Source organism: Dermacentor andersoni, chromosome 4 (genome assembly GCF_023375885.2).
Source record: "Dermacentor andersoni chromosome 4, qqDerAnde1_hic_scaffold, whole genome shotgun sequence".
Taxonomy (NCBI): Eukaryota; Metazoa; Arthropoda; class Arachnida; order Ixodida; family Ixodidae; genus Dermacentor; species Dermacentor andersoni.
This window is the reverse complement of record NC_092817.1, coordinates 92225181-92297269: the sequence shown is the minus strand read 5'-3', so window position 1 is coordinate 92297269 and position 72089 is coordinate 92225181. Positions and strand designations below refer to the sequence as shown.

Below are 72089 nucleotides of genomic sequence, written 5' to 3'. Positions count from 1 at the left end.
GAGCAGGAGGGGGGGGGGGAGGAGAGGGCGATGCCAGCAAACAGAATAGAAAGACAGGACAGGAATCCCAATTTATTTCGTCGCAGCAATTTGCTTTATTCTAAGATAATAAGCATACTACTTGACGTGCTTAACATAACGTGCGGCCCTGACAGATGATAAATAGCAGAAGACATTTTATTTCTACAATTTGTATAATGCATGCGCATAATGACTGCACTCATGGTGTGTGGGAAATAAGGCTACCACGAAACGTGTATCTTACTTACCTCAACAGCAGTCACAACTGCCATGAAGTCGTAGTTAGCTCAATTCCGAGCGTAAAATATAGATGTGCTAAATGTAACAGAGTTCACAGTTACAAGAACTTGGATAGGTGACTAACACTAAGGGAAAAGCGGCAGGAGAATTAGGAACTGCGTACAGGATAAAATATGGCTGGGTTGTTTTGCTCGAAAAGCTCTAGGTACTTCAACAGAATGCCACGAAATTTCAAATGTAACACAGACTTGCCGGAATGCCAACGGAATATTATTGCATAGGAAACTAGACGCAATGCAGCAATGAAATAACAGGCTCATTAGCTTAATCTCGGTATTTTAAAAACATATTTGTTGTGCTACACTTGTGCGCATTTATGACACGCGATACTTAAGTCAGTTGAAAGGAACAAGCTGGCTTTATAAAGTGGCATTCAACAAATGATCACATCCGTTAATCAATCCCGTGATAGAGAAGTCTGCACAATAGAACAAGGCCCAGTTTATGTCTTTTTAGTTTGCGAAAATACATATGATTCATAGGAGGTAGCAGACGTTATGAAGTCATTGCGTGGTCAAGGAGTACAGAAAGTATACCTGCGTGTTTTATCAAATATATACAGGGATAAAGCAATTACCACACTTGTGCACAAAAAAGAAAGGCTGGAAAATTCCATGTACGAAGTGTTAAGCAAAGGTAACACAATCTCTCCAATGTAATTCCTACCAAGATTAGGCTATCTATATTTTTAAAGAAATTTAAAGTGTGTGTACTCTTTATACTAAGAGCAGATATATCAGATTTATATTACTAATTTTTCACTTCAAAGGGTCTTTAGCTCTGTGTTTGCGAGTTGTATCCAAGACGATGCAATAAGTAGGGTTACATGTAATGGACAAAGAAAGATATCTCAGCAAACTGCTCTTTGCAGATTACATTGTTCTCTTCGTCAACGAAGCAATTGAGCAAGCATAGAATCATCAGAAAAAACGTAGCCCATAAGCTACTAAGCATATGCTAATAGTCGGCTCTAAAAGGAAGACGTAGTTTTCCAGACGTTTCTAATGCCTCGTACAAAGCCTCTGCGAACTCACAGCTTACTTTGGGCTTGTTTTCTGGTAAAGCTATGTATTCCACTTCTGATTTCAGAAAACAACGGATCGATCAGTACTATACAATTACCTCAACATTTACGGAACACCGGTTTGTAAACAAAATTCAGGGAAACTCATAAGTTTCAATGCAAACCTGCAAAGTTGCGGCACAGTATAAATAAAATGTTAAATGTCCATTTTGTGTGCATTCATCGGGCCCTACCGAACTTATAGAAGACAATAATAATTCAGTTCATGTGGCTTGTAGAAGGAAATAAGGTAATATGCAAATCAACGACTGTAAGTAAGTATTAAGTAGATGCTTGAATGCCAATGGCTTTGTGTACATATTGTATTGGTAACCAGTAAGCTATCACGGAAATTTCTTGGCAAGCGGGCTTTGTTGCAGTGCAACTAGGACAGGGCGAATGCACGCTTTACAGAGAGCAAATGACTACTAAACAAGCGATTGGCAATTACCTCAACCCTTGGGCTCACGCTACATCCCACTGTTAGTTTCGACATGACTTTTACGTGAGGTGTGGAACAAGAATTCACATTTTTAAAGCAAGTTCTGCAATTTTTAAGCTATAATAGTAGGACTAGCGATCATGAACTCGGGCCACAGCATTGCGCCAAAGTACAATGAATGACAAGATATTTATGTTTTTCGTCATCTAACAGCCCCTAACAGAACTATTAGAATGGTCCGAGTTTCGTTTGTCTTAATTAGAGGAGTACTAGCTGCCAGATTTATAAGGAAACGTTAATTGTAAAGCGTTTGCATTAATTTGGACTACTATATTGCGTCCCACATTTTTCAGTCTCGATGTGCGGGCGGAGTATTGTAATCTGGACTTCTCTCTTAGTTAGGTTACATTCCGTTCTTCAAAGCAAACTTAGTACTCTGCAAGACACCGAAAGAGGGGGTATCACAATTAGCATTCAGCTTGAGTCAAGGGGACCTTAATTAACTTTGTCCAACACGACGTCTCTTGCTGCAAGAAAACGTGGGGGTCACCTCAATATAGCTTATTTTCGAAAATCGAGCGACGGCACTAATTTCCCTCTATTTAATTAATACGCCCTCGCAGGTTAAGGCGTAGTCGGGGCTAATGTGAGCTAATTGCAACCAAGTATCATAATCCCAGGACCTCTATTCGCAAATACATTTGACCTTTCAATCGGTCTTTTTGTCAATCGCCTAATCTATTAATCTCTTATTGAAGAGTCACCTGTAGAGCTCTCACGGATCATTACGGCCGATAGCATTTGTTTTTACGTTGATATTCAACCACCAGCGTGGGTTCTTTGTACTCATGCTCTCTCTAAAATTGCTAGACGTGCTGACTATAAGTGATTTGTATCGGTTTAGCACAACGTAAGAAAAGATATATTTTGGTGCTGTCATGTTCACAGCCGTCTCCAGTAAAACGCGGTTCTGCATGATAGGGCCATAACTACGTCCGAAACCTTCCTGATAGATTCGCCCTAGTATCAAAGTGACTTTCATCCACTTCTGATCAAATTAATGAGTGCAATACGAAGACGACTGCACACGTTTTCGTGATTAACCGTTTGTAAATGAAGACAAACATACTAAAGAAAAAATGTTAAACTACGTTAAACTGAGTAATAGATGCTTTGCGTAATGCCGACAACCGTGCGCACGTATTTGGTCCCCGCGACCATCCTGAAGGATAGGCATGCGGACACGGGGAGGACGCACGTAGGAAGCTTGTGGGCCAACGCGCGCCGCGACAGGTTTCACTCAGTTTGCCGCGGTGTTCCGGCTTACAATGGCATGTTGCGCCGTATAACATGGCTATGCGAAGGCAAGCTTGGTTCGCCGAAACGGAACATCTTGAATATCTTGGCACGCTCCCGCACTTGCATCACGAAGGCTTCTTCGACTGCTACAAAGCGAAAGCAGTGACAGGGAGAGGCCCTCTCGGAAGGAGCTGCAACTTTTCTTTTTTTTTTTTTTTTTTTTGTCGCGTCTTACGTCATTCCGGTTTCCATGAACCCACATTCACGAAAGAGTGGCAAGCAAGCCAGAGAGCCTGGCATGCTGTGATATCTTGTGCACTAGTGCAGCAATCCCGCGCAGTCATATTGCAAGGTCGAAGGGACCACGGAAACGCTATATGCACTATTCAGTCACACGATCGGATCAGGTTTTGGCAGCCAGCGTTGCCAGGCATATGACCCTTGGCTCACAAAACGGGACTTCTGCATGGCACCTACAAACGCGCCTACATGGCAGCGCGTTACGACGTAGTCTATGAGTCTATGTAGTCTATGAGTGCGATAAAAAGTCGCAGTTTCGCCCGATAGACAAAGCATCGATTGCGATAGAAAATTAGTAGATAGCTATACGAAGTAAGAATAGCAGCATTATCAGCCGTATAAACTTGTAAACATTCACTTACAAACTAATTTAGCATGCACGGTGTCAAGCGCGTATGCTGGTAAACATGAGCACATCTTTCTCGATGACCGCAGAAGCTCGGTTTCAAAACGCTGTAGCGAGCAATCGCAGCAGCAGCAGCGAGCGAATTGACCTTCGTGCATTTCACCTTTCAACACGAGCTAAACGTCGAATGCACAGCACATACGAAGCTGCTTGCACTACGCGCACTCTGCAAACATCGCAGATTCCTTCGAAGGTGAGGCCCGCGCGTGCGTGCACTTCGGTCACGTCGCAGATCGCTTTCAAGATACGGCGGACGCACGGCCGCGCCGTAAGCAGCAGCCGCCTGAGAAATGCGTCCCCCTCCCTCGCCTCACCGCCATGCTTCGCTCGCTAAAGAAGAGGGTGCGCTGCCGCCCCACCTTCCTCTCTCGCGCACCGGCGAGCGAGGAAGGTGTACCGCGTATACCGGCGAACCCGGCTCACCGGTATACCCTCGCCCGCTTTCACTCGCACATGCAGCACACGGCGCTCGGCGATGATGTTATAGCCCTTGGACTTTGTACGGAACCCCATGGTGACAGCGACGCCGATGGCAGAAATACACCTGGAAAGTCCATATAATTGCTACCGCAATAAAACCCACAACTATCCATGTGTGCGCTGTACACAGTGCTTGAAATATACTGCGCGATAGGTGTATTAAACCAGGGGACTTTATTGTGGCAGTTGGTGTGAGAGAGAGACAGAAAAGTCATAAGAGAAAATAGGTAGGTTAGCCAAGCTGAACCCGGTAGGCTACCCTGCACTGGGGAAGCGAGAAGGGGAATTGAAATAGGTGAGGGAAAATATAAGGTCACGCTCCACTGTTACGCATACAAGCGTGCACCACTGAGTCAGTCACAGGCGGTCATACGGGCTGGTGCATTTCAAGAAATACGCACGATCACGAAGCGGAAGAACTTACAGGTGAAGTAGATCTATCAGACGTCTAACCGGATTTTGCACCCTTCTGTATACCTTACGGCCATAATTGTACACATAGACAAACGGTAGAAACAGGTTCAAAACTAGAAACGCTATAGAAACAAAACAAAGCATACAAGCATGCGGTGGCGCAGGTAACCGGTTGCTAGAGCCTACCGGTGTCTGTCCATCAAAACCACGACCGACAACGATCGTCTCCTTACTGCAGCACAAGGTTGTCGGATTTATGCAAGTCCGGATTTATGCAAGTGACAATGACTTATGCAAGTCATTGTCACTTGATTTTAAATCTCTTGTGGGTGAAGAAAAACCACAGAGACGCTTGTGCCTGGCATCCACAAATTATTATTTAACAGAGCCCGCTCAATAAGGCGGCAGCGGGACCAAGCGCCGCTGGCCTTCGATTTCGCAACCACCGATTCCTCTGTTCGGGCACCGTCAGCGTACTGGGCGTGTCGTCATCGTCTTATGTGATCGGATCACTGTAGCATGCAGTAGTGCGCTACAATTCCATTTATAGGGGATAGAACAAGCCATCGAAATTGAACAATAAATGTACCTCACCCATATTCATTCCTTGCAAAGCGTTAACCAGAGAGAGAGAGAGAAAACAAGGGTAGGAAAGGCAGGGAGGTTAACCAGAACTGCATACACATAGAAATAATGAACTAGCACACACTGTTTACGTGTGTTACAAGGACTTCATGCGTCTAAACAATAGCGTAGTGAAGCACCCTCGACCCAATACAGAGTTCCTCACATATCTGTGTACTAAGTCGCATACCGGAATGCTTATTTCCGATGTCACGGTCTCCCATCGCATATTAAAAAATAAACATTTTTCACGCCGTTGCCTCGATGCCGGCTGCAGATATATCTAAGCACTTTGTCAAAGACGAGGGATCAACACCTCGTTGAGTGAGATGAAATCTTTCTTCCGTCGCAGTTACCTTTACTATGCTCTGAGCTCAAAAACTAAATAATAAAATTCTGGGGTTTAACGTAGAGAAATCACCATATGTTTATAAGGCACGCCGTAGTGCCGGACTCCCGATTAGTTTTGATCACCCGGGGTTCTCTAACGTGCACCCAATGCACAGTGCAAGGGTATTTTTGCATTTCGCCCACATCGAAATGCGGCCGCCGCCAACTGGATTCCATCTCGTGATGACCTTCACTCTAGCTACGGGGCGTTTAACAAATATCAGGTACACTCTTTCTGCGGGTGCAATGAAACAATCGCGCACCTTCTTTGTCAGTGCTCTAGTTTCAACCCGCAAAGAGCTGTCCCCTCGGCCGCCCTAGACAAGCTGGACAAGGGACCAATGACAGAAAGCAAGTTCCTTGGAAACTGGCCTACGCGAACATCAGCGCGATCCGCTATGAATAGCGCTGCTGCGGTACTTAAAAGACACGGGACTTTCTGACAAATTGTGATTACACTGTGTAATGTAGGATTGTACGGTGACACTGCGTAACGCTAGGAAGGAAATCAACTTTATTCAGGTCCTGCAGGCCACGAGAGCTTTGGGCTCTCATGGAGTGGGCGTCTCCCACGACGGAACCGGGAGGTTGAGTATCCTGGCGGCGTCGTGGACCTGCTGGACGGCCCAGAGTTGGGGAGCGAGTTCTTCGCTCCGGATTGCCTCTTCAAACTTGCGCTTGTCCTGTTCGTAGTTTACGTGAGCTTGCGAGCACGGCCAGAGTAAATGATAAACGTTAAGGGATGTATTGCAATTGGTGCAATAAGACTTGTCGTAGAGCTCAGGCATGTAATGGTGTAATCTGTTTTGAGTGGGGTATGTGTCTGTTTGTAGCATTCTGAGTGTAACCGCTTGAGCTCGAGTGAGCGTGCGGTGTGGCGTGCTATATTGTCTGCGTTGTAGGTAGTAGTATTTAGTGACTTCGTTGTATGTAGTGGGCGCGTCCTTATTCTCCGAGTAGTCGGGTGAAGCCGCGCGGTCAGTGAGCGCGCGCGCAGCCTCGTGTGCCGCCTCGTTAAGGTTGGGGACGTCGCCGAGCTTTGGTCCTAAGTGTGCCGGGAACCAGTATATGAAGTGTTTCTTAATCTCTTTCTTTGAAACAATTTTGAGAGCCTGTGCGCAGACCGTGCCCTTCTGGAAAGCCCTGATAGCGGCTATGGAGTCGCTGTAGATATGGGAAAGATTGTCGTCGGTGAGCGCAACAGCGATCGCAACCTGTTCGGCCTGTTCAGGCTTCCTTGCAATTACCGTGGCTGCATATCTTGTGGATCCGCGGCCGTCCACAACCGCCACTAGGAACCCCTTTGCGGGCTGCGTGACAGTGCCCACAGAAACAGTTCGTGTGTACGTGCGTGTGTGTGCGTAGGTCTCCCTTTTTTATTTTTTTATCCTTCTCTCTCTCACGTATCGCATCCCCTTGCCCCTCCCCCAGTACAGGGTAGCCAACTGGAGATAATCTCTGGTTAACCTTCCTGTCTTTCTTTGCCTCTCTCTCTCTCTCTCTCTCTCTCTCTCTCTCAGCTTCATGCGCCGTAGAAATCTATATCACCAGATAAAATTATATTTATTTAATCACAACAAAACTGGAGCGGAATTCGCTAGGCGAACTTGCGGACAAATTTGGCGTAGGAAAAATCTTACGAGAAAGCGTATTCACGAAGCGAAAACTGCTCGTAAGATTATCAAGCTTGCGATGCTCGCTGTTGCAAAGACTAGCTCTGTAGTCGAAAAATGGCGTGTATGTAATGGCAGCACAGGTGCGAACTTCAGTACTTGCGCGAATACTCAGCGTCAGTTGATTCACAAACCTAAACAGCCGTCCCACCTGCCGACGTAAGAGGAAATTTCGGCGATACGGGGTAGCAGTCTTACGAACTTAATCATGTGTACCTGCACCACTCGCACTTACGCGGTTTAGCGTTGGAACGCGCTGTTGCGGCCGATTCGCCAGAGGCCACAACTGATAGCCGAGAATGGCGCGTGCTTATGTTTTTGTCGTACATTATGATTTGCCATCTCAAAGTGCATCGACCAGTTTTAGTGCATAATTGTGTTGGGCCTACGCTGCTCTGAAGGGCAGTAACATTAATGATCTGCAGCAAACTTCTGCTTAATGTCTGGTAGGCTGTACATCTTTATGCGCGAAATAGCCTGACTTTTCATACTCGTACTCACACTCTATGGTGTGGTAGCAAATAGAAGAGTAATTTCCATCATTGACAGCTGTCAATTTTGTCATTGATGTGTTTTGAACACTCCTATCGTTATTTCTTCCTAGTTTCAGCTTTCAATCGCTCACAGGGTGGCGGATGATTACATTTACCGACGATTTTCAGGATATAATTCTCCATGCGAGATGAAATAACAAAAAAAAAACGTCTAAAAGTTTGTAATGATAAAAACTTGCCGCTGCTGTACATTTCGCTGTCGTCTTCCGTGCTGTTAGCCTCGGTGTTCTACGATAATGCTCATAGTTTCAATTCAGCACTATGTCGAAGCGACGTAGTGTCCGTGGCCACAGTTTTGCTCATGCTATAACCTACGTGGTAAGCGCATGTATGCGTATGACTGACGGCAATCCTGCATATGATATGAAGCGGGACGTCAGTATGATGACATATAAAAAATATGGCGAATCAAATCACGTACTATAACTGGTGCGAAAATAATATGGAGATCTCGAACGGAAGCGCACACACATGCACACACACAGACATACAAACACACTCGCACAGGCACGGGCGCTTCTATTACATATAACCACACTAACGCATATCACTGGAGACACTTCATTTTTGGTAAAAAAGCGCTCAGCATAGCGCTTATAAACATGCCACTACGTTCTTGATTTGCTTGCGCAAAGTCAGCAACAGGCAAGAGGCCGTAAGATCAGAAGACAAAGAAAAACAACAGCATGCGACAGCCATCCTTATCGCATGATTGGCTAGAGATGCTAATTCTAAACCCTAGACTGACATCGGTTCTGGGTGAAATGACGTCACTCACGTCTTTGAGTCGCTTCGTGCAGTGTCATTTCTATTTTTTCCTCCTCTCATTTAAGAAAGACTTCATAGGCGTTTCTGAATTCAGCCCAAGGATGTTATTCTAGCTGGCGGTGGTCTAACGGTGCTCTGCGCTCGCTGTGCAGTAGTCATCTCAACATGACGGCATGAAGAAGCCGGCCACAGTGGCCTGGTATCGCGAAGGGAACAATGTGAAGCTTGCACGACGCTGAGCGTGGTCACTAAAACGCGTCGTATCAGCAAGATCAGTGTTCGCGTCGCCCTAATTATGCTGCCTTGTGTGCTCTCCCGTCGGCGCACAGTTCGGTCCTTTAATTCAGTGCCTCATTTCGTTCTATCGTAATGTCATGACGAACGCCGTAAGCCTTGGTGGTTTTATAACCGCACCACCTTCAATTTTAAATCATAAGTCCCTTTAAAACCACAGACGGGCACAGAAATCGGCCAAGCTATGTCGGGGTTTTCTCTCAATGCCTCTCACATATTATAAGCGGTAAACAAAGTTCATTAATTAATTGATTAATTAATTCATTCATTCATTCATTCATTCATTCATTCATTCATTCATTCGTTAGTTCATCCACTTCGTGCAAAAGTACTGACTTACCGTAACGCTCTATAGGAATATTTATGCTAGATGCGCTCTAATAAGCCCGAATAAGATTGCCTAGACCGATTTAACCACTCAGCAATTGGGACTGATTCTGTTCTGCTTTATTTGGCTAACACTATAGATGTATAGCGCCGCGTCATTCCGCAGGGGGAACAAAAAAAAGGACGGGATTTCTCAATTTTTTTATCCATCTAACGAGAACTTCCTTAGGGCGAAGTTAGTTTAACTGATCTCGGTCAATATTAGCTGCCGTAGTTACTCCACTCTGAGCTTAATTTGCGTTGACACAGCCTAGGAACAATTCTGTCGGCCGTTTAGTGCTCAGCCTTTACGAGGCACATATATCTGCAAATATCTTATATTTATCTATTTTACATAAACATCAGCTGTCGCTTACAAGTATGAATTTCTTTATTTACATTTATAAAGGATGGAAGGTATTTGCTTTCTGCGGCACCTATAGTAACAGTAATTTCCTTACCCTTGTGCTCCCCAGACAGAGCATCAGATTCAACTATTCTGAAACAGGGCCCAAACTTTGGCACGTTGGCAAGGCAGAATTCCTTATTTTATCTGCTTACGCTAAATCGGATATTATGACAAAAATAAATAGGAAAGAGAGCACAATCTCATTTTTCGGATTCAAGGAAAAATCTGAGAGTTAGCACTGTCGAGCAATTTTTTGTCCAGCAGTAGCACTCGGCGCAGGGAAATTCAAAACTAACGATTAGTCGGCTTCATCCCAATTGGTATTCAGTCTTCTCAAGAGAAAGTAAAACCCGTGTATGGTTATAGAACCGTAAAGGTGCTTTAACCAAATTACGGATATGCGTTGTGGCTGCTGTAACTGTTTCAGAAATGCAGGTATACGCATTCCTCTTTTGCACGTTCACGCGCACCCGCATTTTTGGGCGCCTGAGAGTGAAAGAGAGAGGAGCATAGAAAAAGAGAGAGGGAGGCGGATCGCCTGACTGGAGTCTCGAGAAGGTTTGCAAGCCTAGAAAGAGTCTCTTGCGTACATTTAGAACACGGTGCTACGAGAGCGAAACGCACGTACCAGATAGAAAAAGAGAGAGGGAGGCGGATCGCCTGACTGGAGTCTCGAGAAGGTTTGCAAGCCTAGAAAGAGTCTCTTGCGTACATTTAGAACACGGTGCTACGAGAGCGAAACGCACGTACCAGTGTCAATATGGAAAAACCTAATTACTTGGCATTAAGGCTTACCAACCGCAACTCTCTCGACGACGCAGCATACATACAGTTGATTCAAATGCCCCGATGGCGTGCTCATGCCGCGAGAATTTCCACTCTTTCTCTCACTCTCGTGTTGTTCGAAAGGCTGCGTATACGAAACGCGTGGCGTGCGAAGCACGCCGCTAACGTGCTTTACCGCCGTTAGTGCCGGGGACAATAAGGGTAGCATGCACGAGTTGTCAAGCCGAGGTGGCGTCCTGATGGCAGAAGAACAAGGCGACCGACAATGCGGGCGCTGCCTAGACAAAAAGTGCACGTTCGGGATTGCACGGCGTCTTACGATGAACGGATGCGGACTCCAGAGAATCAACGCTTCGTGACGTTAAGCGTACTGAAAGAAGTACGGGGGCACTACATTGCTGGACGAAGCACAATGGAAATCAGTTCTTTGTACGGGCCTCTTGACCGGAACAAGCTGAGCCGGCGAGCAAACACGCCCCACTGCAGTGCTGGCTGGCGTCCCCGGCTGGCCGCCGCCTTTCTTTCCCCATCCCGTGTTACACCTACGCAGCAGTGTCACGCTTCGACTTGATACCCTTGGCTACAAAGAATGCACCACTGTGCCATTGCGAAGACAAAGGTTTAATTTCGAATCTGGGTCAAAGCTCCGCACGCGTTGTTTGCCCGAGATGTTCCCGAAATAAACTTCGCGGCTCGTCGGCCAAACTGCGCAGTTGGCGGCACCGGCGCCATCGTGAGGATTGTTTAGGAAGCGCTGAGCGAAAGCTTCAGCTGCTTCCGGTAGGTGGCGCGGTATACTTAAGCACGTCACTTTATTCCTGTCTCTCTAGTGTGCGAACTGGCCTTCTTGCCGTCGCGTTTCCTGACATGAATTATAGCAAGCGCACAAATGGTAACATAAAAATAAACCATTACAACTTCGAATTGAACGTCTTTTTTTTTTGTTAGAAGCAAGCAAAAATCAAACTGTTGTTCGTGTGGCATATTTCAACATTTTCTTGTTACGACAAATATTTATTCTTATCTCTTATTTCTTTTATGAATACCTGTCATAGTTTTAAAGCAAACCATTTTATACCTCTTCCACTCGATAATCGGGTGGGCTCGGTGCTGCGGTCTGACACAATGGGCTGGTTTCAGAGATAGCGCAAACTGACACTGAATATAGTGCGACCTCACGCGGTCCCAGGCGGCAGGTAATCTACGTAAGCGCTGACGTGAAGTCTAGCGCAAGAACCTCATCGTCGTCGTTATTTTGTCGTCGTCACTTAGTCGCCATCTTTCCATCGTCATCGCTCCTCCGTTGTCATGCTGTCGTGCACTGGGTACACGTAAAAAAAAAACGCCAAGTGGTCAAAATGTATACATAGTCCCCCATTACGGCGTACTTCATAATCACATCGTGGTTTTCGCACATAAGATCGCAAAATTTAATTTCAATTCTTTTTTTTTCATTGTCATGTTGTCGCCGTAGTTTCCTCGTTTTCCCCCTGTCGTTGTCATTGCATCATCGGTACACCGTGATCACAATTCCGTCGTCGTTACTTCATCGACATCGTCCCATGGTAATCATGCAGTCGTCGTTGTTCCGTCGTCGTCATTTCATCGGTGTCATGGCGTCTTGGAACGCCATCGTTATCATGCCGTCGTTCGCATACAGTCGCTGCGCTGCAGTCGTCGTCATTACATCATCGTCATTCTTTCGTCGTCATGCGTGGGAACAACGCGTACAAAAACAACGGTCCTCGCAAGAACCAATAAACCTATAGCTTAAGCCGGTTACCACAGTGCGTGAAATCCGCATATTTCTCCTTTATTTTTTTTTTATTTACATTTTGTTATTTTTTTTTTTTTGTTGTTGTTGAAAGGTTATGATGGGATGTACCACTTTTCCGTCCATAGCGCTCAGTGCAATATCTATGTATATGTATCGCTGCTGTGATAATTTCAGAAAGCCCGATTTGTGCCTGAGCGCTTTAATTTGTAGCCCTGCTCAGCCGCCACAATGTTTTACACTCAGCTAACCCCAATCAGTATAACTTAATGAGAGAGATGGAAACGCTCTCAAGCTATTTACGCAACTCTTCTTTATTTCTAAATATTGCAGTCAAAGCGTCGCATCTATCCATGCCACCCGGCCGTCCTCGCCTGACCTTCGGGCGTCAATGTAAGTTGCCTTAAACATGTTCTGCAAGCTTTAGTCAAAGCTACATGTGTAAACCCAGGACTACAGTTCCAGCACGTGTATTCGATGGCTTTAGGTCCAAATCACACAAATATGTTTAGTATATGAGATATGCATTTTAATAAAACCGCACTAATAATGCACACAGGGTAGGTCTTCCATACAAACATTCCCATTTATTATTTCTTCTTTGTTACAGCGGTCTCTTTGATGAAAACCGCGCTTTTCACTCAGTCTCTGTCGTCTTCCCAATGGAAAAACGGTTGCGGTTGTTTCGGTGAGGTTGAGAACCCAACGTAGGGGACCCAGGACACTTCAACGTTTCTCCGGCCCCCATATCTCTAAACGTCGTCATGATTTCGTGCCGAGGCCGAACAGTGTAGGGTGTAGAGACAATTTCTTTCGCAAGCTTAACTGAACGTTCATTTAAGTATTCAGGCGAATATTAAGCAGTACTATATATATAATATATATATATAAATATATATATATATATATATATCAAGCAAGCGGTAGTTAGGCACCAGCAAATAGTAAGCGCCCTCGAGACATGTCGCGTTCGTTCCGTCCCTTTCATTGTTCTACGTTGCCGGCGGTGCAGTCAGGTGACCTGCCTCGGGCAGTCAGAATGTTCTATGTAGGGTTCGCTGCATTTGTACACAACGCGAATCACGCGCAATCCGCGGCATTTCTCAAACTCCCCACGGTAAGTGGTTCGCCGTATCTCTCAAAGTACGTGATTTCCTGCGTTTGGGTACGCATCATAAGTGCATGGCATTTGTTGCTCTGCGAACAGAAAGGCATATTCTAGCCCCAGTCGAGGGCGCGTCTTTCTGTTCGCCTGTCTGTAGCTTCTTGTCGATTTGGCCGGTAGTTATGCGTGTGCTGTCTCAGCATTTTCTACCACAATTGTCACTTCACAACTCGTGTCTCTCCCTTTACATCTGCATAAATTCCTGTTCCCTTTTCGACGGTGCCGGGTGGCAATCTGGATTTTTTTTTATCCGGCGCCCATCCCTGCCTTCCCTTTCATTCTTCTTCCCTCTCTCGCTTGTACTCGTATGGTCAATAGTCATCGCATTGAAGTTATCCGATGACTACTAAAAAAAAAGTGAGTAGGACGTGTTTGAGTCACTTCAATACATACATTCTTCGATACTTCGGTGGCAAGCTGAAGCTTTGTTAGGAGTAGGAGCCCGAACGCCCTCCGGAGTTTTCTGGGGATAATGGGGGGGGGGGGGGAGGCAGAGTCACCCACCGGCGATGCCGATGCCTCCCCCTCACCCCCCCTTCTAAAGTTTCATTACGAGAGTTCTGCTATCTACACAATTTAAAGATTATTTTGAGTTGCCTCTACCTTTGTACTTAAAATCTTATCGCAGCTAATAGCTTATTGCATCATTGTTGGTGCGTAGCTGCGCGGCTTTTATTCCATATTTTCGCTTTATTACTGCAAATCCTGACAACATGAGGACAAGCGCATTAAAGAACCAGTGGCTACTACCTCATCCTTATTTTTTCACTTGAACATTTTTTTAAGTTGCCACTGTGAACACCATGCACAAACACAATATCTGCAAATATATACACAGGACAAACTTTATTATTTATTTTAAAGAGAAGGAGCTATCCAACTAACAATTATTTCTAACGGTATGAATAGCCTATGCCTACAAAAAGACTATGTTGCTGTATGTTCACCTCGCTTCATATTGCTTTGCGTGCGTTGGTAACCCTGAAAAATACCCGCAGACTTCAGTGACCTCTACGGCAGAGTCTTTCATTAACAGCGCGTGAACTGCACGTGAATGACATGTGTCCCAGTATCACTTCTCTTTCCAGTAGGCAATGCTAACCACTCATGAAAAAAGAAAATTCACCGACGATTACGATACTGCCTAAAGCGAAATTTGAACGCAGTTCTATACATATTTTCATGTCGCGATATTTGGCTAGTGCGGACAATTAGTCTCGTGAGGCCCTTTCCACACGAAGCGAAGTGTGGCGCCACTGCCTCGCTGATCGGGAGATTACCAGAGGCAGCGCGTGGCTGACGCGTGGGCGCGATTCACAGTCCCCGCCGCAGACAGACCTCCGCTCAAGACGTCACTCGCTGGCTTCCTTGTTTACTACAGACTAGAAGTCTAGAGTTGTTTTTTTTAATACTGATATTTATGTAGATTATGTAGCAATATTTGACCCATGCCATCACGTGTCAATTTTTTTTTTTTTCAAAATGATGCGCCGCATTGTATTATTGCCCTTTGCTTTTTCAATGAGAACTATACAGTCTAGACTACACGCATTTGAGACGTGCTGTTTCCTTTGTGCTTTCATGTGATTCTATTACGTTTCTGTGAGCATGTATCAAATAATGAAAAGAAGCATTTTGCTGCCAAATAGCCTCCGCGTAATTTTTCAGTGCACTGTTTCTTTTTTTTTTCTTTTTTTGGAAACTGGAAATACTCAATATTCTATTCGATATTGGAAGGTCGCTTTTCTCAAAGCCACGTATTCGATTTGAAATTCGAACACCGCATTATTTTTTTTTCGCGCACTCATTGTGTATCGAGATGAAATAAACGGGGGAGTGATGGAGGACGCGTCGAAGCATCGCACCTCGTGCGATGCCTCGACCTCTTGCGACCACATAGCGTTAGATGACTGCCTTTTTGTGCACGGCTGCTGTAGCTGTACAGCATAGAACTTCATTAATATATTTGTTGTTTTCCACGGGCCTGAAAGTCCATTTCTTCCATCTGATGACAAAGCCTGCTTATGTGCCATAGGCAGGGTAAAGTTTACTGCGATCAACTGGACTCAGCCTGGTTAACCTCCCTGCCTTTCCTTCTTGCCTTCTCTCTCTCTCTCTCTTTCTCTTGCTGCGATCTGTAACGGTACGCGAACCCTTATAAATATTTATTTTTCCAAATGATGAGTAAGCCGGAACGATGTCGTAGTGCGCTGAAATCGAACCCCCACTGAACCCTATTTTTTTTTTATACACCCTGCCTCGTACTCACAGGGACACTGAGTTTTCTTCACACTAATTCTGTTTCCTCATTGGTTAAATATTTTACTTCCTAGGACTGATTATGCATAGCCAACGCGCAACCTTTAAACTTTTCGTTTAACTTTCCATCTTGCACTATCGCTGTAGTATAACTTATAAAGCTGCGGTTGACCACCGCGACGTTGCTGACGTGCGCCTCGCATTTTTTTTTTTTTTTTCGTTAAGAAGTATATGGGGTTTTACGTGCCGAAACCACGATCTAATTATCAAGCACGCCGTAGTGGGAGACTCCGAAAAATTTCTACCAGCTGGTGTTCTTTAAACGGGCGCCTAAATCCAAGTACATGCGTGTTTTCGCATTTTGCCCCCATCGAAATGTGGCCACTGTGGCCGGGATTCGATCCCGCAACCTCGTGCTTAGCAGCCCACCACCCTAGCTACTAAGCCACCACCGCGGGTACATTTCTGTTCTGATCAAAAGGCGCCCGGAATGATGCGCGTCTGCATTTACTTTTAGGCCTATCTGTGAACGTGACCTTCACGTGCTGTTCATGTTGAAGGGGTGCCTCCCGCCCCCTGCTGGTTCTTGAAATAGGAGGAAGTATGAAATGCAGCTGTGCCAGGCCAGCATTCTGGGTCGCTTCTTCACGAGCTCCAGCATTCGGCGGCGTGACACGGGTTCGTGGGTCGAAGCTGTGAAGCCTGCTGCGTTACCGAGCGCCGGAGAGCGGTGCTTAAGGGGCATGCGACTGCAGGGGCAAAGAGAGGGTGCTGTCAACCGGAACGCATTCGCTGGACCGCGTCCAAATCACCGGCTCTTGACAAAGTTACAAGAACGACTGTGGCGGTGCCTACGACTTCACGCGCCTCAAGCCTCACAGACATGCTCGACACACCGCTCCCTTGTGCGACTGAGAATAATAAGAGTGCAGTAGGATAGTTTCTGCAGCTCAGTTCTACTGCGGCGTGCCTAGGGATCTTGCGACTTTTCTAAGTTATACTGTGGATCGCGGTTGATTCCACTCAATGGACACGACCTTTTTTTTTTTTTCTTTGCCGTTTTAAAGAAAGCAGGAACCAAGCCTAGCTGGGAAGCGCGAGCAACCTGTACACTGGCAGTGCTATGTTTTCTCATGATAATATAAGGATAAAGCGCCTCTTACTGTCCCTTAATGCTGGTTTTATCTGTATTTGACAAAGAGTACTGGTCGTCTTTGACATAACATGACCACCTTTCTCAAGACAAAGACGAAGGGGCCTTTGTCTTCTTACACATCGAAAAGGCCCCGAAGACATTTCTGACATCACAACAAAAAAACTGGGTAAACAACCAGTTTTATTGAGCATACGTTATACGCAAGCGCAAACTTCTGCAGCAGTTAAGAAATTGCACTTCATATGATGCACAAAGTAACAAAAAAGAAAAATAGCAGCCTGCCCATCAATTCTGTTCAGATGACGAGGCGTAGCGCGCACATACGAAGTTTGCGGCATTGACTCGCACAGCACTGACTGTGGCTTTCCGACCAATAAGTGTTCGCCGTAACCCAATAATATTTTACGGAAACGGAGCCTAGGACCTTTCTCTTAAGTTGCTTCAACGGGTCCCTTATTAAGAGTTAATGCTCAGTAGTTGTGCCGTTGTAGTTAACGTTTACTTTTTATCATGGAAGGAAACTGAGTGCTACAGGTAATCCTAATCGTAACGAACGCCCTTTGAGATCAAGAAGCAGCGGACCACATGGCGTACACCCGCAGTTGTGACGCGACGTAAGCCGACTATTCCTTGCGTTTAGTGCTGCACCCAGCGCCGTTAAACAACTCTCTCCTTCCCGCCGCCTCCGTCCACTTGTGCAATAAACAAATAGAGGGGCTGTGGCGAGGATCAAACTGAGCTGTAAATTTATGTGCTTTCATAGCGCTTACGCCACAAGGACTGTAGAAAGAAATCGAAAATTGCATCACTTCAAAGTACGAAGCTCCAATAACAACGCGATGCCGTGATAGCGGCTCCGACGACGATGACAGTGGAGCCGATGACAACCGAAAACAACAGCGACAACAACGGCGATGACACAATGAAGGTAACAACAACAACGGCAACGACACGAAGACTCGGACACCATGGAGCCGAGGTCTAATAATGGGCAAGGGGTGCTTCGTGAACTGCGCCACTTATAGCCAGCGCGCACTAACCTTCCGCAGCTGACTTCTATTGTAACCCTCTCCCTACGTCGACCCTGCATCACTTCGATCGGCAAAATAGCACTTAATAGCTACCGCACTGAAAGCAAGGGCCAACACGAGAGCTGTTGCCCTGTGGTCAAGTTGTCCGCTTCTTTCTTTTTTTTCGAACGTTGCTCACGCCGCCCGTTCGCGGGACAATATACTAAGCCCTGCTACCTTCCTCCAGGTAAACACTTTCGCTGTCTGAAAACGGAGGAGCCGCGAGACTCCATCGTCCCCCCTCCGAAGTGGGTCGCTAAATTTAGCACGCAGGAAATAAAGGCAGGCTATGTCTGCCACGAACACATCCGTCACCCACGAACACTGCTTTTTTTCAAATCGTGGTCCGCAAGAAATACTACGCAAATGAGCCCATCGAAGCCATAGCCGTATATCTTGACAAGATTGCTTTTCCAATGCACGTGATCAGGTGCTTTCATTCGCAACAAATGTAAACCGCCAGCGTGGAATAAAACGGGGGGGGGGGGAGGGGGGAGGGGCGCGGAAGGGGTCTATCGACAACAGTGTAAAAGGGGCGTGACGATGGGATCACGTGGTACTACTGAATCTAACACTGCCACTACAGTGCAGGTTACGCTAAATACTTCGTTTGTATTCGTCTCTGTGTCTCGTTCCTTTCCTTCGCGCTCTCCTTCTTTTTATACACTAACCTCCTTTCGTTCGAGTGAGTACGGTCGCCAACCAGAACTACCCTTGGGTAATAGCCCTGCCTTTCTATACAATCTTATTTTCATATATACCCTCTCTTTCAAAACAGTCGGCCTGAATAAAGGAAATGTATTCGTTGTCAGTTTCCTTCCTGGTGCAGATATATTCTCGTAGTAAATTCTCTTCTCATCATTTCTGCCCTTACCTCATCCCCTAATGCAACAGTAGCAAAACGGACAGTATATCTCATTAACCTCTCTGCCTTTCATTTCGTTCTTTTTGTCTCTTTCTCGGCACTATGCTAGTTTTACCTGAACTGTTTTTCGTCAAGCAGATTTCGTTAATCTACTTTAAAAAAAAAAAAACGTGGTGATATATTTTACAATCTATTTCTAAAAGGTTATGATATTGGCTTTGTGACACGCCCCTAATTATTTAATCACAATTTAATCAACCTATCAAGTATTCTCTTAAACAGCCTGTCGTGTTTCTACACTGGAGATGACTACACTTCTTAAAAAGCTAAATTAACAATGCAGCCTAAATTGTCAACAACTTTCACAGCAGGCACGTTCCCTCCAAAACGAATGATCTGCTTCCCCTCTTATGAATGGACGGGAGCCTTAGTGACCCCCCCCCCCCTTCACTATATGCTTAGTTGATCGCCAGCATAGCGGCTCTCAGCGGGTCATATATTAATAAGACCGCACCCCGTGAACGTGAATAAGAACACATTTATTTTCAGACAGGAGTGACACAACCAGTAGCATCCCACATTAATGCTTCGGCGCGACGCATCTACTTATTCCGTACGCGCTCCTTATTTACTTTCTTTCTTTTCTTTTTTCTATTTTAAGGCGGCATCCCCACACCCCCCTATGCCCGCTCCCTTGCCAAGCTTCGCACTAAGCGCAATACGACACGGGGTCAGAGTCACGGCGCCTGCTCCAAGAATGCCAGCCGGCCGAGAATTCACGCTGCCGCTGGCAGCAAGCCCCCGGTGGCTGCTTTAAAAGCCTTCCCACACACGAGCCCTCTTTCCGCCACAGCGAACGACCACTCAGCACGGCGCGACCACCGCGGCTGCCGCACCAGACATTCGCCTCGCGAAGCAGAGCTGCGCTTTCTAAGTTTAACTAGGCGGTGCCGTCTCGTTTCTGCAGCTGCCACACCTTCTCTTTTTCATATTCTTTCTTAACGTTATTCTGTCGTCTTCCTAAGGAGGCGCCAAGATGTCGGTAAGATCAGCAGCAGTAAACGCCTACCTATGTAACACGTCGCCCTATCCACGGCAAATCATTCATAAAATGGCGATGTTCTTATTCAAAATGAAATCGTCGTGTTTAAACGCGCGAAAACAATTGCGTCGTCTCTTATTTACTTTCTTGCCTGACCGCTTGGCTAGCTATTTCATATCCCTTAATTTGTAAAAGTCAATCGTCCTTAATTTTCCTTTATTTTTTTGCTTAAACTAATTTTCCAGCGATTCCTAACACTTGCAAAAAAATACAGTGACGCTTCAATTCGCGAACGCGGATTACGCACAAGCGCACGGGTTCTATTCCCTCTTTGTGCATTACGCTTAATTACAATGTCAGCATTATCACAAGTGGCCTAGCACGTTCCTCGGGAGTTTCCTGGTCATGCCAAGCCCGCGCCTTTTGCCGGACTTGTTTAGCTCGTGCCCGGCGCTTGGCGACGACATCAGGTTCGGTCGACTGGCGCTCGGCCTGCGGCCGCTTCCGTCGCTGCTCCATCCTCCTCGCTCGGCGCTAGGCCTCTCCATCACGGGACGAACCCCGTACGTCCATAGCGCTCATAGAACCCCCAGAAACTGCCAGAGCAGATCAACCCAGCGCGCCTCCACGACGCTTTGCCTCATGTGTATTTCCCCGCTTAGCTCTACGCCACCTAGGCTTTCTTGTTGAAGGCGTTGTTTTGCCGAGCGCATGGTGTTACACATGCAAAGAAGAGACGCCGCGAACATGCACAATGAGCACCGTGGTTTCGAAGCACAAACAGAAAGGGCGCGAACGCTGCATTGATCTCGATGGTGCGACGCTTTCTGTGCCACAGGAAAAGAGTATGTTGCTACACGTGCAAAGAAGAGACGCCGCGAACATGCAGAGAGAGCGAGTGCGCTACGAAAGAGAGAGAGAGAATAAATCTTATTCAAGTACCCCTGTCCGGGTTCACCCGCTTTGTTCTAGTTGTCTGCCAAGCCGAGCGTCGTCATGAGCTCGCTCATGGCACGTACGTAGTCGGAGGAGGAGTCTGCCAGCCACTCCTCAAGTGTCGTAGGTCTACGAGTGGGTGAGAGTTTGGCAAGGCTAGCCTGAATAGCGAGACGGCTCCCCGGACAATCCCCCAGAATGGGAGCCTTATCCGGGAAGCCGCCACATGCCATGCAAGGAGGTTTACCGGGCAAACCTTCTATGTAGTGTTGGAAGTGTGGGGACAAGAGAGAGTGCGTCTGTGCACGCCTCCATAGTACCGCCTGTCTTCGCTTCTTGTGTGTGTGTTTGTGGATACTTCATGGAGTTGTTTCGTAAATCGTCAAGTTTTTCGCGCCTTCCCGCCCGCGCGAAGGCATATTGCTCACTCAGACTCAGTGGGTCCGGCCACCACATAGGAGGGCCCGGGAGATTTGCGCGGGATGTGGCATGTGCCACTTCGTTCCCTCTGATGTCTGTGTGACTCGGAATCCACTGTATGCGCACTCTAATGTTAGGGTGTGCGTTGAGGTGCGTTGTTAATGCTGAGTGTAGTGCCGCGGAACCGTTTCTGGCTGCGAGTGTCCTGCATGCAGCCTGGCTATTTGTTCGAATGAGCAGATTTCGTTCGTGTGGATTTGGCATGGTCGCGGCCTCCACGACAGCTGTAAGTTCCTCTTGATGATGTGATATAATATTGCAGTGTAGGCCCCATGATAAAGGCGTAGCGTCGGTTGCCACCCCTGTGCAGTAGCCTTGATTATTTGGAGAGGCGTCCGTGTATAGGATCCAGTCCTCGGTGTCGTACTTGGGGTGTAGTGCCGACTTTGTCGTTTTTCTGGTTTTGTGTCTGCCCCCATATATCGAGGTATTCGGTCGACGGTAATACGGTCTAGCGTGTCTCACTGGGGATATTGTTGTTCCCTGTCCGGGCATTGTAGGATATCGTAGCCTAGATCACGCATAAATGCCCGTCCCTGTCTAGATAGCGTCAGGCGACTAAATTGTGCATCTTGGTGGAGCTCATCCAGTTTAGGCAGTAGTGCCGTCTCATCGACTCGGTTCGATCGAGAATATGTAGGGGTGCCTAGAATAATTCTCGTTATCTGCCGGAGCATGATTTCAAGTGTGCCTTTTTGTGTTTTGGTGACTTGTAAGTATGGATATTGGTACATTATTCGAGGTATAGCCAGGGCCATTGTGAGTCTTCTGAGTTGGTGCTCTTTGATACCTCTCACCCTTTGTGTTGTTCTTTTAAGTAGGCTCTTGACTTCATGGAGCTACTGAATTGTTTGCCGTACCCAAACGTCCGCCTTACCATGGTCCTGAAGCAGAAAGCCCAGGACCTTGATATGCGTTTTTCTCAGGACAATATATTGGCTCACTTGTAGTGTTATCAGGGGCCGTATAACGTAAAACTATTCCAATATGTTTTTATTCCAATCTCCTGACGTCAAATTTGCGTAACCGCCGACGCGAGCATCGGGCGGTCACCCGCAGGGTTGTCTGAACAAACCAATCAAATTCTCCCCTCGTTCAGAGGAGATCACTTTGGTTTGCTTGAAAAACGGATAACTTTGCTTGAACTGTGCGGCTTGTCTCGTCTAATTGGCTCACAAGATGCGAGGAGCATGCTCAAGTGGAGAGGGATTCGATGGGGCCGAGCCACTGCACTGAATATCAATAACCGGGTGAAGAGGGTGGTGCCGGCGTCTGCGATTGGTCCGCTTTCTCTTACCTAGCTTGCTGTGGCTCGTCGACAATCGCGGCGGCATGCTACGGAAGCTTAAGAATGACGCTAAAACGGATCCTCAACAAAGAAGAGTTGGCAGAACGAGGCCGCAAACGTGCCGAAAGTTCTCGAAAACGTTCCACGGCCACGCAAAATGTTTTATGGCACGCAAATAAACCCATGCTTTCCGGCAGGGGCGGCAGGGGCGAGTGCCGGAGCGATCAGCGGCAGACATCTCTTATTCCTTTCGGAACGGGGCAGCCTGCGGCTATTTAGAAGAAAATTCAGTTTTGTTCGGCATATTAATGCATTTTTAACGCGTACACGTCACTTTGACGCGGTGAGTTTTTGCGGTTTTGTGACGTCGCGTGAGAGGTAGGTGAAGTGGGTGCAGCCCTAAAACTTTTGACCAATAGCCGAGGGCTAATGGCAAAAAGGCGTCGAATTAGAAATAACTATTTTTGTTTTGTTCAGTCAAGTCATGCATAATCAGTGTGTACACGTCATTCAGATAGGGAGCAATTGCGGTTTTCGTGACGTCGCGTGACAGACAGGTGAACTGGAGGTGGTCCAAAAAAGTTTTTGACCAATCGCGGGGGGCTGATTGCAGAATTGGAATAGAAAAGTTTGGAATAGTTTTACGTTATAGCGCCCCAGTTTTTGCTCCTCTTTTGCCTGCGTTTCTCTTTGGTTGGTTACCACTATGTGCTCGCACTTGGCACTGGACAGGGCGAGGCCCCTTTCTTGAAGGTATAGCGCCATGATATTAATACCTGTTTGCAGTGTCTCTTGAATTTCAGCTGGAGATCCTCTGCTGGCGCAGAGCGCGGTATCGTCCGCATAAATTGTAAAGTGAAGGTATTCTACACGCCTCAAGAGAGTTGGCAGCTTGCTTAATGCTAGCGAGAATAGTGTGGGTGAAAGAATCGACCCTTGGGGTACACCTCTTCTCAGGTACTTTTTTTCGGACTCTTCTTCGTTTACCTTCACCGTAACTGTGCGGTTTGTAAGAAATACTTTTACGTAGTTGTAAAGCTTTTGACCTGGTTGCATGGTTTGCACTTCTTCGAGTACCGCTTGGTGGGTAACGTTATCAAACGCTCCTTTGATATCCAACCCCATTACGGCTCTGAGTTGGCTGCTGCTCTGTGCTCTTTATATTTCTTGTATGGCAAGCATCGCATACTGTGTGCACATGTGCTTTCGAAAACCAATGAATCGAGGATCGACAGAAGTGCAACATTCTTGCTGCCACAGGAGTCGTGTAACGGCCATTCGTTCCATAATTTTTCCCGGACATGATGTTAAAGAAGTGGGTCGCAGGTGGCCAATGGCGCTTGAGGTCTTATTGGGTTTTGTTATTGGGATCACAGTAGCCATTTTGCAAGTCTCCGGTATGTCACCGCTTTCCCAAGCTTGGTTTATGATAGCCAGGAGCTGTTCCAATTGTGTCTCTGGCATATTGCGTAGCATCTTGTTTGTGATGCCATCCAGTCCAGGTGCCGTGTGTCTTTTGCTGGCGTGGATGGCTGCTTTAAGCTCCCCACTTGTATATGGCTGGTCTGCAGGTACCTCGCCGCAATCTTGTGTGGATGGTAGTTGTCGCTGATCTTTCTGTAAGGTTGCCGAGGGGAAGAAATGGTTGGCTATTTGTTCTGCGAGATCGTACGCTCCGATTTCCTCCCTCAGTTGGATTGCTTCCAGGTGGTTCTTTCTCCTGGGTTGCCCAAGAAGCACCCCATGAAGCGACCAGGTTCGGCTTGTGTGCACGTTGTTTCCGGCTTGCTCGCATATCTGCATCCAGTTCTTGCGTCTCCTTGGGGATGTTATCTATGCCGGCTTATAAGCGCTTCTTCTGCTTGTTCTTTCGCCATTTTCTGAGTAGCTTGTGCCTATTGTCCCATGGTTAAGTAGGTGTCTGTCTATTTGCGGGTGATTTTAAGTTCTTTGTACTGTCTTGGTTGTGCCCTTGTGCACGGTGCTTAGTGTTTTCGCCCATTCTTCCGGGTTATCAGTACGCGCCTCTTGGAGAAAACTCCTGAAAGCATCCCAGACTGTGATATTTGTGGCTGTAGTGCGATTTCTTTTAGTCGTGCATTGCTTCTGGAGTGTGGGAATGATTATTTCTATGATGCTGTGATCACTACCCAACGTTTCCCCGGTGTTTTTTCCACTCCACTTCCTTAGCTGTCCGGCCCCAGATCAGGTCTGGGTTTGTGTCTCTTTCCACTGAATTTCCAATACGAGAAGACGCGGCGTCACTTTAACTCCGGCTGCAGAGTTCTACTTTAGTCTTTAGATTTGACCGGTTGCAGTGTTCTAGTTTGGTCTTTAGATTTGTCCTGTTGCTCTCCTTTCCTCTTTCCTTTTTCCTCCCCTCCTTCCTATCTTCCATTTCTGTGTTGCTGTCACCTCCCTTCAGAGGAGTAGGCAGGCGTTGTGCCCCTTCCGGTGGCAGTTGCCAGCCTGCTCCTCCCTTTCCCTTTCCTGATACCTCTGTATATGTGTATATGTGTTCAAAACAAATAATAATAATAATAATACGAGTGGGAGTTTCTATGTCATTCAGAAGCGACAGGTGGGCATCACTTGCGTTTCGTAGGAGCTGCCTTCCATTCCGTGTACTATGATTGTAGCCCCATGCCTCATGGTGGCTGTTGAAGTCGCCTACCCATAGCAAGTCCTTCTTGCCATGCTCTTTGAGCAAGCTCGTCCATGCATGCTTTGCGATAAGCCCCTCCTTTTGGAGTACGGTAGGTGTTAATAATGGTTAAGTCATATCGTTCGAAGAAGCGGCATTTAACCAATACGCTTTCCTCTTCCCCGTTGTTCATATGACTGAGGTCCTCGTGAAAGGCCGTGCGTTGGTTCGCCACCAGTGTCACCGTCATTGTAGGCTAGCTAATCAGATCATCATTGGTTCGCCTTCGGGACCGGTGTGTAATACTTGGATTGCGGCACGCCGTGTAACCCGGTTAGGAGATCGGTACATTGGTCTCCTGAAGAGTTATTACGTCCGGCTTATGCGTAGTGCGTGTGAGGTATTGTATTAGAGAGGTCTTTTTATGGCGTATTCCTCTACAATTCCATTGCTATATGGTAACTGCCGTTTCGTGTCGCGAGTTACGTTTGCTGTCACTAATCTCCATAACTGCTAGAATGGCCTTCTTTATAGAGGTGCGCTTCCTCCCTTGCGGGAAGTCGTCTTCTAAAGGTTCGTTGTAAAGTTTCTACGCTTGGCAACGAGTTGTTTTTGCATTTCCGCTACTATTCATGGTGAAGAGGAAGAGACGCTATTTTCTGCAGCCATAGCACCGTGACGTCGAAGCACAAACTGAAAGGGCGCTAACGCAGTCGGGGACGCTACATTGATATCGACGGTGCAACGCCCGGTACCCCGGTGCTAGATTTTCTTCTGCACCCCCGGGCGCCTTCCTCCTCCGGCGTTCGTTTCCCTCTCGGGAAGTAAGATAATAATATCACCGATTTCACAGACGGCGCATGCACGTTTGCATGGGAAAAAAAAAAGAATGTCAGCTTCACCCAAAGGCGAAGCATAGAAGATGATAGCAGTGTTTAGCTTTGCGCGAAGGGTGTCTCGGAAGACTGGCGTTTTGAGGAACGTGCCAGCGTAAAGCGGCACTGCAGGCGCCGCACCTCGACGGTACACAACATGATGCCGAAGGAAGACCGTCGGCTTTGGTCAGCGTCCAAAAAAAAGGATTGCATTAGCCTGACGTTCGCCACCGCGCTGTGCTATGCACACAGCTGCTTCGCAGGAATGCTAATGTGTGCGCGCACACCACTCACCCTAGCAGTGGAAGCAGGAACGCTGCCCTGGCTCCGACAGAGTCGATTGAACGGAGCGCGAATGTGCATGCGCTTGGACTTCGTCGCTTTTGGAGCCAAAATCACTTGGCATCTCTGGACGTCTTCTAGTCCTCCACGTGCGGGTCGTCCATGCACCGTGTTCTATAAAGCAGGACAGCAGGACAACCTCGATGCCGACGACAACGACGACGGCGCAAATGCGCCTCGAGTGTCCGTACAACTTCCATCTCAATAAAAGTGACGCCACACGGAAGATGGCTGTCCGTGCGTGCGTGCGTGCGTGCGTGTGCGTGTGTGTGTGTGTGTGTGTGTGTGTGTGTGTGTGTGTGTGTGTGTGTGTGTGTGTGTGTGTGTGTGGGTGTGTGGGTGTGTGGGTGTGTGGGTGTGTGTGTGTGTGTGTGTGTGTGTGTGTGTGTGTGTGTGTGTGTGTGTGTGTGTGTGTGTGTGTGTGTGTGTGTGTGTGTGTGCGTGTGTGTGTGTGTATTGAAGACATTGCGGTCACTGACTTGCGGTTCTTGCCCGCTTTTAGTGTGATCAAGGAACCCGTACGGGTCCCGAAACGTCTCTGTGTTATTTTCACCTTGACTTGGTCAGTGACCGCAATTTCTTGATCATCATATTACCTGACCAGACGAACTTTCGTCGAACTCCTGACTACTTATATATATATACATATACCTGTCCAAAATTTACACTGCAGAAACTCCCTAGTGGGACTTGTCAGAATTTCGGGAGCACTCTCTCGAGTCGCAAAAAACAAAAAACAAAACAAGACAACAAAAATAAAATAGTAAGAAGCCGAGAAAACGTAGCCATCACACGACCAGACACACATGCGTTAGAGGCGTATGTGTGCAAGAGGAGCGGCACGAAAGGATGCCCTTCTTCCTTCGAAGATGGGAGGTTGCGGGTTCAACCACCTTATAGTGTACATTGTGAACCGACTACCGGTGAAACGGTGATTACGTGCAGCTTCACTTGGCGTCTCATTATGGAGAACACAATTAGCCACATAGCGAACTAGCCATGGATGTGGTTGATAATTGTGGAGGCTGTTCGCCGCGGCGTCACTTTAACTCCGGCTGCAGAGTTCTGCTTTAGTCTTTAGATTTGACCTGTTGCAGTGTTCTACTTTGGTCTTTAGATTTGTCCTGTTGCTCTCCTTTCCTCTTTCCTTTTTCCTCCCCTCCTTCCTATCTTCCATTTCTGTGTTGCTGTCACGTCCCTTCAGAGGAGTAGGCAGGCGTTGTGCCCCTTCCGGTGGCAGTTGCCAGCCTGCTCCTCCCTTTCCCTTTCCTGATACCTGTGTATATGTGTTCAAAACAAATAATAATAATAAAGGATGCTTACACATTATCTGAAAAGTCCCGCTAGGGAGTTTCTGCAGTGTTCTTTTCCAGCGCGGGGGTAGGTAGGGAAGCTTCGAGTCGGAAGTTATTTTCAATCGCGCATTGTTTTACCCCTTACGTCGTTTGTTCTTCCGAATTTTCAGTTCATCACATTTCCTTTTATTAACTTAAAATCATGTCCTGTCGTCAAACATAACGGTAACGCGATTATGTCTCTCACACTCATTCATTCTCCTCATGTTATAACCAGCGGTTATTCCATGAAGGGTTGGCATAGGTAAGTACATGCAGGAGAGAATAATAAAAGAATTATATATATATATATATATATAAATATATATATATATATATATATATATATATATATATATATATATATATATATATATATATATATATATATATATATATATATATATCCAGGAAAGAGACGACGAACCTTTTGAAAGACGTATTTACTTAAAGTTTTCGGCTGGTGGACATAGATATACTCTGAGTACATTGTACTCTGACGAAGGCTGGTCCACCAGCCGAAAACGTTAAATAAATACGTCTTTCAAAAGGTTCGTCGTCTCTTTCCTGGATATATATATATATATATATATATATATATATATATATATATATATATATATATATATATATATATATATATATATATATATATATATCCAGGAAAGAGACGACGAACCTTTTGAAAGACGTATTTACTTAAAGTTTTCGGCTGGTGGACATAGATATACTCTGAGTACATTGTACTCTGACGAAGGCTGGTCCACCAGCCGAAAACGTTAAATAAATACGTCTTTCAAAAGGTTCGTCGTCTCTTTCCTGGATATATATATATACAGCAGAAAGGATGTTCCACATCCGCCATCAAGCAAGGCCGGGAGTGGTGGCGCTGTTGCGCTCACGCGCATGCGTCTACCTTCACCAAGCACTGAAGTCCGGCGAGCCTTATTATTGTTATAGTGAGGCGGGTTGTTTCCCTCTCCCTTCGTGAAGGCGAGGCTGTTGAAAAGGATAGCGGAGCCACAACGAGGAATTCTTCCTATCTACCGGCTGCCTTTACAAGGCCGATCCAAATAGGTCGCGAAGCTTCGGGCGAAAAGCGGTTCAGTACAAATTGTCACCGACATCAGCAAGGCTGGTTATGGGAGCAGCGACTGAAGCGCGACTATGTTTGGAGGGAACAAATATTAGGAAAGAAAAAAGCGCTTTTTAATTCAAGCGAGACACAGTTAGATTCATTCAACGAAAATAAAATTCCTGGTCAATATTATACATTCGTGACGAGTTAAGAAAACGCAAGCTTATTTAATTTTATTCTTATTAATAAATAGATTTCATTTCAGCGGCCATCGTTACAGGGGGCGTTTGGTCGCTATCACTCGCAATGCAATGCACCTCTTTAAATGTGCAGAAAGGCGCGCTCGTAAAGTTCACCTGTTACAATACGCCCCCTAACACATTGTGCTTTTCTGCTTGTCGAAGTTTGTCTAAATTTGGTGACGCGAGTAGCTTCATCGCTTCTTAGCCTTTTCAGTCAAAAGTAGTGAGTTACGACCGTCAGATAATTGTGTAGTTGTTTTCGCGGGACTGCACAGGCCGACGGGCTTGGCATCCGACGATAGGATCAGCACTCTACAGCTAAAGTTTCGTCAGCCTTCAAAGAAAGTATTCTATGTGCAGGGGTGCGATTTCGTCAACCGTACGGCTGGCCCTTTCCTGCATCGCTTTCCGCTCTGAAAGCTCGAAACACCCATCAAGTCGAATGGCGGGGCATCTCAATATATAGCTCTAAAGGCAGGCCAACAAAACAAATTTCGCGCCTTCGGAAACAAAAGGACGTCACTTCTGTCTTTAACGGATACGGCGTCACATTATTTTTTCTTCCACCGAAAGTGTTCCCTCCACATACAGATGGCGCTAAGTCCGATGAACCGCCAATAAACCGCCTTGTTTTTAACGTATGGGCTCCTACGGAAGCTTCGCTATCAGGTATACTTACCTTGGCCCTATGCCGGATTAAAATAAAGTTGTTCGGAGCCCTGCTCGGCCAAACATAACAGCGCTGGCTAACACTCCCAGGTTTAGTTCCTGGAGATAAACATAAATACCTTAGAAAATGTATGTGAAATCGTCGCCGCGGGAGTTCATTTGGTAAGAGCATCGCAAGCGTAATGCGAAGACATGGGTTTTGTATATACAACTCGACAATGTATGTGGTACGGCTATAAAAAGGCATACATTTCCATGGCGCTATACATACTGTCAGGATTGGGGGCTCAAACCCACCGTTCGTGACCAGTTGTCAAGATTGGAGTCGGGCATGAATTAGAAGGTAGCTGGCCCATGCCGTCGTCTAACTTATCCATGCTGAGGACGTTGATGAAGGGAAGGACTGCTTCTCATCGAGAACGATGAATATGGGTTTATTTACAGTATCTACATCAGTCTAGCATGACTGCGAGAGAAAGTACATCAGTCTAACATGAATGCGAGAGAAAAGTGCATCAGTCTAACATGACTGCTTGAGAAAGTCTCTCGAGCATCCGCACAACAGCAGTTTATAAACACTCGGTCCCTCCCTCGATTCCAAGGTGACGGAAACGTTCATCCAGGCATCGTAAACAAGCCGCCTCTCCACGGGACGGCTTACACACACACACGCACGCACACACACACACAGGTTCATGGTCCGGAACCGACGTCACACGGACTTCGTAGAACTCGGAGCTGACACCCGCATCGCGGCCGGTAGCCCATAGTCCTGCGTCTCGAACGGCGCGTGGGAAGAGGCATCAGTAGACGTTCCCGCGGGCACTCCCCCGCTCGCGGCCGACCAGGTGGGCGGTAGCGGGCTCAGTAACAATAGTTGGTCCACCGACCACGTTTAGTCACAATGGCGACGAGGCTAGAGCGTAACGGTGGCGTTCCAAGCAAAGGTTGCCGCTGCTGTCGCAACTGGCTGGCAAAACTTGCACCTGAGCAGGCCATTCTTAACAATGCCTAAATAAAGAGGTTAAATTGAAAGTTACAGCAAGTACAACGACGTTCAACATTAGCTGCAACGCGATGCCCATGGTCTAAGGAACCATAAGACTGCATGGCGGTACCGACATGCGAAAAATTCGATAACTGAACACCGTTCCGAATACTAGTGTTTATTAACCTGTCCTTTTTTTTTTTGTCGGCGCCACGGTGCAGCTTGGAGCCCGAGCGGCAGCTACTATTGGACGCGGCTGTACGTGGTGCACATGAAGTGAGGTCAGAGAACATAAGTGACAAGATTTAGAGTAAAAACAAATGTTCATTTCCATGAAGCGCAGCATTAGCTGAACCCTTAATTACAAAGAACCGGAAGCCATTGCTACTCTTACGTGATCACCGCAGCTGCAACTTCAAATTGGTAGTGCAAGGAATAGTTTGAGTAGATAACTTGCAATACGCATACGTCTTTAATGTCACTACTTTGTCATTAAAAAGTGGTTGCATGCATGGAGATATTCTGTCTATATGCAAGAAAAAACATTTACTTTTTATTTCTGTTTCCGCTTCACGGCATCGTATGAAAACCCAGAGCGCTGTCAGCCCCTCCTCATACATTCCACACGCGGGAAGCTCATTGCCGGACCGAAGATAAATACGCTTTGAGTATAAAAGGCGTATTGTAAGACAATAAAACAGAACCTCTATTGAAGACACGGGCATCTGGGTAATTGCGTCTTAGATATCTTGCATGTAGGGCATATGTCAGTGGAGAATTATTATGTGGAAAGCACTCGCGAGTAGGTGTGTTTTAGATGTTTTGATGTTGATGAAGTTGTTAACGAACTATGTGGCTTTTAAAGCCACGTCTTGATAAATATCGATACTTTAGTGTGATTTTTAGCACAAGGTATTATGGCACTGGCACCCTCATTTTTGAAATAAGATCAACATAATCGATGCTTTAGAGTGGCATTTAACAGAAGCTACTGTAATAGTGTCCCCCACATATTTGAAAAATACGAGTTGAAACAACACAAGTACTATCACTAACAAATATATAAAGTAATAGAGGACTTGAAATGAAGCCCTGCGAAACGCCAGCTTTGATTGCACAGAGGTCACTTCTAAGCATACCAGTAAGCAAGTGTCTATCGTGTAAAATAATGCGAAGTAATGTATAAAGGTTTTATACATGCCTAAGGTGCCTCGAAAAGGCTGGCCAACGTTTTGTTAGGAAGACCTATCTTCGTCAAAGGCGGCTTTGTCATGCTCGGCAGGTTAGTTTTACCAGTTAAGTAGAGTGACGTCACGTGCAGTCGTTGTCAGTAGCGGCTGGCTGTAAAGGGAGAGACTGAAAAGAGAATGAGCGTTGTCGGTTGACGTCTCTAGGCGCGGGTTCTAAGACGAGGGGACAAACAAAAGCCTAGCCTACCAAGTTTAATTATATCACTATGTCCATGGTCAGCGCTACGAACCTTCAAAACAGTGTGCCACTTTACGGCACCGACATGAAATATGCGCAATAAATTTTTCTCGCGCGCCACAATGTACTGAGGTAGAAACACTACGTTTACGCGCTCACATGTCACTTGCAGCGAAGCGTGCATATACGCACCACTTTTTTTTTCCTCCGTGCCCCAAATTCCCCCAAACACGTGACCACTGTGACTCTACAATGGGACTCTGTCCGAGGTTGCTTTGCCCATGGTTGGTTGCGAGCAAATTTCCGTGCACTGTGGGCGGCGCGTGCTACGATGGCCCTGTCGTGCTCAGCGCTAGGCATATGGGCCTGCTCATGCGGAGATTTGCCTGTGCTTCTTTGTTTGGTGTTGCCGCATGCATCTGTTTTGCCGGTTATGGAAAAATATTTCATTCAACATGCACATAAATCTAGAGCACAGCTAGAGGCGCAAACGGCAATAGTACAGTAGCTTTGCCCCGTGAACAAGCCCAGGCACTTCAAGTGTTCTTGCTCACTTGGTGAGGTGCGTTTACTGCACTGCAGTACGATCACAAGTCATACTTCGCCTTCTAGGGTGGAGGTAGCTTGTGGTGAGTAAGATCAAAACACGCCGTAACCTGAGCATGAAGTCCCACGTATAATGTACCGTGATGTCTCGACAGTGGTTTTAGATGTCTGAAATGGCCTTTCCTCCTCGTCCTAGCGCTAGTTTTCCCTAGATTTGGTCAATTTTCCTGTTTCTCCTAAAATGACTCCGCAGATTCCTACATTTAGAGGCATTTCCCTAGGGATGGCAGGGTGGCGTACATCTGAAAAAGTTTCACTGATGTTATTGAGAAGGGCACGCACAACTTAGTTCGATTTCAGAGAAATGTTTAAAATGCCGGCAAACTCCTCTACCAGTGTCTGTGTACCACAATTCTCGGAGAAGAGGAGCAGGAGTGTTGCTTGCCGCGGGCGTACTTCGCCTTACCAAAGCTGCCGAAAATTGCGCTACTCGAGCGTCTGTTATCAGGCGCAGCAGTGTCTGAAGCCTGCCATATTCCATCTGGCAACATAAAAGCACCTGGTAATACAAGGAACTTGAAAGAGGGTGCAACAGGCTGCCCGTCAATATTTCCGAGTCGACGCACATGGCTCACCGTTCACAATGTAATTCTGTATCACAAAAGGAGTTTAGAAAGAGCCAAAGCACCTCTTTCCTAAATATCCAATACCCTCGCGGAACCAATACGACACTTCCGCTTGAGAGACTGATCAACAGTTTACCCTTTGCGTCAAATTCAGGACACTCTAGAAAATAATGGTCAATGTCAAAATGGTCGATGTGTAACGATGTGTAACGATGCGTAACAATGTCAAAACGATGTGTAATGGTCGATGTCAAAAAGTAGCGCTTATATTTAATTGCCGCTAGTATTTCAGCTGACCTTCACGGGTTTTTTGTGTTATGGTGCCCGATTTCGAACCTACGCGTGACAGCATTCTTAAGTGAACTGCTTGATCAGTTCAACGAAACTGTCGCACGTATCCGAAGGTAATGCAGGGCTAGGAATTCTTGCCAATCACACTGACACACACCATCTTATTTATAATGTACAAATACCACTTCTCCAAAAGTTCTCTAAAGCGCTGAATGTTTTGTTCTCTTTGAAAAAAAAAAGCATGATTTGTTGGCGAAGTAATTCTTGTTTTGTCTCCAATCCCCTGTTTTCATTTCCTGAATGCAGTTGTCGGTGCAACATCCTATCTCCCACATACACAGTAGTAATACTATCTACCACGTACACATATAATTATGCGAAGCCTGTAGGACATGATCTGTGAAGTCTGCACAAAAGTTATTGTAAATGGCAATCTTCACTGTGCTCGCGGATCATCACCGTCCTGCTGTGTTTAGATTTCAATGACATATTTTGTTATCTTTTTCTTTCTTTCCTTTTCTTGGGGTGGAAAAGGGTTAAAAGCGCTCTTAACATGAATATATATTCTTAATAAAGTTATGCCACCGTATTGCTTTGCTGCAAGTGGCTGATCTGCAGGAAGCTTGTGCGTAGCTTACACTGCATCCATACTCTGCTATATCACCAATCGAAAAGTGTGGATATGAAGAAGCCTATAAACTGATATCATTCAAATACATAGCTTAGTTTCTATTGCTCTTTACATTGTGCAGAGTCAAATCATTCAGAAAATCAGAAAACAAGGCTTATTCTTCTTGTTTCTTGTACCTTTATTTTGTGACGTCTTATTGTTTCCACCTGCGTCACATGCTTTTCATCTCGACACCGCCCATTCTTTTTCATTCTTCTTTTTTTTTTGCATCAAAACAAAAAGCTGGCAGAAGTTGTTCTTCGGCAGATCGGTTCTTGCCTAAAGCAATAGCCGTAGAGGTAACAATAAGTTGAGGAGACGAGCGCTATTACCGTCACATCTCTTGCGCACGCCGTGCCGTGACGGTACAGCTCTGGCTTCATCATGAACTTGCTAATTGAATAGCAAAGACTAGCATTTTCTCTGCTTAAAGTTGGTGGACCTCGGTCTCTCGTCAAATAACTCGGTAAACACTCCTGCGTGTTCGCAGCGTCGCTGGAGCAGCAGCGAAGGCTGCACGTTAACGCATGCCAAAATAGACAATAAATAGGAAATATTATTGTGGTTGTGCTCTGAAAGAAGATGCAGATGGCAACACAAAACGAGTGAATGATCTCTCCATAACGAACAGGTTACAAAAGACATATGGAGTAACTTAAGAAACCACGCCCGATACTTCAGGCAAATAACCGTCTGTAACCGTTGTTTATTCATTCAGAAGTCATTCCGACCACAGCTTCGTGTCGCTTACAAAATAATTAAAGGCATATAACAAATGAATGGTTCCTGGGAAACACAAATATAACAGAAAAAGAAAAGAAATTTCGACCAGGGAAGCAAAAGCGACAGTCTGTGTGCTGGGACGTAGGGCTTTGGTAAATTTTTTTTCCTTGTTTGTCGCGCCAGGTGCTTCGTTGTGGTGGACTTCCCTGTCGTGATCTTTGGCATTTCCTCGCTCATTCCTCGTTCTCCTTCTTGGATCCGAGGGCCCATTCTGGTTTCTTTTCCTAAAAATAAAAACAGTAATTATTTTAACGAAAGCCTTTGCGAATTTGTGCTCTTTAAGGCCAAGCCTCTGCCCACGTTGTATTTGCGCAATCGAAATGCAAGCAGGCAATATCACTTCAGCATTGTCGCAAGTTTGCATGGTCGAAAGCGTACGTAACTCAACAAAATGAGCCATGTTAGGTATATCAAGCACCGTTACTAATGACAGATAGCCACTCTGTAACATTTTGCGCACGCACTTGCGGATGCACATGATTTTTAGGGCGTTGTGAAGAAAAAAATAAGCACGCGTGCTTCTTACAAGCTTTATGATTCATTGTTTATGTTGTGTAAGCATCAGCGCTCGTCGTTTTCGTTTCGTTATCTCACTTTAGCGATTTCACGAGCAGTTAAGATATACGAACCTCGTTTAGCAACAAAGCAATCTGTTATTGTTATCCAGTTAATTTGCTGAATGACGTCGTTCGCCACGACCCAAGCCAGCGAAAGCAGTGTTATAACGTGAGCGGCATTTGGCATTTGGGAAAAAAGAGCTTCATTGCGTTCCTGCTACGAAAAACTCTGTCGACAGTCGCTTACAAAAAGTAGGCACCATGGCAACGCTCAATACTTTAGTAATAGGCTGCAGCGCAAGAAAAAAGGAAGGTATGCAGAGCTTAATGTAAACTCGGCTTCGCAGTTAAGTACTTGCAGTTCATTTAGCCACGGACTCGCTGCCGTATAAGTAGCAATAAACGCACGTGCTCAGCCGTTTGGTCATTCACAAACATCATGTGCAGTTTCTTTAGTCGAGGCATTTAAGCAGATAAAATCTCAAACCGTACAACGAGCTGTGCGAGATATTCGTTCGCGGACAGAAAATCGGCCAATTTATCCCTCGGATTAAACGAGGTTGAATGTTGTTGTGATTGGCCAGGTCACCTTGAATGCTTTCGAGTGCCGCTTCGCCATTAAGATGAAACACTACATTCTAACCCAAATTTAGTCTAAGGCTCACACGCCTTGTCTTCGCGACACCTTTTAGTCATCAAATCAAAATCACCCTAAATGAAGCGTATCGCACGTTACAATGGGTTCATAAAGCCTAACTGTAAAAAATCTTGTTGATTACGTATTGTGGTAAGGCCTAAGTTACAGAGATGCGAATTTTGCTTTACGGTAATCTAAAGGCATTAGACATCGTGCTAGTGCACTCCTTAACTGTAATAATAATACTTTACTCTTTCTCTGTAATTATTAACTGAATAAACTTGAACCTGACAACTAGAAACAAATTACACAGCGTAAATTCCATAGTTCCTGGGTTTAGGCACTTCCTTGAAGCAGATAACCATCTCACCTATGTTGCAGTTTCTCACGGCGGGCGGGTTCAAGGAAATGTTCCCACTTCGATGTAGCGGATATTGTCAGGGTCATTGGCTTTCCCGAATGTGCAGTGAAAGGAGCGGATATCCCCTTTGATGTGTTAATGTTGGCAGGGACATTACGACTAAAGAAACCTTTTAGAAATTTCGGAAAATATGTGTGCTACAGTTCAATAATTTATTAATTTAAAACAAAAAGTGAAGAATTTTTTTATCAGAAAATGCAGTAAAAAGTCAGCTTTGGCTGCTCACTTGAGATTAAGCCAAACGCCGGTTTCAAAATATGATGTGCAGCTTGCAAAATCCTTTACTCGATTACAAAAATCCAAGAAAGTTGCAACGGGACTCTATCAAAAACACTGGTAGCAATGTGATTAGTGCTGCGTAAGTGTTTGCAGGAAAAAGGTGTTAGCAAGCGGAAGCAGTCAATCACAGCAACGTCACAAAATGTGTCAACTGTGAAGAGTCAGAAACTTGAGTCCGTCGCTTTGACTTCAGAAGTAAAAAGACTGTGCAGTCTTTGCACGCCAAAAGAACAACAACAAAAAGTGCATCGGTCAGATCTCAAAAAAATTTTCATGCTTTTTTATCTTATCGACCGATAACCTCTGGGGCATAGAATGTCCGAAAACCGCCAAAGACGGCAATACAAAATTCTAGCTTGAAAGCTCTGGAATAGGAATCACTGTCCCTTTGAAAAATCGTAGCAAAACGCTCAAAATGTGAAACTGCGGTTGAAAGTCCTTCAAATTACTCATGACGGGCAAAATAGAGGCCCCTGGCTTGTGTGGAGAGGATTCAAAAATGTCCAAGAAAGACTTGGGCACATAGGTTTCGGAAAGAGTACGGTTTTTTTGGTTGGATCGTTTAATCAGGGAGCAAAAATTAAGTTCGTTTTTAAACTCAACGTGGGCTGACCATGTGGAATTTATATTAAGGAGATATTATCAGTTATCATTGGTGCGAAAACCATCGCGATGGTATTAAAAGAATGTGCTGATATGATGCGCTAGTAGCAAGAAGCAGACAACTAAAGTGAGCTGATATTTTGCTATCAAAGCCTCGCATTACCCCCGCTCGCTTCTTTTGCAATCACATTGGAACGTTAAACTGGCATATACTATAATTCACGAAGCATTTCCTCTATCTTCAAATACCATACTTTCCAAAAATTTGGGAGATAGCGCGCGTGGAGATTCGAATTAAACTAGATTTATAGAGACCCATTACTTCGAGTGACACGGCCAACCCACGCTGAGCCTCATTGTGTGTTAGAGTGCAACTTGGGTAAAGTGAGGCATTCTTTTTTTCTGGATCTACAGAGAGTGAACAATGTGGGACAGTGTTCAAATTTCAGAACCTCTACTTCGCGGCCCATTCTGGCACGTCCTTCTTGACCTGGAGACAGAAAGACAACATCTTACACTGTAGCGGCGACAATACAGCACGACACTGAAGACAAACTCAAGACAACAATGCACATTAGACACAACACAAATAAGGGTCACAACGAGGAAAAAGAAACTGCAACGCACACTTCCCTCTCCGAAGCATGTCTCATGGTCTAGTGAGCAATTAAGTATATGTACAAAGTCTTCAGGCAGATAAGATGCAAATTTCATGAAGATGAAAAACTAAACGCACATTGCGTAAAAATTATTAAATATATGCTCGTCCTCATGTTATCTGACTAGGTATTGCTAGCTGTTAGGATGTACCTGCACAAGCTACCTGCAGCATAAAAGCAAACAGTAAAGAAACAAAGATAATGGCGATAGTAAGTTCACTCCGAATTTGTCCTCCAGCTGGGAAGTATTGAGCAACATGAACAAAAGACACTAGTGTTTCGCGCACTATACCTTTTCTTCTATAGAGAGAAGCTGTTGCCTCAGACTTTCGTGTCTGATATAAATGTTTACGAGTAGGGTTCGACTTGACTTTGACGCTGCTGTTTTTGTTTTAAAAGCTTTTTTCATGATGTCAGGAGCAACATGACACAAAGAACCATAACAAAGGAGAGGTCAGGAAAAATGGTGATATCGATAACTAACGCTGACCGGAGTTAGGTATAATAATCCTTCCATAAATTATACTCGCAATACTGGACAGCTACGTGAAACTTTGGTGTAAGTGTTCACAAGTGCTCATCCAACAGACACGCAATAGTGTTATAGGACAATATTTGCTGACAGAAGGCGTGATCTCAACTTTGTTTATATTAACACCAACAGTTTTCATTTGACGTATTTCTTTAACTCCTAACCAGCAAATTTCTCTAAGTTCCCTTATATAGCGATAATATTCACAATTTTCCAGAGGAGCACTGATTCGCGTCAGCTGTTAGAGATTTTTCGCAATTTCATAGTGTGTACAGACACTGAAATTTCGGCGGAAAATGCTGAGGCTTAAGTTTCTTTTTCTCCTTAAAAATAACATGTCATCAAGCCCTGACCCATATGTTCGTTCATTGGCACCACTCTGAATCCTTAACTTCCTATCAGGCAAGAACTAACACTTTTAAAAAATTTTTCATTTTCCTCTGTACTATGGGCGAATGTAACACTCTGCCATCTTCATTGTTAAACAGTATTGATTCCTTAGAATGGAATAATTGCTGATCTCGCACTTTTAGAAGTTAAATATCAATTTGCTTGTCTTCTGAAATATTGACCTTTGATTAATTTTCTTTTTTCTGACTTTATATGTTTCCCCTCCTGCTCGGTCCCAGATGAACTTGCAGTATCTTGGAAATAAAAATAAGATCTCTTAATAGCCGTGTTGGTAAACTAAGCCATGTCAAAGTTCAATCTTACCGTCTGCTTCTCCTCATCAAGCTTGAAGGCCTCTTTCTTGACTGCCTTGAGGTTTGACCTGAAGTCAACCTCCGAGGTACTCTTGGCGATCATTTTGAGCTTGTCGAACCTGAAAAAAGAATGGATAAACGTGGTTAAAGATATTGACTTCCCTGTTAAGCGTAATTTCAAGACGTTGGATTTCTGTGACCGAGATACAGCATATCAGAAAAAAAAACATTCAACTCACTTGGAAACCTTCTTGAGGGCCGGCTTCACGCTGAAACGTAACGGAGGAAGGGAGGTTACAAGAGATCGACCCTCAGTTCCGAGGTCACCAAAGGAGTACACCAGATAAAAAAGATATATTTTGGCACAGAGGAACTGCACTTACAACTTGCCACGAAGGTCGTTCACCTGGATGGTCAACTCGTTGATCTGAAAGGATCGCAGAAAGATAATCAGTTTCCTCAACATATACATGATCAAGCAATCGTGCCTCACTCGTCTTATGAAGTATATTTACGTAGAAGTGCTCCCCGTCTTTGCAAATGAAGCCTGACGCTCCCATTTAAAACAAAATTCAAGATAGTTCGTGTTAACTGAAGAATGTACTCTCGAACAAAACTTACACAATGTGGGGCTATACGGCAGAGCTTCAGAGCCTGGCGTGTTTTATTTAGAGGCCGTTATAAACGTGCAAGATCCCGAATTCGAATCCTTGAAGACTGCTGAAACCGGCCTTTTGTTTCGGCATATCGTTGCAATTTGCTCCCTTATGTCAGTATTCTTTTTTTTTATAAACTGAGATGATTTGCCACTACAGTAGCTTGCTCGGTTATGACAGCAACTAGATACGTTGTAAGGCTACTAATTCCGACTTGATTTAAGAATTATTTTCTCATGCAGAATTTGTAAATGAACATAGGCATGGACAGCGCACCACTGCGGGCTTGTGCCAAGTTGCTAGCGAAGATGTGCTAAAAGAACCGAGCCCATTCTTTAAAGGGACCCTGCAACCCTTCTAAACATGATAAATGGACCATGACAAGACTAGGGATCTCAGGAAAATCTATGCCAAATATTATTGCTGTAGTCGCAACAGGTATCGGACCATGTTGTTCAAATTACCGCCTGCTCTTTCCTTCGCAACTTCCTGAAGTTCCTCTAATGTTCGTGTATATCGGAATGTACTTTAGTACAAGTTGGCCATTGGCCACATTTCTTCAAACTCATTAAAAAGCCTTAATTTTTTATTACTTTGGGTCGTTGAGCGATCTGGTGGTGAAGTGGAGATGTTATGGCCCATGCTGATGATCTCTGAGATTGGTCGGTGCGACAGAGAGTCGAGGAGAATTATATCGAGGTGATGCAGATACAACATTTGGCCGCGGTGCTCGGGGGAACATGACAGGCGCCTTCCCGCATTGGAAAGGCGCCTGCTTGGAAGAGATAGAAGAGACCTTGAGGACATAGCTGCTGCAACATGCCATTGCCGACAACGCTTTCACACAAGGCTCTCTCAAAAAGCTTCCTGATCGAAAAGGTTCGTGAAGAGGTGCACTTTAATATCCGACACATTCCGCCCCCCCCCCCCCCCCCATCTCTAGCAAAACTTTCCCACAGCCTTCTTAAAACTAAGTTCCCACCTACGCTCAGCTATTTCTTCCAAGCCTACGCACCTACACCGTTCAAGCACACATGACAGTCATTTCCTAAATGATGGCAATGCAATAACAACACACTTTTCATGCACGCACGAATCTGGACTGTGAGTACACCACCGACTAGAGTCTAAAATATTCCGGCACAAACTGTTGATATAGCTGTCGTTTCATCTAATATTATCTAAAATGAATGATTAAGCTTCATTGGGCCTCAGCTTAAACATTTCGTGGAGATTCTCAAAACAAAAACTTCCTCTAAAAGTTCGTTCAGATAGATTTGCGTCGGTTTGTTAGCTCACAGTCTAACTTCGCTTTCAGAAACGAGAGAGAAAGAAATGATAATTCCTGTATGAGTGTGTAACGGGGAATCCATGTGTACAGGGGCTTTTTTTTTACTTTTGCTCTTGGGGGGCGATAGAGGAGACATGCGTTCTGACGTCACTGACCTCATAGTCTTTCTGCCTGACCAAGTACTCAGTGTCGTACTTTTCACTTTCCAGCTTGCACAATCGCTCGTAGTATTCTTTGCAGATGGCCTGTAGTGTGGCTGTAGTACGGTCGCAGCCGTGAAAGTAGTCAAAGCATGAAAAAAATTCTCGGTTAGTTTGTCGAGCAACAGCCGTACTAGCTTTCCCGCGCTTCTTGCCGGCAGTTTCATTTTTCATTCGTACGGATTTTAACAAAGCCATGAGTGGGACCAACCGTTACCAAATACCGATTGTTGGTTGAAGTTATAGGTTGTTTTGCCTCGAATGTTTGACTCATTTCATAAACGCCATTGATTGGCAAGAAGCACAGCAAAGCGGTTGATTAGATCACAAGCAGCCTTGGTAATTAGAGCAGCATATTATCAAATAGCACCATAATGCTCAGCTCAGAAACGTTTCTTCTCAGCAACAGTGCAATCATAAAACAGGAGTTGTGCTCCTTCCGGTGGTAGGTGCTGGAACTTTCCTTCGTTTCTCCTCTTTAAGTTTGTCTTTTATTCCCTCACACTAAATAAGAAAATACGAAGAAAGTTATAGCTTTTCGAAATTTCTATTCCAGAAACGTTTCGGTGCTGGGCATTGCGGGGGTGCAGAGCCACACGACATTGTCAGATTCAACAAACTTCAGTGTTAACAGGCATAATCCAGCGTGGTCGCCATCGCTGATGAGTTGCAGAATTTAAGCTGATGGTAACCTGAAACGAAAGTATAGTTAATGGAGCTTTCTCTCAGTGCCACTGCAAAAAGAAAATATTAGCCACGCTTCCGATGAAGTTTGAAATCAGTCAGCAGGTAACACGCAACATTTTATGCCATTATCACAAGCCAAACAACCTTAAAACTCGCAGCGAATGCGTCAGTTACAGCCCAGGCACACAGCAGCACTCTTGAAAACAGGTGAGAAAAAAGCTTCACACAGTTACGCATCATTTATGTACGAGACACTCAGCATAATTTTTAAGGCGCGAAAAGGCACCGCGTTGCAGCTTTTGGTTATGCACACACGTATGTCACACGCTTCAGAGAAGAAAAAAAAGTCTCTCAGGTTAGCAAGCGCCGTTGTTTATCCAAGAGGTATCCAGCGAAAGGCGTCGGTTCGGTTTTCCTTCAGACTTCACACAGCTAAACGCTTAGCGTTATAGATCTTTCTCGCCAAACTAAATGTTTTGTACGCCAATTCGCTTAGTGTCCACAGTTCCGACAATCCTTCTACGTTCGAACTTCTATTTTTGCACAAGATCATTTTATGCGGTTTATTGTTGCTTTTTTTATATATATATACTGTGGCTCTAACCTAGTGTCGGTGTGCTTACGCGAAAGTATAGATTAGGGCTAAGAGTACTAAGGACTGCTGAGGCGTTGTAAACCCCAGTACGTAATCCATAATCAAGTTACAGCGTTACATTGTTGTCAGTATTTTCCGTAGATTTTAACTCACTTCCTCCAGGCAAATACACCAATGAGCAAAGGTATACAAAGAACGCTTGCCTTGTAAAAACTCAATTTATCCTTGGGCTGGAGGCGCAGCCTGAAATCCCCTACATTGTGCTTTGACTGCAATCGTCATAATCAGGCTGTATGCCTAGCCTGTCGGACAACTTTGTTTCTTCGCAGGACCCGCGGTACTTGTATCTTTTGCTCCGACAGGCCAGGCATACAGCCTGATTATGATAATTGCAGCCAAACCCCATTTAGAGGATTTCAGACTGCGCTGTTCTGTTTGTTCGCAGGACCGCGGTACTTGCATTTTTTGCTCAAAGGATCTCTATGCCTTCCGAGTATAGCACACCCTCGTGGGAAGCTCTAAGTTCTTAGATTACGAGGGGGAGAGCTGTGTAGGCCGGCTGGGGCCGCGCTGCGTTGGTTGTGTTGTTGTGTAGATGGCATGGCGATGCTGACGAGGCACGGAGCCGACTTCAATGAGGTGGGCGTACCACGAAGTCCTTCTGCCTGACTTCGTACTCCAGGTCGTACTTGGCGTCCTCTAGTGCCGCTATCCGGGCGTGGTACTGCTTGAGGATTCCCTGAAGGGTGGCTGAAGTGCATGGGAGCAAGAGACGTAAAGTTATCAACAGTTTAAAACCACTATCACATTGCTTTGGTTCCGACGTAGCGCTGCGCCAGCCTGTTGGCAAGCCTAGACTTAACACTCGTCTCTATTGCAAACATTCTACCAACAGCCTAGGCAGAAAAACAAAAAAAAAATACAAGAAAAGAAAGTCACAATAGCCTGACGCGGGTACAATGGTTGTGATCGTAAGCTGTCCAGGGCTTCTACGTAGTTAATAGTTCTGCTAATGTCAATCGCACCAGCATGCAGCTTGGTCATTTTTCGTTTTTAAAATAAATTGCTCCTGATGAACCCTAATTTGCAGTTGGCATGTAACAATTGCAGCATGAAAACGACGCTTACGACGATATTTAACGCAAGCACATAGGTCCTTGTTGACCTATAGGATTACTCGTTGTAATACACAGGCACTTCTCTCATGCCTTAACCGCTGATAGAAGCCGCTTTTCGTAATTAACAGAAAAAACATATCGGAGCGACGTGGACCAAAATAGCGAGCCGCATACACTCACTGTAGCTTTTGGAATGTGTCACAATGCCCAAACGCCGCGCATTTTCATCGTAAAGTATCAGCCCTGCACAAGGCTAAACATAAAATCGCGATTTCGAGTGTTCACAGACCTTCGTTGGCGCCATCCACAGGCTTGGGCTGGCCAACACGCTCCGCGATGATCTTCCGGCGTTCCCCGGCTTTGCGCTCCTGCTCCTTCTTCAATTCCTCAGCGGCTTTCTTCCTCAGAAGATTCTGTGGATGTAGAGTCGGAGAAAGAATGTGGTTGCTGTCGCGCTCACTAAACTGTCACGGAGGTGGGATCGCTCGACCCGGAGGGCCGGTTCGAACACATATGACGAGTTAACTCAATTTTACAAGGATTCGTGCAGAGCGTATCCGTTCCCGAGTCCGATTCTCTCCCGGGAGTAGGCCACGGCTCTACAGCAGGCACAGACTAGATCAATGTTAAGCCCCAAAAGGGTGGATGAAATTTCTAAGCAAACGTTCAAACCTAACTGCGGGCACTGCGAAGCACTAACCGCACACCAAGATCGCATACTATGGAGGCGCCCGTCCAACCCCCCACCAAGAACGATTCTTCGGCAAGCTCCCACGCTCGAGGCCTAGGAGCATACAATCAAGGCTGATCACCCAAAATGCTAAGTCATGCTGGCAGAGGGGGCTAACCGCGTCGCGACCACATGGTCTCCACACTAGCTCCTCTGTCGGGGTTCAATAACTTATACGCCTGTAATAAAGTTTGCTTCTCTCTCTCTCTGTCTTCATGCGACCTTCAGTGGCTATCACACGCGTACGTGGAAAGTGGCTCCTCGCTTACTGAGTGTACACCAATTCAACATTTCATCGGCGGGAAAATTAATGAAACGTTAGATGCTGGAGTTTTGAGGGCCATAAAAACGATATGATTATGAGGCACGACTTAGTGGGAGACTCTGGGTTAATTTTGACCACCTGGTTCACCTCAAAGTGCACCCAAAGCGCAGTACGAGGCATTCTTGCGTTTCGCCTTCATCGAAATGTGGCCACCGCGCTCGGGATTTGATCCCACGCTCTCGGGCTCAGTAACGCAACGCCATAGACAATACAGCACTACAACAGATTTGCCATAGACAATACAGCACTACAACAGGTTGCGAAAAAATACTGAAGCTGAGGGGGTGTTCGACGGTGATGATGTTGCGGTCGTCCACCGTGAGCAATAACATCGGAAAGGCGGCATGTGAGCGTGCTGGCGAGACAGCGCAGAGTGAATTAAGAAACTAGAAAGTCACAGTTCACCAACGGTACAAATCTCGATGCACGAATTTGCAAGGTTAAGCTCGTTGTGAAAATGGCGCAACGGGCGGGATTCATGGAAGGGAAAAAATTTTCATCCACCGAAGTGTAACACGAAGCTACAAAGGACAGCCAGAGGGGTTGCTCACAAAGAAAACCTCGCAGTTGAACAAAAACTTGTCCTGGTACGGGTGTCGAACACGCGACCATTGACTTTCCGGAGCGGTCTCTCTAGCATCTGAGCTAACCAGGAAGCTAGCAGACCGCAGAGAGTGAGACTGAGTCGTTCGAAGACTCGAAGCATGAGCACGCTGAATATGGAAAATCTGAAATCACTGAATGGGCAAGGTAATCACTGCAAATCACTGAATAGGTCTTTTTTTTTCCATACACCTCCCTTCACCTTGAGGGCTACCGTAGAACTGATTTAACAACAGCGGGATTCATCGGGAGAACAAGGTTCCACTCACCCTGAGTTTCTTCTTGCGTTCCGGTGTCATGAAGCCGCGCTTTCCTCCAGCCTTCTTCGCCTTGGCCGCCTCCTCGAGACGCTTGCGCACCTCAGCCTTTTTCCTCTCCTTCTCCTCCATCTTTCTCTTCTCCTCCTGCGAGCCGATGGGCAGCAGCAAAAGCGTAACTACCACAAGTTCCCATATTTAGAAAAAATAAGCAGCGCATAAGGACTTCATCGACTCACTCAAAGACTTGATTCTTGACCATGTAGCGAGTCACGAAATCTAACGAGCTTACATCCCCCCGCCTCCCTCACCTCCATCAAGTTTCTTTTTCTACGTTATAACTATTGCTAGGCCTATCAGTCAAAATACATTGTGCGAACGGGGAAATAGCTCTAGAACCATGATCTCAACATCACACTGCAGAAGATGTTTATGGAGAAAATCAAGTGCAAAAATTCAGAATGGGTGACTGGCAGATGTCTTCGGTATTCTAAGTGAACATTGTTTGTTTAAAAAAAATCAAGAATTTCAACCACTGGTTTAAGTCGGGAATGGCCGACGCTGTCATACTTTGAATGGTAAGCTACTCAGAGAAGCGACTTAATTAATTGCGCAAGACATCTATAGCGGACATACCGTTCTGCGTAGATCAATGTTTCAATCACCTTTATTAATGAACAAGACAGTTCAAGAATGCAATACTCTGCGAGGTTATTGACGAAGTGTAAGTCGCAATATTTAGAAAGGAATTTCGTTAAGCTCTTTGCCGTTATACATGTCAGAGCGTGGCGCGCACATGGGGCGTGCGCTTGCGTTTGGTCCTCAGCTTGTCTTTGTTAGTTTTCCAACTGCGTTATATACGTTGCAGTGACAATATTGATAAGTGTACTTGTTTATCTTTCTCGGTTGAAAGATAAACTATATATATTGCAGCACGCAAATGCACATAAGTTACGTAAACATGCACGAATAAAGCAAGACAAAGATATAAGCCATATTAAACATACTTAGAGGGCTCATAACTACAGAAATGTGTGCAAACGACATTGCGAGACCGCTAGTCTAATCATGATCACGCCTGTCGTTATACCACTTGTAATGCGAGCCGCACAGCTTGCGAAAGCAACTGCAAATATTAATGCAGTAATACTAAACATAAATTATCAGGCAGCAAAAGCAGCAAATAAAGAGAGCAACCAAAACATAAAGAGAATCTTCTAATTTGGCGATATTAAAGAAAACATAGTGTAGAACGTTACCTTTGTTTGCAGCAAACAGAAACGGAAAGCGAAGAATGCGCATGCATCCTCGGAAGAAGCCGTACTGCAGCATGCGAACGAAGTTCACCTTGACTGGCGCATGGTTAGCAAAGAGCAGCGTATGCACAGCTTAGTCTTGCAGCAGCGTTTCGATTTCTTCGTCGCGCTCGTTCCCGCGGGCTTCGTCGGGGTGCAGCATGTACCACAACACAGCATAAAAAACAGATTTGTCTTCAAAAGCGTCGGGCACTGAACGCACCATACGAACTCGACACAAACATGGCAACAAATGTTTAGCTTCATTGCCTTATCAGTTTTGACCAAAATCGCGAATCATGAGGGAAACGACAACACATGCAATCTAGAAAACGTCGATACTTTGAACTCGGGGTCTGTGAAGTGTGCGGAAAACGCGTCCGCCCTCGTTAAATTTACACCGGTCGTTCTTACCAAATTGCGGTGAAACGCCGCTTTCTAACTGTCAAGACGAAAATGACCTAATCGTGACAAAACTGCGTTCAGCTGCCGACAGAAATTTTCTTGTATCATATTTGCTTGCGGCAGTAGCACTTTATATCAGAGGAATACCTGACGCTACAACCGAAAATATCTAGCTCGCTTACAGCAGCGCGTCGACATGCGATGTAATTATGTGTTGAAATTCCACCGCATTCCAAGTCATTGTAAGTTCTGTGCTTGTTTTATTGATATGAATACTGCTGTATTTAAGGCATCTTCGACAGCAATAAACCAACATTGTCAAGCTGCACACGTATGCTATAGTATCCTACGGAATAGTTGCCCGAGTAATCACCCCGACAACAAGTTCATTCAGTGGCAACGTACTTCCTTGAGTCGCCTGTGGGCATCCTCGGCGTCCTTCCTCCTGCGATCGGCGTCGGTCTAACACATGAAACACAAATGGATTAGTCAGGGGCAAACACTGTGGGCGCATAACGGAGCTGGCACTACTACTACGCTCCGCACGCCCGCACGTCTCAGCCGGCTAGCAAACACAACGCCAGGCCGGCGAGGTTATTCACATAGCAGCCAGGGATCCCTACGTGGACTCCTGGCTGCGATACGATGGGAACTACAATACGAGGGAATGACAATTAGGCAGGCAAACGAACAAAAGGTCTCGGAATAGGAATCCCTTCACGAGACGCAAGGGAAGTGCTAATGTAGGATAATTGTGTATGTGAGGAATGACACAGGGGATAGGCGACACTGAAAACAGGAGGAATGCTTGGAAGAAGAGGAAAGGCTCACGAAAAGCGCCGACATTTCATCGCGATACGTTGGGCAGAAAATTGGAGGCATTCTCGACTCCCTAAATAATTCTGTAAAAACCCGAAAAGAAACCTGTTCCGGAACTCTACGCTCTTGTATAACGTCTAGGCAATTTAAGCTGATTTTACGGGATAAACGTTTCAACTGTGACAAAACACAATGATGCATGTTATGGCTGCTGACTTAGGATGACAGCTTCCGAATGATTTAAAGTACGAAGACTCTGTAATGCTTTCCATCTTTAGTTATTTTGCTGCTCCAAACTGCATGGTCCTTACGACATCTTACAGGCACTACGGCTTGCGAATGAACTTAGAAAGACCCCGCTTTTGACCCATGTCAGGTGCCTGTATTCTAAAAGGCGCATTATGGTTCAAGTTTCAGTGTACGTGCATATACTTCCTGTGTGCGCGCTTATTTACCATTTAACGTTCTTGTGTGTAGTTACAAACTGCTCCGCCCAATAGCCAACAATTTGAGGCTAGTAAGGAAAAATGAACATTCCTGCCAAGCATGTCATATCTCACGTAATTTCAATATAAGAATATAATAGTCGCAAAGAATAAAAACGTGGCCAGCCTATATTATGGCAACCAACATGTAGGCACACCTTGAAAAAAACGTTTAGGAGCCAGTGGACATGTCATATTAGTCGTGATGGATTCTGTGCTACATCTTCGTATTTAATGAAAGCAATAACCAGCTGCTCAGTGATCTTCAGGGTAATACATCTATCACTGCTTTTTCGCGGTGATATATAGGAAATATTTAAAGAAAGAAGAGAATTGGGACGCTGGCAACAGTCAACTGAGCGCAATAGTTTTCAGAGTGATTGCTTCATTGAAAAACGTCAGTGCATCATTCAGTATAAATATCTCACTTCGATCTGCTATTACTCTGCACAAGAGTGAGTATAATTACATATTTGTCTGAGAAAATGTCGCTATGCAATGGTTTGCGATATGTATTTTTTTTTTCGTTTTTTTAGGAAGAAGAAGAAGCAGCAGCAACAGGAACCTTAATTCTTGTAAAAATGGGGCGTCGGAATTTTTGCCATAGGGTGCTTTTAGTTCCTATGCAAGCCTTGTTTCTAAATTAAGCTTTGAGTGACGTACTAAATTCTGTATCGCGAAACTAAGTTGTGATGAGAAAAATTTTGTCCCACGTAGAAAAAGAATGGGGATATGAGGTAGCCCACAAACGAGGTCGTAGCACAGAAGTATACTTGTACGTTACCTTTGTATCCTGCCGTCTCCGTTAACTTCGTTTTATTTAGCCGAATCACATTAGGATATCAGGTACACCTTCCAATCAACCAGGCTTGCCTTTTTCGTTATCTTGGCTCTTCCCAACAATATTTGCAATTACTAGTGCCAAAGCGTACATTTAAAGAAGCCTTATCGAGACTGCGATAGTCAGCAACGCTATGACTTATTCAAAAGAAAGTACCTGTCAAGGTTCCTAAACGTCTTCTTTTTTTAGTTCAGGTGTACTAACAAAGAAATGCACTCCAGGTGCTATATGTAAAACAGTCACTACAACTACTACACGAAACACACAACACAACTACTCGACAAAGGAACGAGAAGGAATCATCTGCACCCATTGAAACGAACTCACGTGACTGTAGACATCGGCGCTCACACTGGCCTGGAGTTATGCATGCACTTACCTTTAAGCTGCGGTACTTAAAAAGCTATTTGACCTGTAAAAATAAAGAGGACAGATTGTGAGAAGCATATTCACTCCTTCGTTAACGCTCAATATAGCTTCTCGTCAACAAATCTTACATAGATAGCGCCATGTTTCTTATAATACTTCGAACTCTCCGTGAAAATAGTTAAATTTTCTAATTATCTTTTGTGAGATAAAAATGCTTCTGCTGTGACCCGCTAACAACACACAAAAACCGCTTTCTCTCATTGTTTCGCGAACACCATTCTACTGTTCTGATGAAAAAGTGGCGAGTTATTTACAAATAAATCCTCTCATTTCAACGTAGCGGACACCTCGTCGAAAGAATCAACAGTGAAAAGTGTGACTTTCTTACCTGACAGTGGGCATTCCGGGCCTTGTCTTCATGGCGAGTGCGACGGTCTCGTTCTATGGGAGGCTCACTAACATCTGATCTTACGCCACTACTCTTACCCTAATGTCCGGTTCTTGGAAGTGTACTTCACTGTATGCGAAAGCTCGCTATGTATTTAGCTCCCTGCACTTGTTAGTACAAACGCGCTTTTCATTCATAATAGAGATTCCCTTTACATTTTGATCTCGACATTCATTTCGTGTACTATTATGGCCAAGAGTGTGACGTAAAATCAAATGCAAGTACAAAGAGACAAAAACAAAGTTTAATTAGTAAGATATAATATAGACAACGCAATTCTTGTGAGTTTCTCAAATAATTCACAGGTTCGCTCTCTGCTTGCGTGCGTTTTGCAGCAGCTTAACGGGCTAGTAAGCATCAGCGATACGCAGGAACATAAAAGGTGGGAATTTCTGTTTTCCAAACAACGGTTTGAATTGCCACAAACAGCAGCGTGGTCATATTCTTTCGTTGTCATTTTTTTTTTTTTTTGCGCTACGAACGTTGGATTATCGAGATGTATTTTATGCCTTGGTGATTTCTTTTTATTTTCCTTGTTAACTTAATGAAGCAATCGAGCAAAGACCATCACATTGCTTATGATACACCACATTCGTGGCCTGAAGAACCTTCGTGATTAAACCACTCTGAAACGTGCAGAGGTGGTGAACTTCACAGGCTTCTTTACACAAATATTTATATCCACCGACTTGTTTACAGATTTCCTTTCACAACTTCTACTGACAGATAACTATACAGCATAAGGTTGATGTCCGCTCAGTGTGACTTCCCTTCATTTCTAGGTGCTACTTTTAGAGGTTGCAAGTAGCGAATATGCAGCTCCCCTTCTTTATTTTTTATTTGCCATCTGTCTGCCAACACGTAAGTATATAGACACATCTCAAAAAACTTAAGAATAATTTCATTGCGCCGTGATGCATATGCTCAAAATGAACGTTTTCAATATAACTTAATATTACTTTTCTTTTTTTCTTTCTTTTTCATGGGTGGAGAAGGGAACAAGGCCGGGGTAGCATGTGCCACAAAAAGGCAACCTATCATTTGAAAGGTTTTCTAAGCCATCGTATGGCACAAAAAAACTACAAACATTTTCAGTCAGACTTGTTACTAACTATGAATCGCTTATTTAACTAGAATAATTAAATTCCGCCAGCATTGCCCCAGCTGGTATAAGACAAACAGTTTCAGCTGTACATATTTTGTTTGCTAAGTTGGTGGGCGTTTCCTTGCGAAACTTTGAGCCCACGGAAAGATAAGCTGGCTTGTACTTTACTTAAAGGTTTAAGCTCCAAAATATTATAGTAGTGTGCCAGAGCAATTCTACGAGAGTAAATCGACTCTCTTAACTAAGTGATACTAAATAAAATGTCGACTGAGGCTGCGCAGGGTTCAATCTGGACTCACCTTACGTCTCCCATGTTAGGCTTGTTTGTTTACTGGACTTGAATAGTTCTGCAAAAAAGCATACGGCAAGGTTGAGAATAATTGCAGCAGGCATTCTTGAAAAAAAAGAAAAGCAGTATCAATGAGACAGCTGATGCTGAGGAGGTCGAACATTAAGGTATAACATTAAAAAGATTTTACAAAATGTCCGCCATCTCGTGTCCGTGCGAACTGTGACACTCAGCAACTTTAACACCTTCACTATCGCTTTGTCTTGAAGTTTAGTAATAACGTTTTTTTCAGCGTAATTCACGTTATAGAATCGAAAATTTGTAACTCGTGTCCAATTCTTTGAATGATGTTTTCGTTTGCGGACCTATCCACTTCCAGAATCCACAGTGGGAGGACCACGTTTCGCGTTTTAAAGTTTTGAAGCGTAGCTTCCTTCGGGTCACTGAGAATTGTTTGCTTAATTCCTGTGTGCGACTAATTAATACGACGCTATAATTTTTACTTATTGAGCACCCTCTAGGAGTTCAGGGACGTTATTATGTCTAAACTTGTGACACGGCAATGCTCTTTGGAAACTTGGATTAGTACTTCTTATTCACAAAGCAGCCCTTCTATGTCTTGCTTCTATGTCACACTACAATTTAGCTATGCATCCATATTTTACCCTTTCCTTAGAAAATAGTAGCTCACTTGTTTTACACCTGTGCCATCCTTGCTTAGATTTTCTTTCTTTTTTTCATTCTTTTGTGCTACGGTCTCGGCTGGGTTCCTATGGTCCAGTACCCTTATTGTTTTTATCAATTTTCTTTTTTTACAATTTTCGCACAGCGGACTCTTCCGCAGGTGAAGTTATCATACTGCCGGAATTTACAAGTAGCAGCAGACACCCAAGGTTTATTTATTTATTTATTTATTTATTTATTTATTTATTTATTTATTTATTTGCTATCTGTGTCGCTGATATTGACCGTGTACTTTCCTTCATGCGGAATTGAAGTTTCTTTATATCGTTCTTGTATGAAAGTTCATGCCATGGTTACTCCATTGAAGTGAGACATGATAACTCAACACGAGAGAATTTATTCAAACAGAAGTTCTATTCATTCTCTACGGAACGGTTTCATTTGCCAATTGTTTCGCATTTTTCCGAATTATTCCTATTTCAATTAACATATCAGTGTTGCAAATACAGAAAATTGACGCCGTATAAAAGTGTGGTTAAATTCACAACAACTTTTTCTTTTTTTGGGGGGCGCGGGGGGGGGGGGGGGGGGGGGTTTCTAAGGGCTGTTTCATGTTGACCAGCCGCTTTCCCTAACAATATGTGCATCATCATGATTTCCTGGCATTTGCTCTTACAACCAGTTTCAGCGTTCTTGCGAATACAGGCCCTAAATAACAAACGCTACCGTCGGGTTCTTGTTCAAAGACTTGTAATCTGATCATAGTGGCTCTTGTACTGGGCAAAGCGTTATCACAAAAGTTTGTACTCTTTACAACCCACTCATATTCTTGACAGAAGGGACAACCTTTGCAAAGTTTTTTTTTCTTCCTGCGGCGCGCACGATGTCTTAAGAGGAAGCTTTTTCTCGAGTGCTCCTAACTAAATACATGTAAAAGGAGAATTCGTTTTTCTCGGCAACCACTACAACAAATATGGCGAGGTCTGTTACATTTAAAAGAAAAACTTAAAATCTAGTGACTGTTGGTTTCGAATTTTTCATTCAGGTCGTCAACTTTTTATTAAAGCTTGGTATTGACAATAATTCAGCAATGAAAGATAATCCCACAATTCCGTGAATGCCATCTAATAGTACGTCTAAAGCGGAGAAAATTGATATGTTACACATGAATCTAAAAAAAAAAAACATTTAATATGGAAATACAGTTTTTGCAGAACCCTTCTAAACAACGGAACAAGTTCACGTAATATATAAATTGACATCGAATTTCTCTACTTTCAATGATCTAATGGATGCTGTTTACAGAACGGCGATATCTGTTCTTGGTGCAGAGCTATTAATTTGTAAACTTCGTGCTTATATATTTTTTGAGCTTGCAAATTTTTGAAAAATCTTCTTACCAAACTTCAGGTCCTAAATCGAAATTACGCTTGGAACAGTCGCTAGAATTTAACTTTCTTTCTCAAATGCAACAAATTTCATTAAAACCGGTCCAGGGGTTATTCAATAAAAGAGTTTTTGCGTTTTACGTGCATTTGAACAGGCCGCGTTGGAGTTGGGCCGCAGCTAAAGAGTCCTCTTAAGCAAATTCGCCTCTTGTGATGTTTATACGGCTGTGGAATTAGCTACCTTCTTGAATGGAGTTCTTACCATTTCTTGTATGCTAATTTTTTAAGTGCTGTTGGACAATACGTGCTCGTACAGTAAATGTTTCATACCTTCTTAAATAGTGCTAGTTATCAACTTTTGTTCTTTGATTTAGCTTGAGGTTTACATTCGTTGTTATACATTTCTCATGCATTCACCCACCTGCCCCTTATGTAATGTTATTTGGACCTTTACCGCTTTGCTAGCTGATGATATATAAAGATCGGTTAGTTGTTGCAACCAACATTCCGTTAGTCATTTTTGCAAAACCGTAAGCATCCTCCCTTCTTTCTTGCTTCATATACACGATATCCACGATCCATATACGTGTAAGTACATGTAATCACGGAAGGAAACGTGACAGAGAGACCTTAAAATAGAACACTCCATATGTGCGATTAGTCGAGAGAGTCACGTCACATCGCTATTAAACTGATCGTTAAGCAGATGCAGCTCTAAGTGTACGAGCCAAATTACGTCCGTGTCACACGAACTGAAGACGGGGGAAACAAAATTACGAACACGAGTTAGGGCTCATTCACACCGGCGACTGACAGTGGTCGCGCGACCAAGTTGGTCGCAAAGCGACCAGTCGCAAATGATCACCAACGGTCGCCTTTCTTGAAAAGCGACCATTTTGGGCCAGTCGCTCTCTGCGCGATTTTTCAGTCGCGCGACCGTGGTCGCAAAACTGATAAACCAATCAGCGGCGCACCGGAAGTGATCTTTCGTGTGTCTACATCCGGCCTCCTCCGGCGTCGCGTTCAAATTCCGCGTAGATCCGAGAGTTCTCGCTGAGAACGATAATCTCCGGGATTGCGACTTGCGGGTCGCGCTCAGCCGGGCTTGCCGGTGTGAGCATTAGTCGCCTTCGGTCGCTTTTTGATTGCGAGTCGCAAATGGTCGCGCGACCTCCTCAAGTCGCCGGTGTGAATGTGCCTTTAGCCCTATATAGATTGACGCGATTCATTCCGCGAATGTGCTATCCCAGCTTCATTGGATTTAGAAATGTTTACGCTTAACTCTCCCACTTGACGAATGCGGCTTTATTTGTCTTCGCAACTGTTACTTGTTTCCAAGGCCTTTTCGGCAAACATTTGTGTGCACATTCGTCCCTGCTAGCGACCGTGCGGCCGGAGTGCCGCTGTGTGCACCGTCCCAACTCCTGGGTCCGGTCTAAAAATACGACGGCAACGGGACGGCCGACGAACCGCTCCTGAGAGCGCCCACCACCTCGGCGGCGACTATATATGGTGGCGGGCCTCGGGCACGGCACACCACGGGCACGGCAAGCCTTTTGGGCTGTCCCGTACGCGCGCTCCCCGCGTGAACATCGGACGCCGAGTGAGATTGACGCACTCGGTCGCATTGCATCACATTTTTCGCGGCGTCGTTGCGGAAATGCGTTCTTGTCACGAAGCTTTCGCCTTGTCTTTCTGTAGGTCGACATCCAGCTATATCTCGGCGAGACGGTGACATACTCTCCCTCTCGCGATGCTTTTTCTTTTGTATAAATTTTGGCAGGTTTCCCAGTACAGCTACCACCACCTGTCTAGTGGACATCCAAATGTGCGTCTATCCATGTTCTCGTTCTGCATGATGTGGCGCAGCTGTGCGTTCGGAAGGATTCCGGTCGTGAACTCGGAGTTTGCATCTTCGCACACGCTACTGTAGCCATAGCATTTACTTCAGGACGAGGTGCTCCAGACGTGAGGTTTTAGGAGTGTGGTTTAATGGGGACGGCATGCAAGTCGCGCTGCACCACACATTTTCTTACAAGGACTTAAGCTGACTCGCCGGGTACTGTAGAACGCTAGGATGACTGTAACATGTTCGTTTTTGATGTAAATGACGATTTGTTTTCTTATTTTGTACCCCAACATCGTCGCTTCCTTTAGTGCTGACAGTGATAGCTGCAGAAGCTAACGCTGGCTAAAGTGGTCTATAATAGAACCAATGTTTTGTATACGACTACTCTGTTTCTATGTATGTGCATTTTTCTTTATCTTTCTTTCTCCCCTTACCCCTTCTACAGTGCAGGGTAGCAAGCTAGATATCATCTATCTTCCAGTTAACTTTCCTGCCTTTCGCATATCACTTATCTCTCTCTCTCACACACACATCTACCGTATATCAATTAGAATCCCGATAAATAGTGTGTGTTATAATTGTTGCATACCGCGCGCAGTCCGTACGTTAGGCCAAAACTGCTTGCATTCACAAGTGCCTGCCACAAACAAGCGCAATTAATATATATATATATATATATATATATATATATATATATATATATATATATATATATTGCTTTGCCATGGCAATCTCACGATTTTAAACAGAAGTAACATATTATTTGTGTCTATCGATGTATGCCGTTGCTCGTGAGTACTAAAAGGATAACTAAACGAGTGAAGGGTCAAAACGTGGGCAGTGACAGGTTTTGACAGAAACTACCAAACAGTTGTTATAAATTCGTAATGCTGCATTACACCAGGAAATTTCTTTACTAATGGGATGCATCCTGCAACTGCCTATCTTCGACACAACAACCATCGCAGAAAAGTGACATGGTCATGCCGCCGCTCGACGCTTGCTCCAAAATGAAATAATTGAGTAGTTATTGCGCTTTAGCCCTTGTGACAGTATTCCATGTCATTCGCAGTAACCACTAGAACGCTCTCGTCATTTTACGAGTTATTTAATTGCGCTTCCATGTTACATTTCGAGTCCGTGAAAAGAAACCGTCCCAATTTATTTTACAATCCTCTGGCGACTTGAGTGCATCTAGAAAGCTAAGCAGTTCAACAAAACTGTACATCAGATGTGGCGTACTCCACTTAGGTAAACCGCTAACCCACTTATATAATCAACACAACTTCCAAAGTTTCAATACAGTCTGGGTGACTATGGGAAAATTTAAACCAACCAGCGCTTTTACAATGCCAGTGTGTAACGGTAATGCGTGTGTTTCAGTGTAATATATGCACGCTCAATAGATTTACAGGATTTCATTCAAGAAGTCATTAATCACTCTGAAGAAGTAAATGTGGAGCTGAAGAAACTGACCAGTCTTGATTTTCTGTATTAGTCACTCGTGTATATATTCAAATGCAACGGCATATCGGTTTGAAGCAAGAATTCTTCTGGGAGCTGTACTTCTCTTTTTGTATTGCGCGGCCTAGATTACCATTCTCAAGGTCATTTACATTATTGGGTATCTCGAGAGTTGCCTTCACGAATGCCTACTCAGCACCAATTGGAATGGCTGATAGTCCTGCATGTGATGTTTGCGGATGCGAGGAGAACATTGAGCACTTATTGTGCCACTGTCCTCAATTTCAAGCCCAAAGACAATCTTTGTGCAACACATTGAGGAAATTAGATGATCGTCCTCTGAGTGAACAGACAATACTAGAGCACCGTCCCAACCGATCATCGGCTCAGAAAGCAGTGAAGGCACTTTTGTGTTTTCTCAGAATTTCTGGTTTGAGCGAGCGGCTTTAACTCAGGTGTTGTCTGTACACGCATCTGCACCTTCTCTCTCCCTTCTCTCTCTTCCCCTTCTCCCATCCCCCAGCGTAGAGTAGCCAACCAGACTATTGACTGGTTAACATTCCTGTCTTCCTGTATTCCTCTCTCTCTCTCGCTATCTCTCTCTCTCTCTCTCGAGATTTTCCTTCAGAGAGGAAAGTTATTCGACAACATTCCCATAAACGACACTATTAAAAGCGTTAAAAGTCTAGTACTGAGCCTTTGGATGTGCCAAAAAAGTTGCTAATTGCGGCTTTATTGTGGCAGCCAATAATTCTGCGCCTAGCCCTATTAAAACAATAACTGATCATACGAGTGTCACAGAATCATTTTTCCCGCGTCCTGTCACGCAGACACTGCAATACAAAGTCCGACGGTTTGGTCGCGAAACCCTCAAGTCAAAGGTTGAAAGCTAAGCGACGGAGATGTATTGTAACACAAATTCTGCCCATTACCCTTTTTATGAGTCTCGCTACTATTTTGCATCAACAGTTGGAATCTAGCATTGATGTACATTTATGTCTCCGTTTGTCTGCTGAGAGTAAACATGGCCATGCGATGTGGAACACAATGGAGATTGCACGGCACTATTCCAATAAGATGCGTATTCTTGGCAAATACGATGCACCGGTACATCGTCATCGAGCGACGAGATGTAGGCTCAACATGCTGAACCACCGAGGCCGGTATGCTTGCGTTCGAGAATCGACTACCGGGTTCGCATAGCAAAATGTGAAGTCACGCTACGTGTAAAAAAGGCAGTCCACACGCACAACTGAGCGTGTGCCGGCTCCGTTGTTGAAATGAACGCACAAGGTTTACCTGGTGTTACGGGAGCCTCGGAGGTGCGGCGCGACGGATCTCCTCGGATGCGGCGCAACCCTGGGACTAGGCAGACGGAGATCGTAGCCGCTAGGCCCTTGGATGTTGGGCACGGCTCCCGCCGGAAGTCGAGAAACGCAACACCCGAGGGAGAGGCCGCCAGGAGGGCGAGAGGTGAAGCGAGATCTTCACCATCCAAGTGCAGGGCGCAACGTGTGACGTATGCGCGCTGCCGGAAGTGACGTCGGTACCCAACTCGCAGAACGCGGAGAGAGGGGATGGGCGCTCTCTGTCTGCTTGGAGCACGCTGTTCAATTCGCGTCCCGCCACCGTGCTCTCTCCTTCACCGTCTCTCTCTCTCTCTTTTTCTCTGTCTGTTCTTTTTTTTCGTTTGATGGTTTTTGGCATCGCGCCCTACGTTGGGTATGAAACTAAGCGGAAAGCTTTTGGTATTTGCGTGCCTTTTCGAGTGTTATGCTAACAGCACCGCCCTTTCCATATGTTCGACGTTACTCCGTGCGCAAAATGACGCCAGCACACGATGGCGATACGTTCAACACACCAATCCCACAGCGTGTTTGGCGCTTTCACTTTTCCAAGGATAGTTTCATCCTCTCATTCGTCTCCTTTCTTTATGTTTTTTAGGAGTATTGCACGAGAATTATTCCTTCATTCTAGCTTCGACAACTGTTTATTTAATTTATGTTTATCAGCTATTCGGGTGTACAAACGTATAAACTTCCGCTGTAAGGTACAGAAAAAGAAGTCGTTGGTAACACCCAAGATGCTTACAACTCCGATAAATACACCGGAGGACTCACTGCAGAAGATGACTCATTTTGCTCTCCTTTTCTCTGCTACACATTGTTTCCTTTGCTTTACATTCCCATAAACGTACTGTGAACTTTAATGTCCTCACATTGCTCCTCACGACCAAGTAGCAAATAACATTGCCAGAAGTGTACAGGTGGAAAGAAGTTACACTATCGTACTTGCGACGCTAAGATGAAAGATACGTGAAATTACACTAGTTTTGTACACAAGTAAAACACCCTTGTTTAGAACCTTGAAGTTGTTGTCCTTATTACCCAGAAATAATCCTGTGAACTCCTACATACGCTATTCTATATTTCTCACGTCAATACCTCATTACTGTTCTACCTCGTCACCTCTTGTGTCAGGGACCCGTAGTTGCATCTAAGCTGGCCCGTATACTGCCGACTTCGTTCTTTTCAACGCATTTTCTCACTACTTCATACAAGACCTAGTAAGATCATCAATTATTATACCCTGAAAGGACCCTTTCGGGGTATTACATAATGGAGGGGGGGGGGGGGGGGGTCATACAAAAAGAGAGAGGGAGAGAGAGAGGCTTTTTATTGAAAAAACATATTTTTGCCGACGAGTATAGACCGATGGCATGCTACTCTGTACAGAGGTGGGGAATGGGATTAAAGGATACAAGAAGAGAGTGAAAAAACAAGTAGACCTGATACTTATATTTAGATGTGAGATGACTGGGAATTTTGGCTTTTCTATATAAAATGCTGAATCTTTAAAGCTTTCCGATTAAGCTAATTCCGACAAAAAGGCATCAAAACATGGTTTACAATAATACGTGAAAACTTGATTTTACATCCACATGTAAAACAAACTGGCAATTTGATCAGACACTGATAAATATTGCTAGAATAACCGATACGTAATTTCTGAGTCAATCTGACAGCAAGGAATCGAATTTCAAAACCTTGAGCTCATTAACGACTCGATACGGTAGCTTTATTTCCATTCCTCGATCGTCAATGGAAGAAATTATTCGTTGAAGTTGTTAGTAAAACCATGTAGGCTCTGCACTCAAGAATTAAAAAGGTGACGTGATGTGCAGGTAGGAGGCATGATAAGTTTATCATGTTGATGACTGAAGTTGTAGCACAGTTTATGGAAGAGGCAAAGTCTGGTGATATTGCGGTAGTGCTGTAGTGTATCAAGTCCAGTAGATGCTTTCCTTTGCGTAACGCTCTGTTCACGACTGTATGGTGATCAAACGCGCTGCACGATGTTGAATAGCTTCCATTGTCTTAAGTATATTTGGTGGGGATTTCATGTCGCAGACTCTTACCCAAGTTTTGTTCGAGGCGAGTTCTCGGGTGGAGAGAGGGCACAAGGTAAAGTTTCGTCTTATAAACCCAAGAACGTTCGATGTGTCAGCCACTAATTGTGAGACGTGTTCAGGCCAGGTAAGCTTAATTGTAACGGTGAGGCCTAGGTAATGGTGCGGGTCAACTAGTTATTATTTATTATTATTATTATTTGTTTTGAACACGTATACACATATAAACAGTTAACAGGAAAGGGAAAGCGACCAGCAGGCTGGCAACTGCCACCGGAAGGGGCACAACGCCTGCCTACTCTTCTGAAGGGAGCTGACACCAACACAGAAATGGAAGATAGGAAGGAGTGGAGGAGAGAGGAAAGCAAGAGCTTCAGGACAAATCTAAAGACTAAAGTAGAACACAGTACACTACGCACGTTGTTCTGCCGAGTTTCGACTCTGCAGCCGGAATTGCAGCTGACTGTGCAGCCGGGGTGACGCCGCGTCGAACCTCCACAATTATCAATCACGTCCATGGCTAGTTCGCTATGTGGCTAATTGTGCGCTCCGCGACGAGACGCCATGTACAGCTGTACGCAATCACGGTTTCACCGGTAGTCGGTTCACAATATGCACTACAAGGTGTTTGAACCGGCCACCTCCCATCTTCGAAGGAAGAAGCCTTAGGACACAGTACTGATCACACACAGTAGGGCCGGTCGCTGAAGGTCATGCTACTACAGAATGTTGAATGTTCATGCTAGAAACGTGAACCTAAGTTAGTTAACTCTATAAAGGTTAGTAGGGCGCGATGGGGTATAAACATTCCTCGGGGGTATAAACACAACCACTGGGGTATAAACATTCCTCGAGTATCGCACACCGCAGGCCAAGGAGATGATAGTTTCTCACTAGCGACATGCGCTGCGCACTGAAAGCGGCACACTCAAATATAAGGTGCTGAAGTGTCTCGTAGCAGCCACAAGACGTACACAATGGACTTGCCACACGCCTTTGTCTGTATAAACGTTCGTGCACGTTCACGCAACCAACCCTCAGCTTGAGCAGTTGTGTTCTAGCGCGACGAGGCAAGCCTCGACCGCGAACACGAGGCGGGAACGTTCCATTTGCGACGCGCTGATCTGGATGCTGCTTGAGTAGGTGGCGACGAATCAGCTGACGAGCGTCATCAAACTTGCACAAAATTTCTGGGCAGTCACAGTTGTTATGAGCGCAACTTGAAGTGAGCCGATCAGCCTCTTCATTTCCGGCGATTCCTACGTGTGAAGGTATCCATTGAGCAACGAGAGATACCCCACGTGATGTAATTTTGCTCGCAGAGTCAATAATGCTACGCCCAAGTGGACAATCAAGCTCACTGCGTTGTAACCTGCTAAGGGCAGAACGGGAGTCCGTAAAGATGACAACCTTCGATGTAGTTAACTCCTCTTGCACGTATTTCAGCGCAACATTAATCGCTGCTAGTTCCGCAGTTGTTTACGAAGTTGGATTATGTATTTGAAGATACGTCGTACTTGAGTTAATGGGCATAAGAAAGCTGCCGAGGCGCCTTGACCGTCGTTGTGTACAGATGCATCTGTGAAAACTTGAAGATAATCTGGAATCTTTTCGAACATGTAAGACTGAGCCAATTGGAATATTGCTGAAACAGCCATATCGGACTTTTTGTGCATGTCAGGTAATGTGAGGTAAATGGGGAATACGTGCTTCGTGATACCTTTTGGAGGCGGAGACGTATCTGAAGCAGCAGGTTCAGAAATGGCAGTGATATCCATAAATAATGCCGCCATTTTTCCCATGCGAGATAACGGGCGGTGAATGAGACGATCAAGGAGTGATTGGCCATTCGATGCGCGGTGCAGACGCTCAATATGATACAGAGCTCTCTGATCTGCTTGGAGCCTCAGGGGTAACTGATGCGCTTCAGTGAGTAATGCAATAGATTGCGCCTCACGAGGTAATCCAAGCATTAGTCGAAGGGCAACGCGATGATCTCGCTCCAGTTGTGCCATCAGACTAGGTGGTATGTTCAAAATTGGTAATGCGTACAGCATGCCTGGGAGTACAGATGACTGGTACACCTGAAGAGCCGTTGTTCGGTCGCAGCCAGCACCTCGAGCAATCAAGGCAGCCACATACTTAAGGAGGGAGTGCGATTTGCGTCGCACAGATTTAACGGCAGGACCCCAAGAGATGCGGTCATCCACAATTAACCCCAAGTAACGGTGTTGTCGCACCCAGTTTATAGGCGTTTCGTCAAGATACAGCCGGCTCATTGTTCGACGAGCGCGTTGTTTAGGGTGATATGCTCTTACAGCCGACTTAGCAGGTGATATGAGCAGGCCAACTCCCCCCAAGTACTCTGAAGTAGCGTTGAAGCGTTGAGAGCTCTTTGCAAGCATGCACGAAACCGCGGACCAAGGTGCGAAGGGCCGCTTATCCACAGAGCAATGTCATCTGCGTAGACAGCTATGCTCACAGGGAAGTCAGTGTCCCGAGGCAAACGACCTGGAAGCGCGGCGAGTACGGTGTTAAACAAAAGCGGCGATAATACGCTGCCCTGTGGAACACCGCACTTCACATTTCGGTATTCAACTCCTCCGACACGCACTTTGATCCGGCGCTGCGATAGAAAATTATGCACAAATTGGAGCAGACGACCCGAAATTCCCGCGGTTTCAAGAGCGAAAATAATCGCCTTATGAGGAACTGAATCGAAAGCTTGCTGTATGTCTAGGAAGAGCATGTAGGCGGAATGCTTGTTTCCTTTAGCAAATTCGAGCGCTGACAAGGTCTGATATGCTGTCCAGAGCTGAACGGTGGCGGCGAAAGCCACCCATGACATCAGGGAAAAAACTGAGCTCCTCTAGCCTGACATCTAAGCGAAACAAGGCCATTCTCTCCATTAACTTGATGACATTTTAAGTTAGGGATATTGGCCTGTAGGACTTGAGGTGCCTTGCAGGACGCCCGGGCTTTAAAATTGGTATTACCACGGACGATTTCCATTCAGCAGGAATTACACCGGTTCTCCATACTTCATTATACTCGTCCAATATACGTTCATGGAAACTCTTATCAACGTTCCGCAATGCTTGATACTTCACACCATCTTCGCCTGGAGCAGTGCGGCGTTTGGAGAGGCTGAGCGCGTGTCGCAGCTCCTCAAGAGTGAAATCTGCCTCGTCCATTTGGCAGGCTGGACAGTAGGAAACGGTTATGGTGCTGTGACTTGTCAAAGAAGGAAGGTCGCTAATTGTGGTGTCACTGGATGCAGGAGAGACGAAAATGTCTGCAAATGCCTCTGATATTACTTTTGGTGACTGGCCAGTCGCTATGCTCAATGCAGCCGTAGAATTCTTGCAGATTTCAGGAGTGCGGAGAGCCATCAGTATGCGCCATACATTTCCAAAACCACTTCCAATATACAACGAACTACACAAAGCTTCCCAGCTCTTGCGACGAAGCTGTTTTGTATGCCGCCGTATGGCTGCATCAATGCGATTGTATATAGTCCAGTCGGTGCGTCGTTTACAGCGCTGTGCCCGTCTATAAGCGCGCCGTCGACATGCGCGGAGCCGCAAAAGCTTTAGATCGGGATTTGGTTTGCCGATACTCCGTCGTCGTTGTACTGTAGCTTTTCGTAAGCACTCACTCATTAGTTTAAATAGGCTGTCTTGAGATGGTGCCTCTGAGATCAGCTGTCGGCACTTGTCCCAGTTAGTCACTGTATAAACGACATCCTGGCGACCCGCAGCATGTGTTGGTGTTAACCAAATGGGTAGGTGATCTGAGCCCCACGGGTCGGGTTCACATGACCAGGCTAAGCACACATCTCTCGTTGATATCGCAAGGTCTATAGTGGAATGCTCCTTTCCTCTACCTATAAATGTAGGTGAACCGTCACTCAGTATTTGCAGGTCCTTCTTCACAATGATCTCGTTAATCTCTGCCCCACGATTGTCTTGGGGACGGCTTCACCATCGTGCATGGTGGGCATTAAAATCTCCGCATAACACAAACGATGCACCACACCGAGACGCTACGCACTCAAGTAGCGAGGTATCGGAAGAACGTGTAGGCCTGTTGTATATGCTTGCCACCGTCGTATACACACCTCTGAGGCTCACAGTAACAGCTACACACTCAAACTCATCGTCACAGATGCCGTCTGTGTCAATAAACGCGAAGTCCAAGTCAGCACGAACGTACACTGATGCTTTGCATTGCGCGTATGCGCCGCCTCCACACACTGGAAAACGCCACAAGCTGGTTCCGCGCATCGAGTGTTACTGTGGACACCCACGAAGCCTGGCAATCGATATTCGTCTTTCCTTACGTTAGTTTCCTGAAGCGCTATAACGTCTGGTGGAGTCTTCATAGCGATGAGTCGAAGGGCTAGATCAGTGTGCCGCGGTCGCATCGACCTGACATTTCATTGCAGCACAAAGGGGCGAGGTTGCTGACAACTGTTAGAATTCTTTCCGGTAAAACGTCTAGCGAAGGCCGTCGAGGCCAGGAACGAGTGCCTCCAAAAGTTGCTCTGCTGCTGACGCTGCTGGTGTCTGGCGATCGGCGATTAGAGATCTGATGACGTTGGCAAGCATCTTTAGAAGATTGACAAGTTGCACATCGTCGTTGGCCGATACCGGTTTAGGTGCTGTGTTTGCAGTGCTTTCCACTGTGGTCGAAGTCTTTATAGATACTTGTTCCGACGGTTTCGATGGAAGCGCTGGCCACGATGTGTCTGAGAGGCAGAAGGTCCGCCCCACTACTTTCCTATGCGTTGTGTCTTTGTCACTCTTTGAACGCGCTGCTTTTCCAGTCGCTGGGGCAGCACTACGGCGACGGGAGCTTTCATCTCCTGCTGCCTTCTTTTTGGCGTTCTCTTTTAGTGCCTTTAGTTCATGCTTCAATGAGGGACATCTTTTATCCGTTGCCAAATGCTCACCATTACAGTTAGGGCTGTTGAATTCAAGGAGTAGGAGTACGTTAGCGTAGAATGTTTGCACGTTATATGCATGAGCTTGCATTTACTGACGTTGAGCTTCAATAAAGCGTTAGTGCACCAGTTTTCGGTTAATATTGGGTCTCATTGTACAGTTATCCCGTCTTGAATGGAAGTTATACGGCGTATACGCCAAAATCATCTGCGAAGAGGTAGATGGGGGAAGAAATGCCAGTACGAAGATCATTATAGAAAATTAAAAAGAGAAACGGGCCCAGAACTTAGCCCTTTGGAACGCCAGAGATGAATTTCGTGGTATCCGAGTGACCAGTGCAAACAGCCGTGAATCATGATCGACCAATGAGGAAGCAGTTAATCTAGGTGAGGATTTGACTGTCAGGGTTAAGAGACGAAAGCTTTTCCATTAGTCGCGTATGCGGAACACAATCAAATGTTTTCGTATAGCCTAAGTAGATTAGTTCTGTCTGCAATGAAGGATCAAGGTTCAAGTGAAGATCGGTTGTATATTCCAACGACTGATTTTCACAAGAAAGGCCAGGACTTAACGCATGGTGGTCGTGAAAGAATGGTCGAGTGTCAAGGCAGGATACGACGAGCGAAGATACTATGTACTCAATGTCCTCGCATGAAATAAGGGTGAGAGATATCCGGAGATAATTAGACGGATTAGAGGGGTCACATCATTTAGGAATGCGAGTAACTTTACTAATTTTCTAATAATTCGGCAGAGAACTATCTCCAAGAAATTGCGAGAACAGTACTGCTAGGATATGGCTGCAAACAAGTTTTGGACTATTTAAGGCCTTAGCTGTGATGAAGTCCAGTCCAGCAGCACTTGATATTTTAATGTTTCCGATGTGCTATGCAATGCCTTCCCTTTATTGGTAACAGGGGGCGTCGCTATTAGTTGGTACCTGGGCAAAATTAAATTAGTAACAGGAGGTTCACGGGTGAAAACTGAGGAAAAATACGAGTTCATCACATCCTAGCGCAGCTCCAATGAAACCTTAGAGTCGTCTAGGTAACACAGGGAAATGTGTAGAACACTGGTAGGTTTGAAGAGAATGCCAAATTTAGTAGGGTTTTCTCGCAGGGTATTCCTCAGGTCAAAGTAAAAAAAAAAAACTACTCCTTTTTGGAATTATTTAGCACGCCACTCTATCACGTAGGCATGACAGATAAATTTCTCTATTAAAAGGAGATGTTGACAACATGTTCTCGTGGAAAAGTAGTTTTTTTCTTCCGGGATAATTTTTCTTGTGGGATAAACCACGGCTTTCCTGTGTCGCCTCGGATGTAACAAAGTGGCACCTAAATTTCAGTCAGCGAAAGCAGTTTCAAAAGCAAGCTATTCAAAAGCAGCTTGCCTTTGAATAGAGGCCAGCTCTCGTCTACTTTTTGATAACGTGCAGTCATACGAAAGGGCACAAAAAAAGTTATTTAGAACATAAATAATTCTACAAAAAATAATCTTTTTAATAGTCTCAAATGTATTTATTAGAAGGATTAGATGTGAAATTCATGCAGCGTAATAAACAATAATGCTTGATGGCCACTGAGTTTCTGTAGAAAGAACAGCGATTTCATAAAATCGCGCGTGAACAGCGATTTCATAAAATTTCATGAGTCGCGCGTGACATACTAGAATGGATGGATGGAAATAACTTTAGTTTGAATCCGGCAAATTTGACGACCCGGGCTCAGGTCTCCCATGAGGGGACTTCGAGGCCTTGCCTCGTCGCCGCTGACATACTAGAAGCATTTTTTTTTATAAAGCGAAAAGCGGGCTCAAATGTGCAAGCAACATATCAATATATTTGTATGCGTCTGAGATGCGTTATGTCGAGAATCTTTACAGTAGTATGTGATGGGGTGATGGGTATCCTGAGCATTGGCCTACGGCACTTGCGCTGTGCAGGGAAGGGCGGTGGTTATGTCTTTAGAAAATGAATTTGTTGGTGGTGCATTCCCTGTCATGTACCCCTATTTGTCGTCTTGTTTTGTTCCATTTCTACCCAGATGAACTTGTACCAGTTATGTCAAGAACAAGTCCTTCTCGGTGGCATAACTATTTATTCGTCACCCCTCTTTCTCAAAACGCGGTACAACAGATCCTCGTGTTCTATAGTTTCTGCCACTTGCACGAGCTGTCGCGAAAGCATTACGGCTGATTTATTAAGCCATACACAAGTTGTAAAAGAAAGAGAAAAAAAAGCACTCTTTTTTTTTCTTTGCTTTATGGCAAACCCAGATGCCGTTAGCCAGTGGTCCGATCGCTAGCGAGAGCTTTCCTGTCGCTCGAGTCACAGATAAGTGTTTTCAGCGATGTCACCTTTGAAGAGCTGGTAGAGCGACGGTGGTGCGCATCTGTGCGGCCTTCTTTCTGCTTAGTGGGTCAAGACGCGAACACCCGGTGCGCAGACAGGCAGAGCTCAGCCGGGCACACTCCCGACACGCATGCAAGCAAGCGGGAAAAGAAAGGCAAATAAAACAAATAAAAGAAGAGAAAGACACGAGATCAGCGCAGGGGCGAGCTATCCGTGGTGCAGACGGGTTCAACGTCGCGTTTACCGCTGCTTCCATTTCCCCTTGCTCTCGCCCCGGCCTATCACGTTCCATCCAAGAAGACACTAGCTGCGCGTGTTCAGCCCCCGGTCTCGACTGCGGGGCCACTGCGCCTGTACAGCCTTCCCCCACCGAGATGCTCTCCTCTCGCACCGCAGTGAACCGGCGGCAAACGCCAAAATAGAGCGGCTATGTTTGGCCGCGGCCCGCCGCGGGATTCCCGCTGCGTTATCGCTAGCGCCCTCCTCTTCCCCTTTCGGCGTGCCTTCGTTTGCACCGTGGGCAGAGTGCAGCAAGACGCCGCAGCTTTCCAGGAAGGAGCAAAATAATAACGGAAAAGAACCCAGGCAGAATGGTAACATCTCGAAAGCGGTGGAGGCCTCCGTGACACAGTATGAGTGGCGCCACCTGGAGAGAGAAAGCGGAAATGGGCTAAATGCACAGTCCACTCTTCTGTTAAACTTTCTCCGCTAGCTGTTCGTAATGAAAGTGTTGGTAATGAAAGCAGCAAAGATCGTGTAGTGTGGACAGCGAGGCCGGTTTATCGGTTAATCTTTCACACAACGTGGTTCTGCACGCGCCTCTTTCGTTCTTAACACACTGTTCTTCCCGTACGTAATTGCTTTTTAATGGGCCACATGTAGCAGCGATATGGCGCGGACGACACGTTTTCCACGCTTGTCGCAGCTTTACATGCATCCACGGTGCATCGCGAGGCGGTGCACCGATACTCATGATTATCCATCATCCTTTGGCTGATGCATGAATTCTAAAACAACTCTAAGTGGAACTGTGAGTGCAAAGCGCTTAGCTCGACATTCTTCATTTCTAGATGTTGGTGTGTTAGCGCACGCATGTTCATCTTTATCATACACTGACAAATCACCTCCGGAGGATACAAAAGAGCGTTCTACAATGAGCACATTGAAATAGTCTAAATTTCTTAAATGAACTATTTATTTTTGTTACTATATCATTATTGAAGTTCGAAATTTCCGTAGCGAAAACATCAAATATTTGAATGTATTTGAAGGGTAGCGCTAGACGAGTTAACACAGTAACAAAGGCGCACGACGACGAGATAACGCACTCACTTTCAATAAACAGATTTCGTTCGGTAATATCTATCTATATATATATATATATATATATATATATATATATATATATATATATATATATATATATATATATTGTGGGAATTTATAAGCTATTCTTTGTCATCTGTACACGATCATCATCATATGGGGTTTATATGGGGTTCTTCTTCATCATCGTTTGTGGGGCTGGCTCTCGAGTGTGCTCCGTGCTGTGGGCGTGATCTGTTCGCCTAATCTTGTGACGCGGAATAAAAGCCGTGATTACTGCTGCGTCACAAGTGGTGGAGTGTGCTCTTCGGTCCCCCGTCCTCTGACTCCCCTCTCAACCTCCTGGAGCTTCGATCGGGTCGCCGATTGTGCCAGCTGTCCGCCAACATGTCGCAGGACGAGCCAACAGGCACTTCTACTTCCACCATCTCGGCCTCGACTACCTCAGCCTCTCCGTATTGGGTTGTCAGTGGGCACCAGCGTGATCCCCATCTGTTTGCTGGACTTCGCGGTGAAGACGTCGAGGATTGGCTGGACGACTATGACCGAGTGAGTTCGGCTAACCGTTGGGACGATGCGTCCAAGCTACGTCACGTCGCCTTTTATCTGACAGGCGTAGCGAAGACTTGGTTTTTCAACCATGAGGTTGATTTCACGAACTGGGGCGCTTTCAAACAGCAGCTCCGCCAAATCTTCGGTACACCGGCTGTTCGTTCTGCCCTCGCAAAAAAGACGCTCGACACTCGCAAGCAACAACCCGGTGAATCTTATACGTCGTACATCGAGGATGTGCTTGCTCTTTGTCGACGCGTGAACACGGCCATGACCGAATCAGACAGGGTTCGCCACATCCTCAAAGGCATCGGAGCTATTGCTTTCAATGCTTTAGCCATCCAGAACCCCGCTACCGTCGCTGATATCGTCGCTACTTGCCAGCGCCTTGACGAACTCGAATCAGTACGGTTGCAGCCGGACACCACTGCAAACACTAGCGCCGACGACCCTACGTTACGAGCAATGATACGCGCAATAATTCGAGAAGAGCTTCAGTATCTTGGCTTAGCAGCAGGACCTATGCCTTCTCATGCCTCCGATACCAATCTGCGAGATGTCATCAAGGAGGAATTGGTATCCATGGCTGGTGCAGCGTACACGGACCCTCTAACACCTAGGGCCCCATCGACGTACGCACAAGTAGCCGCAGCTACTCCAGTCATCGTCCCACCGATGCCTCCAAAACCAACACCGGCTCACATCGCTTCCATGACTACCAGCGCACCTACCCAAACCAGCTATCCGCAGTGGCGTCCTCCTCGTCCCATCTGCTACTACTGCGGCTATCGTGGCCACATAGCGCGTTTTTGCCGCAAGCGCCAGCAAGACAAGCGTCGCGGATATGACGTATACGAACGGGATGACTTTTCGCCCGGAGCTACTTTCCAACGTCTAGGGAGCTTCCATGACCAACGCCGTCCTCATGGTCCACCGCGCGGACGCTCTCCATCGCCTACTGTAGCATCCGAGACAGCTTACCGTCCTGCGAGACGCCGCTCGCCGTCACCCCTTCGCCGCTCTACGTCCCCACTGAGACCTGCTTCTCAATTCGCCGAGCGTCGTCCGGAAAACTGAATTATGCAGCTTTTGGAGGAAAAGCTGCATCGAACGACAGGACAGAAATTCCTCCATCGCGTCCGTACAATGTGATATTGGTTGTAGTAGAAGGTGTACAAGTAGAAGCTTTAATAGACACTGGTGCTAGTGTTTCCGTCATTCACCGTGATTTGTGTTCGCGACTTAGGAAAGTTACGACCCCCTATGATGGACCTACGCTACTCGCTGCTCAAGGGGCCTCCATTCGACCTATCGCTATGTGCACAGCTCGTATTTCCATCGATGGACTTCTACATCACGTACAATTTGCAGTGCTAAGTTCGTGTGCCCAGCAGCTCATATTGGGATGGGATTTTCTTTCTACGGCCTCCGCCTCCATCTGCTGTGGACAACGCGTTCTCCACATGACCGACACGACCTATTCACTTCATGCAGATGACACACCCCTTCACTTCGTTGCTGCAGAAGATACCGCGTTACCTCCTCGCCATCAAAGCATCGTTACTATCACGTCTGATGTGATTGACTGCGGCGACGTGCTCGTCTTACCATCTGCACGCTGTCTTGCAAGAGGGATAGCCTTTGCATCAGGGCTCGTTAGGTTTGATCATGGCGCTGCACTTCTCTACGCTACAAACCCGACATCCGAAAAGATTCTCATCCCTAAAGACACTACATTGGCTTGCGCCACTGCATCAGAGTCTATATCTGTTATTTCCTTTAAACCAGCTTCCTCTGAAGGTCCTTGTACCGGACGGGCCGCATCTCCTTCAGCTCTTGCAGCTGCCATCAGTTCCGACCTGACAGCTTCGCAGTCACAACAATTGCTTGCTTTGCTCCGAAAACATGAAGCTTCCTTTGACGCGCATTCATCTTCGTTGGGAAAGACTTCGATTACGACGCATCGGATAGAGACAGATGGTACATCCATCGTGCGCCGTAGACCATATCGCGTATCGCTAGCCGAGAGGAAAGTCATTGACGAGAACGTCACCGACATGCTCCAACG

The 72089-nt window shown here is 45.5% G+C and overlaps 1 protein-coding gene across 3 annotated transcripts; it reads right to left on the bottom strand.

Annotated features, from left to right (window-relative positions):
• Window positions 1-35043: 35043 nt before the first annotated feature.
• wupA (troponin wings up A) lies at window positions 35044-58842 on the bottom strand. 3 transcript variants are annotated; one of them, XM_050183473.3, is made up of 11 exons: window positions 58735-58842; window positions 52066-52108; window positions 48100-48156; window positions 46007-46141; window positions 44369-44492; window positions 43611-43711; window positions 39916-39959; window positions 39772-39801; window positions 39543-39651; window positions 38090-38127; window positions 35044-35364 (listed from the first exon to the last, which is right to left on the bottom strand). In XM_050183473.3, the coding sequence occupies exons 2-10, from the start codon at window positions 52072-52074 to the stop codon at window positions 38092-38094; spliced, it is 645 nt and encodes a 214-aa protein (XP_050039430.1). In that variant the 5' UTR covers window positions 52075-52108; window positions 58735-58842; the 3' UTR covers window positions 35044-35364; window positions 38090-38091. The 3 variants fall into 3 exon arrangements, with proteins under 3 accessions (XP_050039430.1, XP_050039427.1, XP_050039429.1); XM_050183470.3 differs by lacking the exon at window positions 38090-38127; XM_050183472.3 differs by lacking the exons at window positions 38090-38127; window positions 43611-43711 and adding an exon at window positions 41635-41735.
• Between the last annotated feature and the right edge of the window lie 13247 nt (window positions 58843-72089).

Excerpts from the sequence above, each read along its gene's own strand:
- wupA (XM_050183470.3), bottom strand. Across the intron at positions 46,142-48,099 it reads CCCACAGGCGACTCAAGGAA|GAGGAGAAGAGAAAGATGGA; the intron begins GTACGTTGCCAC and ends ATCGGCTCGCAG. Across the intron at positions 39,652-39,771 it reads GCCCTCAAGAAGGTTTCCAA|GTTCGACAAGCTCAAAATGA; the intron begins GTGAGTTGAATG and ends TTCTTTTTTCAG.